General features: G+C 35.2%; 2 protein-coding genes and 1 non-coding gene across 3 annotated transcripts; 2 read left to right on the top strand and 1 right to left on the bottom strand.

Annotated features, from left to right (window-relative positions):
• Positions 1-41,542: 41,542 nt before the first annotated feature.
• On the top strand, positions 41,543-45,202 carry LOC127093655 (uncharacterized). The gene is made up of 5 exons (XM_051032589.1): positions 41,543-41,832; positions 43,096-43,274; positions 43,389-43,649; positions 44,484-44,725; positions 45,056-45,202. Exons 1-5 carry the CDS (start codon positions 41,543-41,545, stop codon positions 45,200-45,202), a joined length of 1,119 nt encoding a protein of 372 aa, XP_050888546.1.
• Positions 45,203-51,990: 6,788 nt separating this feature from the next.
• Positions 51,991-53,563, top strand: LOC127097252 (WUSCHEL-related homeobox 4). Its single transcript, XM_051035752.1, has 3 exons — positions 51,991-52,224; positions 52,433-52,747; positions 53,201-53,563. Exons 1-3 carry the CDS (start codon positions 52,039-52,041, stop codon positions 53,354-53,356), a joined length of 657 nt encoding a protein of 218 aa, XP_050891709.1. The 5' UTR covers positions 51,991-52,038; the 3' UTR covers positions 53,357-53,563.
• Positions 53,564-60,403: 6,840 nt separating this feature from the next.
• On the bottom strand, positions 60,404-60,510 carry LOC127099891 (small nucleolar RNA R71). The gene has a single exon (XR_007794354.1). It is a non-coding gene; the product is annotated as a small nucleolar RNA R71 (small nucleolar RNA).
• Positions 60,511-72,089: the final 11,579 nt, after the last annotated feature.

Here is a 72,089-nt window from a genome sequence, read left to right as displayed (position 1 = left end):
TCTTGCGGTCGAACCGCTGATTGTTGAACCAGAAGTTGAGGGAGGTACTCCTCAGATCATTCCTTATCCAGATATGCCTACCGATGTTGAAGAATTGAAGAGATCCTGGATCCAGTTGAGAGAGGAAAGGGATACTTTTGAAGCCCAGTTCTGTGCCGAGAGGAAGAAAGTGTTAGAACTTACCAGCCAGCTTAATGAGGAACGAAGACTCAATGCATATCTTCGCCCAAAAAGAAGCCGTCCCTGGGAGACTTGAGCTTTCATTGTATTTTCATTATGTCCTTTTTGTAATGAACATTGATTAAAGAAATTATTAATAAAAGTTCCCCTTTTTTGGGTGGTTTATGCAAAGTTAAATTCCCAAAAGTCCTTGAAAACATTTCATACATTGCATAGCATAACATAACACGGCATAACAGGTATTCTACAAGTTCAATGTTCTCACGGTCTTCCTTACAAACAGAAAAATGGATCTCGAACAAACTGTCAAAGATCTCCAGACTCAGAATGCTCAATTCAAGGAGATGATGCTAAGCTTATCCAAGGGGCAGGAGGAACTGAAGGCTCTTTTGCTCGAAAAGAAGAAAGACAAGAAAGCTGTGAGTTTCATTAACCCGGGAAGAAGGCGTAAAGGACAGGCCGCAGGAGTCAAGTTTGGAATCCCGAATGGTCCGGAAGAGGGGGCGGAGAATGATTCAGAGGAAGAGAATGCTGATTTCTCCAACCCTGAGGATGACGATGAAGATTATGAAAATGAACAGTACTCTCCAAGAGATGATAAGTACAAGTTGCTGGAAGAACGTATGCTAGCTATGGAGGGTCAGAAGGCGCCCGGTCTGGATTTCGAAAGTTTGGGTCTGGTCTCCGATGTGACCATTCCTCGCAAATTCAAAATCCCCACTTTCACTAAGTACGATGGTGCGTCTTGTCCTCAGATGCATCTGAGAGCTTATGTGAGAAAGATTCAGCCACATACCACTGACAGGAAGCTATGGATCCATTTCTTCCAAGAGAGCCTGTCTGGCACACAGTTAGAATGGTATTATCAGCTCGAGAGCTCTGACATCCGCACCTGGACTGATTTAGCAACAGCTTTCTATAAACAGTACCAGTATAACTCTGAACTAGCGCCTACCCGGCTACAGCTGCAGAATATGACTATGGGATCTAAAGAAAGCTTTAAAGAATATGCTCAAAAGTGGAGAGATTTGGCTGGCAGAGTCAAACCCCCTATGACTGACAGAGAATTGGTGGATATGTTCATGGGCACACTGACCGGCCCATTCTACAGCCATCTACTGGGAAGTTCTTCATCAGGTTTCACTGAACTTATATTGACAGGTGAACGTGTTGAAAGCGGCATCCGAAGTGGAAAGATACAGGCGGCTGCCTCTGCAAGCACCAAAAGGTCCTGTCAGGGGAGGAATGAATCAAATGCTGTGTACGGTCAAAAGGGTCGTAACAAGAAAAACCGTGACCATGACATCGGAGCAGTTACGATTGCAGCACCACCATCTCAAAACTTCCAGCCCAAACAAGACAGGCCAAGAAGGCAGTTTACCAGGATCAATATGACCTTGGCACAGGCACTGCAGGGAATGCTAAAGGCAAATTTGATCACCCTCAGAGATCCTCCTACGAATCCCAACACTACTTCTTCTCGTTATAACCCTAATGCCAGGTGTGCATATCACTCCGATAGCCCCGGGCATGATACAAACGAGTGCTGGTCATTGAAGAATAAGATTCAGGATATGATCGAAGCTGGAGAAATTGAGTTTGAGCCTCCGGAGACCCCTAATGTCATCACTGCTCTTATGCCTAATCATGACAAGACGGTTAATGCCGTGGATAACGACGATCACGTTTCCAATGTGGCGGACTTAACATCTCCTCTCCCGATCATAAAGAGGAATTTATTGCAAGCTGGTTTATTTCCAGGTTGTGCTGAAGATTGCAATCTCTGTATATTCCAACCAGATGATTGTTGGGAATTGAAGAATGGTATTCAACGGCTGATGGATGATCGTACAGTTCTCTTCGAAAAGATTCCTAAGGCGGAAAACCCTATTGAAGAAATATCTGTGATTGCTAGGTCCAAAGTTCCAGTGAAGATTACCGCTACCAGGGCGCCTGTGAAGATTACTGTTGAGCCCAGGGTTGCTCCCCTAATCATCACTGCACCTGGCCCGATCCCGTATTCCTCAAGCAAAGCTATTTCGTGGAATTATGGCGGTGATGTTTACGTCCATGGCGTGAAGCAAGTGGATAATGCTGCTAATACTAGTGGCATTGTTGGGACTAGTAAAATTACTCGAAGCGGAAGGATCTTCTCTCCAGAAATCTCACCTCCTGTCCTTGAAACTCGAAGAAAGGAACCAGTCAATCCTTCTCAGTCAGAGACACCGGTCGAAGTTACTCCCGAAGATGTTGCCAAACAAGAAATGGAAGAAGTGCTGAAAATCATTCGCAAGAGTGATTTCGATGTTGTAGAACAGTTGGGGCATACCCCGTCTAAGATCTCGATGTTATCCTTGCTGTTATCTTCTGAACCTCATGCCAATGCATTGATAAAATTCTTGAAGACCGCTCATGTACCTCAGGAGACATCTGTCGATCAGTTCGAACATTATGTTGCTCACTTGGCTGTTGACAATGGCCTAGGCTTTTCCGACGCTGATCTGACACCAGCAGGAAAGAATCACAATAAAGCCCTGCATATCTCCATTGAGTGTAGGGGAATCACTTTGTCTCATGTGTTGATCGATAATGGCTCTTCCTTGAACGTGCTGCCGACAGCTGTGCTGGATAAGCTGGATTGTAAAAGCATTGAACTGAAACCTAGTGACATTGTGGTACGTGCTTACGATGGTGCGAAGAGTGTTGTCCATGGAGAAGTAGTCCTTCCTATCAAGATAGGACCTCAAGTCTTCAACACTACCTTCCATGTAATGAACATTCGTCCTGCCTATTCCTGCTTACTGGGACGCCCTTGGATTCATGGGGCAGGCGTTGTAGCCTCGTCTCTCCATCAAAAGTTGAGGTATCCCACAAAGGGCAAAATTGTCACCGTGTGTGGAGAAGAAGAGTACATTGTCAGTAGTGTGCATACCTTCAGATACGTCGAGATGGATGATGAATTCATTGAGACTCCTTGTCAGTCATTTGAAGTAGTTCCTCTGACCAATCCTGTCCTTAAGCCAACTTCCTGTGTACCCAAGGTTATTCGTGTTCCTCCTGCTAGGATTTCTCTGAAGGACGCTCAAGCCGTGGTTGAAGATGGTGGTCGTACTGGCTGGGGTCAATTGATCGACGTACCGTACAAGTCTGACAAATTTGGCCTGGGGTTCAGCTCTGACAAGAGTCAAATTAATGTTGTAGAAGATGCTGACAGCGATTGCGACCTGGATAGCTGGATTTTCCCAACAAGTGGTGACGGACTCAATAATTGGAAGGCTGAAGACACTATCCCGATTTCCTTTAGTCAGGAGTAATTGTTATTGTCTATTTTAGTGTTGCAAATTTTTGTTTTTTTTTACAATTGAACTTCTCCAAGCGTTGTGTCTATGCCCGGGGCACAATAGCTAATTTGTTAAGGGTTTTGTCATTTTCATAAGCATATTCATATTCAATAAATCAATGGACTTTTTGCATTCAAATATTGCGCTCTTTGTCTTTTCTGTCATCTTCCAAACAAGCTATGTTTTCTTACACACACTCACGTAACAAATTGCAGATCCATACCCACTCTGGATCCTGTTGACAATAGTTCTACTACTGTTCATTATGACTTTGAAAATCCGATCTACCAAGTCGAGGATGGAAGTGTGGAAGATTGTGAAGTACCTGGAGAACTTGCCAGACTGTTACTGCAGGAAGAGAGGACTATACAGCCGCACGAGGAGTCAGTTGAGATTGTAAATCTGGGTACCGAAGTAGACAAGAAAGAAGTCAAGATAGGAGCAGGCTTGGAAAACAGTGTCAAAAGAAGGTTGATTCAGATGTTACATGACTATGTAGAGATTTTTGCTTGGTCTTATGACGACATGCCAGGACTGGATACTGATATAGTAGTACATCGGCTGCCAACGAGGGAAGATTGTCGTCCTGTTAAGCAAAAGGTTCGTCGCATGCGTCCTGAAATGTCTGAGAAAATCAAAGCCGAGGTTATGAAACAATTTGATGCAGGTTTTCTGGCTGTTACTTCTTATCCTCAATGGGTTGCTAATGTGGTACCAGTGCCGAAGAAGGATGGCAAGTTGCGAATGTGTGTAGACTACAGAGATTTGAATAAAGCGAGTCCCAAAGACGACTTTCCACTTCCGCACATTGATGTTCTGGTAGATAACACCGCTCAACACAAGGTGTTCTCATTCATGGACGGCTTCTCAGGTTACAACCAGATTAAGATGGCGCCTGAGGATATGGAGAAAACTACGTTTGTGACGCAATGGGGCACGTTCTGTTATAAAGTAATGCCATTTGGTTTAAAGAATGCAGGGGCAACGTACCAGCGTGCTATGGTGGTTTTGTTCCATGATATGATCCATCATGAAATAGAAGTATATGTGGATGACATGATAGCCAGATCTCATACTGAGGAGGAACATCTCGATCATTTATACAAACTGCTCGAGAGGTTGAAGAAATACAAGTTGAGGTTGAACCCGAACAAATGCACCTTTGGGGTAAGGTCCGGCAAACTCCTGGGCTTTATTGTCAGTGGTAAAGGGATTGAGGTTGACCCGACCAAGGTGAGAGCTATTCAAGAAATGCCAGTTCCCAGTACAGATAAAGAAGTCAGAGGTTTCTTGGGACGCTTGAATTACATTGCCCGATTTATCTCCCATTTGACCGCCACCTGCAAACCCCTCTTCAAGCTACTGAGGAAAAATCAAGAGATGATATGGAATGAGGAATGTCAAGAAGCTTTTGACAAAATCAAGAAGTATCTCCAGGAACCTCCGATCCTGATGCCACCGGTTGAAGGAAGACCTCTAATCATGTATTTGACCGTGTTAGAAAATTCAATGGGGTGTGTGTTGGGGCAACATGACGAGTCTGGTCGAAAAGAGCATGCCATATACTACCTTAGCAAAAAGTTTACCGACTGTGAAACAAGATACTCACTGCTCGAGAGAACTTGCTGTGCTTTGGCCTGGGCTGCTCGCCGACTAAGACAATACATGTTGAATCATACCACTTTATTGATTTCTAAGATGGATTCTATCAAATACATATTTGAGAAACCCGCTCTCTCCGGAAGAATAGCAAGATGGCAGATGATTCTAACAGAGTACGACATCCAGTATACTACCCAGAAAGCAATCAAAGGAAGTATGCTAGCCGATCATTTGGCTCATCAAGCAGTGGATGATTACCAATCTATGAATTTTGAGTTCCCAGATGAGGATGTCATGCTTGTTACTGATTATGAAGAACCTGGACCGGATGAAGGACCCGCACCGGGATCCCGATGGACTATGGTTTTCGATGGATCTTCTAATGCGTTGGGCAACGGTGTTGGTGTCGTAATTATTTCTCCCAGGGGTTGCCATACGCCTTTCACTGCTAGACTATGTTTTGATTGTACCAATAATATGGCTGAGTATGAAGCATGTATTTTGGGACTCAGAGCTGCCATAGACCTAAGGATCAAGTTTTTGAGTGTGTACGGAGACTCAGCATTAGTAATCAGTCAGATCAAAGGAGAATGGGACACTAAACATCCGAATCTCATCCCTTATCGAGAGAAGGTGTTGTCACTAATCCCATACTTTGGAGAGATTACATTCGAACATATCCCACGAGAAGAGAATCAGTTGGCAGACGCATTGGCTACCATGTCATCTATGTTCAGAGTCAAATGGGACAATGAAGCTCCCATGATCACCATTGAGCGATTGGATGAACCAGCACATTGTTATGAGCTTAATACTGATGAAGTGGAAGAGAAACCTTGGTTCCACGAAGTAAAAAGATATTTAGAAACTCAGGAGTACCCTGAGGGGGCATCTATCAATGACAGAAAATTTCTGAGGAAGTTCTCCGCTAAATTCTTTTTGAGTAATGGATTATTATACAAACGTAATCATGATTCGACTTTGCTTCGCTGTGTGGATAAAAAGGAAGCAGAAAAGATTATGGAAGACATGCATGATGGTATTTTTGGGACTCATTCTAGTGGGCATACGATGGCCAAGAAGATTCTGAGATCAGGGTATTATTGGTCTACCATGGAAGCTGATTGCCATCATCACTCCAGAACCTGTCACAAGTGCCAGATATATGCGGATAAAGTACATGTGCCTCCTGCTCCATTGAACGTGTTGACAGCACCTTGGCCCTTTGCAATGTGGGGCATTGATATGATTGGGGAGATTAAACCTACTGCTTCTAATGGACATCGCTTCATCCTTGTCGCTATTGATTACTTTACAAAGTGGGTAGAGGCCGCCTCATTCGCTTCTGTCACCAAGAATGTGGTGGCACGATTCATCAAGAATAATCTCATTTGCCGATATGGCATCCCTGAAAGAATTATTACTGACAATGGTACTAATTTGAACAACAAGATGATTACTGAACTCTGCACGCAGTTCAAAATAAAACACCATAACTCTTCTCCGTACCGGCCAAAGATGAACGGCGCCGTGGAAGCTGCTAATAAGAACATCAAGAAAATCATACAAAAGATGATGGTGACGTACAAAGACTGACATGAGATGTTACCGTTTGCTCTTCATGGCTATCGCACTTCAGTACGCACTTCGACAAGAGCAACTCCTTTTTCTTTAGTCTACGGAATGGAAGCCGTTTTACCAGTGGAAGTCCAAATTCCCTCTCTAAGAATCATGAAAGAGGCGGGCTTAGATGAAGATGAATGGATTCAGACTCGACTCGACCAGATAAACTTGATCGATGAGAAGAGACTTGCGGCTGTTTGTCATGGGCAGATATATCAGAAACGCATGACCCAGGCATTTAACAAAAGAGTCAAGAGACAGGTGTATCAAATTGGCGACTTGGTAATAAAGCGTATCATTCTACCACAAGGTGATCCCAGGGGCAAATGGACTCCCACATACGAAGGGCCATTTGTAGTTAAGAAGGTATTCTCCGGTGGAGCCATGATACTTGCTACGATGGATGGCGAAGACTTCCCACATCCCGTGAACGCAGACATAGTAAAAAAATACTACGCATAAAAGAGACCCGCTAGGTCGACGTACCTAGGCAAAAGTAAGGGCATCCCGGCGAACCAAAAAGGTTCGGGCAAAAATTAGGGATAAACATAAAAAATGTGCACCCGGCAAGTCGAAAACCTGAAAAGGTGGCTTGGGCAAAAAGGGGTATCCTGGTGGATTGAAAACCTGAAAAGGCGGTCCAGGCAAAAATTAGGGATTAAAGCGTATGACTATGTCCCGTTCTCAGACAGCTTCATCCAAGTTCAAAGGACTGAACAAGCTAATCACTTCTATCCGACAGCAGGAGATGAGAGGCTTGAAGACATAATGGCAGTAGTGGAATTAAAGTCAATAGGACGTTTTCGGCATAGCTTTCTCTTTATTTTCTTGACAATTTCCTCTTACTAGGATTTTTGTCTCCTTGTACACAAATTGCCTGTTTATAGGCCCTCTTTCGAAATCAATATAATTTTAGTTTCAACAAAAAAAATGCTCTTGTTTTACTTTCTCTGTTTTGTTTGCATAAACGTCCATTGATTTAATTCGAATTAATATATGCATTTGGATATGATCGATGTTTACAAAAAAATACATGCCTAAAATAGCAGTAACAACTACTACAAGACTTCAGGATCAAAGAGAAGGTCTAACCATGCTTTCCAATGAATCCGTTGCTAATCCTATCCCCCAGCAAAGCCAGTCATTCCCAGAAGAGAGTGGCATTACTAGACAAATGGGTCATCTCTTCCACTCCCAGCCAGGCTTCTGTTGAACATTTCTACCATCAGACAGAAATCAAGCATCCCCGGCTAAGAAAGGGTCATCGATACCAGTATCTCCCAACCAGAAGATTGAGATTTGTTTTCCCCAGTAGAGTCCTCTGGAAGAACTTTTCAGATGCATAATTCATTCATTACATCATTTCACAGCATACGCATGCATACATCGTTCGCAGTTATTTTCGAAAGCATAAAACATCTCATGCATCATGACATGGCATGAAGCTAACTTTATTTTTCAGGTTAATTATTCCCCTGATACAGTCAAAACAAAGGTCCATTCAGACGGACATCCTCATCAATTACGTTCAGGATTCAACTACATCTTTCAGATACACTCCATGTCAACATTCATTCTGACATCCTCCTAACGATGGCATCTATAAGCTCATCCCAGACATTTATTGCAAATACAACATATACAAATACTATCAGATATAGCCTAGCGTACGGTTCATTCTGATTCAGCTCAACATATGACTCTTTCAACTCAGATGCGATCTAACGTACGATCCATTCCGACCTTCAACAACTCCAATACGGTCTAATGTACGACCCAGTTAGACCTTCAAGTCCTCAAATGCTGCCTAGCGTACGGTACATTTCTGAAGTGTAGTCTGGCGTATGACTACCCCCTTCATCATCAGGTACAGCCTAACGGACGGCTCAGTCTACAACTCAGATACGATCTAGCATACGATCCATTCTGATCCTTCACCCCCAGTAACGATACAGCCTAACGGACGGCTCGTTCCGCAACTCAGATACGATCTAGCATACGATCCATTCTGATCCTTTATCCCCAGCATATTACTCCTCCAACAATACGGTCTAGCGTACGACCCATTCGGATCTTCATTCCTCAGGTACTACCTAGCGTACGGTACATCCCGAGGTGTAGTCTAGCGTACGACTACTTTTCGTCAGATACAGCCTAACAGGCGGCCCATTCTGCAACTCAGATACGATCTAGCGTATGATCCATTCTGATCTGTTATCCCCAGCGGCGTATGACCCATTCTAAATCCCCAGTGAAGTCGACGGCTTAATGAATGACTCACTATACGGTCTGGCGTATGACCCAGTGACACCCATGACTTCAGATATCTTCTAACGTACGACGTACTCTGAAGCTCTCATCATCAAACTTCCTAGATGGCATCTTTAAGCCCATCTCCATCAAGACTAACTACTTGACAAGTGCAAATTTTTGGGGCATTCTAAGTGTTCAATAATCTTCCACCTCCAGACCACGAATGGCGTACATACCATTCTGACTCTCTCGGTTCAAGAATATCGAACAGGGGCAGCTGTCATACCCCAAAATTTGCCCATTAATATTTTAAGACATTTTTCAGGGTATTCCGACTCATTTTTATGACACTGATCTCAAAGGAACGAAGGCCCAGCTCACGAATGGCCCAATCCAGAAAATGGCCCAAACTGGCCTGTTCGCTACACGTTCGCTACACGCTCGCCTAGCGAAGCTGACAGACAACAGAAAATTTCGGGCTTCATTCTGAGCCCATTAGGTCATCAAAGGAGTATTATAAATACCCCAACTCCAGAACGAAAAGGGGAGAACGAAAAACCGAGACGGAGACGGCCGGAAACCCTGGCATAGCAACCCCGGAGAGTAGCCCAGAGAAGTCGGAGTGAAGAAACCCTGACGGCCGCTCATCCACACCGAAGTTACCGCCGCCCAACTCAACCCGATACCAAAAGTGACTTGCCAATTCAGCATTACCACTCCATTGCAAACAGGTTTGTGTATCATTATTGTTTTATGCTTCCAATTTGTAAATCTCTAAATACATAATACATCATGATTGAATTTTTGGATATGTAATTAGACTTTGCATGTGAATTCCAGTACGCCTGAATATCCTGAGTGTTTGACTATATTATTTCTGTAATTGAATGCAATAAGGCATGCAGCATGCTGAGATCATACTATTCTGAAATTCAAAACCCGCAGCCGCTCGCTAGCACATCGCTAAGCGAGCATGTGGCGAGCATTCGCTAGGACCTCGCTAGGCGAGGCAGAGGCGAACGGGACAGTCGTTGATATTTGTTATGTCCTATGCGTAACCTGATCTATTCTATGTTAATTATGCACTGTTTTGCCTGACATTCATGCTGTTGTGTTTTCTTTTGCGGTGTAATCCTCGATTGCACCCTGATTGGTATTCTAACCCGTTTGCTGAATTTTGTAAAGGTTCACATATCCCAGGAAAAGAGTGTTGTTTAGGCCTTCCACTTTATTTGTGGGGATACCCTTATGAAGATCCACCCTAAATTGCTTAATTAATTTTAATGTATTAATTTTAATGTATTAATTTTAATGTATTAATTTTAATGTATTGATTTTAATGTGGAGATTCATCCTAATCACCTAATTGACTTTAAAATATGACCTTTAAATATGTGATCTTGGACCTCTCTTGTGCCTTACGATATTACGGTATTACGGTCATGTCCCGCGAACGTGGGGATACACTTAGCAAAGACCCTTCGATTAAATCATCATAGTCCCTCGAATGTTGCCTTTGTCCCTCGATGACCCTTCGGTGTAGCCTATGGTTAAATGATGATCGTCCCTTCGAATGCTAAGGTATCCTTACAACTGTTGCCTTCAATGACCTATCGATGACCCTACGATGACCCTTAAACATCCAAAGGGTAAAATTACTTACTTCTCAATTGTAAGGACAGTTTTACCCTCATAAGGATAGGAAACGTTCATAACGACCTTAGGAAGGTATAACTCTCAATTGCTGGATCATAACCTAAAACATTTCCCACCCCTCACACTTTGCAAATCCTAGAAAATCACCACTTGGTATACATTCATACTAGAATCATTACCAAGTTACATTTTTCTAAACCGTTTTCAAAATCAAACGAGATAAATACTTTGTATACATTCATACGAGAATCATTACAAAGTTAAACTCTCTTTTCGAAACATTTTTTAAACAATTCACGAACACTTTTCAGACAAAAATATAAGTGATCCAGCAATTAAGAGCCCATGGATAACCATGGATACAAAGGGTGCTAACACCTTCCCTTTGTATGATGTACCTCCCGAACCCAAAATCTATTGAGGTCTTTCCTGTTCTTTTCCACCTTTCCTTATTGGATAAAAGAAAAGTCGGTGGTGACTCTTGCTATCCGCGACATTGCGATAAAAAGCAAAACACTCCAAGTCAGTTCACCGTATGACATGAGGCGTACGCCTCCTACTTGCTTATTCAAAGGATAATGAGGCGTACGCCACTTATTCCTTTATCCAAGTTTATTTAGCGTGTTTTAGTCGGAAGTCGATAATTTGTGCAATATGGCGTTCGCCAATTATTCAAATAATCGAGAGATGGCGAGGCGTACGCCTCTCATCTTTTATCATCCGAAGTTTAAATTGTAAAAGATATGTCTTTAGATGTTTGTATGTGATTTGCGAAAATAATTTGAATTTTGGTAGGCTTGGATTTATTCGATTGTAGTTTTGACTTGATGACGAAGATTCGAGCAATATGGCGTACGCCAATTATTCGAATAATCGAGAGATAATGAAGCGGATGCTCACTATTCTCCTTTTCATCTGAAATATGGAATTAAAAGGATTTGGAATTTGTAGAAATGATTTGAAATATTATGTGATTTAAGATTTAATCGGGTGACAAGAACTCGCGCAATATGGCGTACGCCAATTATTCAAGTGCTTGAGAAATAGTGAAGCGTACGCTTACTATCTCCTTTTCATCCCATGTTTATGAAAAGATATATTTTGAGTATTACCCTAGTTTAGGAAAATGATTTGTATTTTGTATGATTGTTAAGGTTTTAATTGAATGACGAAAATCCGAGCAATATGGCGTACGCCAATTATTCGAATAATCGAGAGATAATGAAGCGGATGCTCACTATTCTCCTTTTCATTCAAAGATTAATTATTAAAAGGTTTTGAGGAGTGTATTGATTGAAAGGGTTTGATTTGAATGACGAAAATCCGAGCAATATGGCGTACGCCAATTATTCGAATAGTCGAGAGATAGTGAAGCGGAAGCTTACTATTCTCCTTTTCATCCCAATGTTTATTTTTAAATGAGAAAATTCTTTTGAAATTTGGATGGTTTGGAAAAAGGTTTGAATTTGTGTTTATGAATGAAATGAGTTTTATTTAGTGTATTATTTCATCTACTCGATTAGTCAATAACCAAGTAGGTTTCATTGTAAGGAAGCCCAAGAGTAAGCTATGTGAGGTTGATGGCGATGCTAAAAGCAATCGACTTACAAGGGTGTTTGAAAGTGGGCTCGATATTTGAATCGAGAATTGTGTAATGTGTTTTTTTTGAATTTGGCTTTGAATCAAATGAACTTGGTTTGGAAATGAATTAAAATTGTTGTGAAATTGTGATAGTAAAGGGTGAGAAATGTTTTTTAAATTCTTTTTGAAATGGTAGTGAATTTGCAGACAATTGAATATGTATCCTGAATCGAATATGGACAGATTTTTTCCGGCTAAATACCATAAACATGAGCAATAAAAAAAATAAAAAAAAATATATATATATATATATATTTTTTGACTAACAATTGATTTAATCTAATTATTTAATATTTTAATTAAGTAATGCATTTAACCCAAAAAAAAAGGAAGATAAATCGAAAATTAGTGCACATATACACATGGGCCACAATTTATTGAAATTAATTCGGGCCCAATTCGAAAATCATTAAATCCAAATTAGCTTCTACATAATAATCACTAAGTATTTGAAGCATGCTGAGTAAAATAGCCTTCTTTTGGATTTCAATCAGTAAGCTTAATAGAGGACAACCTATTCCAAGAAACGACTTCCTCTCTTTCCCATTTATCTCTTTCGATGCCACCAAGAATGTTCGACATTTAGAATTTGCAGAAAAAACTTTTAAAATTTCACAACAATCCAAATTACGGACTCGAATCCGCCGAAACTGGGGACGGTATATACAAATATATAATTCAATTTCTAAATCCACAGCAGATGCAGCAATAACAACCTATAAACAGAATGAAACTTAACTTTCGAACCCGTATGCAGTCTAAATTCCCAATCGACATGTATTCAACAACAACAACAAAAATCTAATCAAACACACAATAACTCACAAAATAACTCAAGACGAGCTGTCTACACAAACACAATGCCGAAAATAACCACAAAGTTCATGCCAAAGAAGAATTATTCCTGATATTACCGCGAAGCAGCGTTGTTCGTTGACTCGGCGGTATTGTGTTGATCTAGAACGGTGGCGCTCGGTTGAACTGAGGTTGTCGAAACTTGGATCGTTTTTCGAGAGTGGAATCGCCGGAACGATTCAACCGGAGATCTCGTCACGGTGGTGCTGGAGATGAGTGATGGAGGGTTTATGGAGTTTGTCGACGATGGGGTAGTGATTTTCGGATGATGGTGTGTGTGAGTTGTTGAAGGAGAGCGATGGCGAGTGGCGGCGGTGGTTGTCTTTGATGTATCGGTGGTGACGCGAGGGTTTCGTGGTGGTTTGGAGAGAAGAAAAATGTCGGCGTTTGGTGGAGAGTGAGGGACGATTTTGAGGGTAGTGATGAGGGTTTGACGGTGATGAAGAAAAGGTGGGTTTGGGTGATGGAGTGAGGCGAGCGGAGATTGAAGGTGGATGGCGAAAGGGATTTTGACAGTGGATTTGGGTGATGGAGTGAGGCGAGCGGCGATTGAAGGTGATGAAGATGGATGTTGAGCGATTGAGGGTTTTAGGGAGTGAAGGGATTTTTTTCTTTTTTCTGAGTGAGAGAGAAGAGAGGTTGAGTGATAAGGATTTGTGTGAGTGAATTCGTTATCAAGTAGGCAGAGTGGGGGGCACGTGGCGAATGAAGATGGAATGAGGTGTTAGATTTTGTGGATTGGGTGAGTGAATACGTGAGAGACGTGTGTGTAGACCGTTGGGAGTGGATCCCCTTCGGATTCCTCCCTTTTTTTATTTATTTACTTGTTTTTTTTTATATATAAAATAAAATGTAAATATATACATATTTATTTTATACTTATTATTTATTTAAGAAAATAAAATCAACAAAGAAAAATCTAATTAATATTTGATTCTAATTATCTTAAATTACCTTATCTAACCACTAAACCAAAAAAGTATGGACCAATTAAAAAATAGAAATTGAATATAATTGCTCAGAAAATTAAATTAATCACACCAAAAAAAAAAATTGTCAGCACAACACATATTATAAAAAAAATACACTATTTCCTCAAATCTTAACGATTCAACCGATTCATCTGTATTCTCAAATAAATTCATTCTGACTGACATTTTAGGTATTTATTCATGATGCAAAGTATGTCATGCTATGCATATGATGCAAAAATGAAAATGAAATCAATTCTACGAAAAATTGAAAATGCCCGGACAAAATTGGGGTATGACACTCTCTATAATCCAAGGTGCGCGAGAAAATCCTACAATGCATTGGCAACAATCGAGTTCAAGATAAGTCTCGGGAGATCTTGCTAGCATAATATCCTATCAGTTAACCTTTTCCCTCAACAAGAAACCTTATGCAAAAGAATCCTTCCATTCATTATCCTCCACGGGGGAAATTTTGGAAATCCTCAAGTCATTGCTTAAATCATCCTCACGCATTAACCATATTTGCATTGCTCTAGCATAAAACCATGCATAATTAGAGTCTAATTTGTTGAGACAATGGGAGGAAAATTCAGGAAAAACCACACATAACACTCCAAAATATATACTCTCTCACGCATGTGTTTTGATCAGAAAAAACATTTCTCCATCATTCACACATAGATCTCTTTCACTCTCCTAGCCACCAATCTCAACCAACCTATCAGCACTATCACCAAACTCATAACACAAAAAAATCATCACCAACCAATCCCTTCCATATTAACCATTCATCATCAATAAATCCACAACAACCATCATCAAAATAGAAAATAAATATTAACCATTCATCATCAACAAATCCATAATAAACATCATCAAAACAAAAAATAAATAATAAGAGAAGTGAGAAGAAGCATAGAAAGTCATTGTTGTCGAACTCCATTCGCTCATCCTTCAAATCGTCGCACGAGCCTCGTCACCAGACACTTTGCGTCACTTTTTCTTCCTGTCAGAATCGCTTCATCAACCACAAACATGTCATTGCAACATTCTTCCCCTCATCGGAGACCACCATGAAGCACAAAGCTCACCGTTGGAATTTGACGCTTCATCCGACCTACACACTCGTCGGATCGCCACATCATGCCTCTGATCGGTAGACTCGCCTTCTCTTTATTTGTTCATAGCATTTTCATATGTGTCTTTCGATTGGATTTGTTATTCTTTGATTGAAATATGAAAAGTGGGAGAGAAGAGGATGATTAAGGAAGTAGAGAAAAAAGAGAGATTGAGAGAGGCTGAGAATTTGATTTGTTTTTCCTATTTTTGTTTTTTTCCCTTTCTTTTAACTAATATAGTGTTTTGATTTTATTTTTTTAAAAGAAGGTTGCCACGTAGCACCCGATTGGCCGTTGGATTTAAAATATGGAGGGATCATGTACAAGATCCTCCATCATATCCCCATGGGCGTTTACTTGACAACCATCTGAACATTATCAAGTGGCTCAGGATCGGGGGAGCTCTTTGCATCATAAAAACAAATCAAGACCGTTTGATATTAATCAGACAGCCAAGAGCGCCCTAGGCAACCTTGTGTTATATTTTTGTTGCATTTTTGTTTGTTTGGGGCCTAACTGAATGGGTCTATAGAAGGTTTATTCGATGCACCACCTCAATTTTCTTTATTTTATTTTATTTTATTTGGTTTGGACCTTAAGCCCATTTTGTATTATTTCACTTAGCAGCACCCCCATTTATGTTTGCACACATTTGCTTTAATTTTTAATTCTTGATTTCTTTTTATTAATTATTGGTTTTAATTTAATTAATATTTATTATCATTAACATGAATATTAAATAATCATAAACTCCATTTTTATTTTCAAACACAAAATTAACATTATTTTTAAAATTAAATCATCTTCACCAATTGAACCAAAATCATTTTCACAATAAAATTGGATGAAAAGGGATTTATTGGATGTATATCCTTGTGGTCCTCTAGTATTTGTATACAAGTCGTATAGTCTGGCTTTTGATTACTTGTCTTCCTTTCAAACCCCGTTCCTAATTTAATTGGATGAAAAAGGGACTATTAGATGTATATCCCTGTGATCTCCGAGTATTTGAATACAAGTTGTATAGATTGCCTTTCAGATACTCGTTTAACAAACCATCTAGATATACCAAAAATATTCACCCATTTAGAAAACCATCTAATAGTTCTTAGAAAAACCTTTACTAACAATGAATTAAACTTAAAAGTTCTAAGGTCATTTATAAGAGTATGACAACTAAAAGTCACAACCATTTTATAAAATAAAAACATATTAAAAATAACCTCAACAACACTATTTGAAAAGTTACAAGAACATGAGTTAGAACTTGATCGATTGGAACAACATGAAGAATATGAAAAGAGACAAGACAATGAGTGTCGAGTACAATGTGAATCAAATATGAATCAACAAGAAGATAGTTCAAAAGAAGGTGGCTATATAACTCTTCTAGTAAATAAGTTTAGAAAGTTCCTAAAGAAAGACAAGACAATGAGATTTGGCCAAGGAAAGAAATTTATGAAGAAGAAAGAAACCTCAATGTCAAATCAAAACTTCACTTGCTTTGAATATGGAAAACAAGGGCACATCAAGGTCGATTGTCCATCACTCCTAAAGAAAATTGGATGGGAAGACAATGAAGTAAATTCATCTTCAAATTCTAAAAATGTAGAACACGCAGATATCTCATTAATGGCATCATATTACTCTGACGATGAAAACAAAGATTTTAGTAATGACAAACCCTCATATGATGAATTACAAAACTTCTGTAATGAATTACATGCTTAAATCTTTCTAGGATGTGCACTAAACAGAAGAAAATTATTTCATGTTTAGAAAGTAAAACAAGTGTCTTGCAAAATGAGTTAGACAAAGTTAAAGCGAAAGTAAATATTAATACTAGTTTCTTAAAATGTAATAAATATGCATATCTTGAGACCAAAATTGTTGAATTAAATCAAATTATAAGAAAATATGAAAAAGGTTGTAATAAAAAAATATATGAAAAAGGCAAATATGATTTGGATAGTGTTCTAAGTATTCAAAGAAATGCAAATGATAGAAGTTGACTAAGATATTCTAAATTTGAAAAACCTAGTCAAATAAAATATACCGTCTTTGTTAAATCTAGAAATACCTATATAAAAAATTTTAAAGTAGAAATATTAAAAATAACTTTCAATCAAAAGGGAATTATCTTAAAAAATATTTCAATACTCCTAAGAAGAATATGTCTTATAATATATCTGCATATGTTTATAGTAATTGTAAAGCACAATACCCCTAAAACATGTTATACGAGAAAAATTGGTGTACCAAGTGACAAGTATATATGGGTAGAGAAATGTATTATCCATCAAGGAACCAAATCACATTGGGTACCTAATAAATTTTAAATATGTTTTGTAGGAATGCTTGAAAGTCACAACCAACATGTAGTACCTTGTAAGTGCATGTTCCAAACATATGACGGGAGACAAATCAAATTTATCAAACTTGATCCTAAAATATAAAGGATTTGTCACCTATGGAGACGACAGTAAAAGGAAAATACTTGGAATTAGGAAAGTAGGTACGCCGCCCTTTTCCATTATTGATGATGTGCTATATATTGAAGGTTTAAATCATAGCCTACTTAGTATAAGTCAATTACACGATAAAGGTCTTAAAATTTATTTTAATAAAGAATTAAAAAGAACAATGTTGAAATAAACATATTTTCCTAATTACTTTTGGACGGATGCGGCAAGTACGGTCTGCTATGTAAGTGATCGTGTATTGGTAAAACCTATTCTAAAGAAAACTTTGTATGAACTTTATAAAGGTAGAAAACCCAATATTGCTCTCCTTCATATCTTTGGGTATAAATGTTTTATTTTAAACAACAGTAAAGATAATCTTGGAAAGTTTTATGTTAAATCTGATGAAGGCATTTTTTTATTATTCTCTCACTAGTAAGACTTATAGAACTTTTAATAAAATAACTCTTAATATTGAAGAATTTGTTCATGTATCTTTTTATGAAACTAAACCCTCCTAGGAGGATAAAGTTGTTCATTTTGATAAAGATGATGCACAAAAATATATCAATAATAATGGTGAACACAATGAACATGAAAATATGTAGCAAGAAGATGAAGTAGAACAATAACAAGATAAAAATAATAATCATCTACCACAAGAATGGAGAACTTATAGGGATCGTCTAATTAACAACATCATTAGAGACATAAACAAGGGAGTATAACCTAGATTCAATCTTAAAGATGAATGCTTAAACATCACTTTTGTTTCTCAAATATAATTTTTTAATATTAATGATTCCTTAGATGATGAATGATAAATTTTAGCTATGCAAGAAGAACTCAATCAATTTAAAAGAAATAAAGTTTGGGACTTAGTCCTTAGGCCAAAAGATAAGCACATAATTGGCACCAAATAAGTCTTTAAAAACAAACTAGATGAAAATGGAATCATAATAAGAAATAAGACTATATTAGTAGCACAAGGCTACAATCAAGAAGAAGGCTAGATTTTGATGGTGTATGCATTTTCTTTAAATTTTCACCTGTAGCAAGATTATAGACTATTAGATTACTGTTGGCATATGCATTTTCTTTAAATTTTCACTTGTACCATATGGATGTTAAAAGAGTCTTCTTAAATGGATACATATATGAAGAAGTATATGTAAGTCAACCCCCGAGCTTTAAAGATTTCAAGAATCCATCTCATGTGTACAAAATTAAAGAAATCTCCCTATGGTTTGAAGGAATCACCAAGGGTGTGATATGATAGACTAAGTAATTTTATTTGTGAAATATGTTTTTAAAGGGAACAGTGGATACAACACTCTTTATCAAGAATATTAGTGATCATAGATTATTGGTACAAATTTATGTTGATGACATAATTTTTGGCTCCACAGATGAATTCTTATGTGCAGAATTCTCAAATATGATTCAAGGAGAATTTAAGATATCCATGATGGGAAAACTGAATTACTTCCTTGGTTTGCAAATCAAACAGACAAAGAACAGAATCTTCATAAATCAATAAAAGTATTGCAAAGAGCTTTTGAAGAGATTTGACATGGATAACTACAAAGTAATATCCACTCCTATGAGTTCAATTAGTATGTTGATCAAGATGATTCACGAACAACAATTGATATTACAAAGCATCGAGGTATGGTTGCCTTTTTACTTTATCTAACTGCTAGTAGAACTTATATCACATTTATTGTGTGTTTATATGCTCGATATCAATATTATCCGATAGAATCCCATCTCTCTTCTATTATAAGAGTTATGCAATATATTAAAGGAACCACTAATGTAGGTTTGCGGCACCCTAAGGTATTATATACGAATTAGGTGGATATTCATACTCTAACTATGATAGATGTAAAACTGATATAAAAAGCACAAGTGGAACTTGTTACATTTTAGGAAATGCATTAGTCTCACGATCCTGCAATAAGTAAGCATGTGTTGCTCATGATCCTGCAATAAGTAACATGTTGCTCTATGTAGCCAAAGTACATAGCATCTGAAAGTTATTGTGCACATGTACTTTGGCTAAAGCAATAATTATGTGATTATGGTTCAAATTTATGTTGTATCTCTCTAAAATGTGACAATAACAGTGCCATTAATCTGACAAAAAAATCCAATCATGCACTTCAAAACCTAACACATAGACATTAAACATCATTTTTCAAGAGACCATGTACTTAAAAGGGGCGTAGAAATTACATTCATTGTCACTCATGACGAACTAGTAGATATTTTCACAAAAACCTTTGGCTAAAGACTAATTTTACAAAATTAGAAGAGAATTGCGAATTTTTGATAAAAATGATATATAACACATATATGTTTCATAATTTTTGTCATTAATATATGACTCTTGATTCTTATAATTCAACGATCTTGACTTAAATTTATCTTGATTCTTGCATATGCTCTATAATGGTAAAGTGTTTATGGATGTAAACATATGCTTAGATATGTCTTACTATGTGTTATGTAGCCATAAAATATGATAAAATATGGTTTACTGTGTGTATGTGGACTGGAAATGTTAAAAACTAAGGTGTTTTTCAAAAACTGAGGGGTGGTAGTCGATTACACTAACTTGATAATTGATTACCATAACAAAACAAAAAAGTGCCAAATTCCATATTTTCTTATCACATTCTCGCATGGTAATCGATTACACTCTTCTTGTAATCGATTACCAATATGATTTTTGGCCTCCTATTTAAAGTTTCAGCCCCTTTTTTTCATCTCATCTTTTCATTCTACTTGGTAATAGATTACTTTCTCCAAACTCCTCTTCAATCAAAGTCTTCAAATATTCAAATCTTCATCTTCAAAGGCAATAACAACAAGAACAATGTCGCAACTTCATCTCATATTTCTATCATTCCCCTAAATCTACCTTTCTTACTCCATACAACCCCAAAATTTGAAAACCCTCAAACCCCACTTTTTCCAAATCATCATGAACCCACACAAAAACATCAAAACCAAGAATCCTTGTGTAGGAAGAGTTCCCAAACAATGGCAAGGCTCCAATCCACTAAAATTATCAAGATTTGTTACAACCCATAAGAAAATGGATTATTTTATAACCAATTTCAAGGATTAAAAGCTTATTACTCTGACGTATGGTAATCTCTCTTCCTTTGATAATTTTTCCTTTCCTAGGTTACACAAATATCATGGGTTGAAAACTTTTCTGAGTGATTCGAGAGATTACTACCCGGACCTAGTTAGGGTGTTTTGTTGCAACTTGGAATTGAAAAGAATCAATCTGCAATCATGGGTTAAAGGAGTCACAATCACTTTGCCCACTACACAAATATGTTCATTTTTGGATCTCCTAGTGAAGGTGCCAGACTTCACCTTAATACAAACTGTGAGTGGGAGGGATTTAACAAGAAGTCCTTTTATTTATCATTATGTAGTCTGACTGAGGCTAAGATTATGAACAAAAAACAATGAATAGACCAATGCGCCTCTAGCAATCAAAACACCTTGGCTGCTAGAAATTTGCATATTGATGAGAGGCTTTTTCACTATTTTTTGGTCCATGAGCTTGTGCCTAAAGCCTCAAACTATTCTCAAATAAGTGAATTTGAGCTTCAAATCCTATATGCACTGAAAAACAACATTACTCTAAATTGGGCATATATTGTTAAGGTTAACATGTTCATGTCTAAATGAAAAGACACTAGGTTACCATATGCACGGGAAATTACCATACTTCTAGAAACTTACAATGTGAATTTGCATGGAGAAGTCAAGGTGAAAATGAATGAGTCACAAAATTTGATCAACATGGGAATACTTAGTAAGATGAGAGTGTTTTAGGATAATGACATGAAAACCTTCATACATAGGAGTGCAATGGTACCATCATCCTCTACCCCTTCATCATCTACTCCTCCAACCGAAAGATTATAGACCAACTTCAAAGTATGCAAGGTTGCACGATGGGTATGAAAAATAACATCATTGAGAGGTTTGATGGCTTTCACAATGAAATGGAAGGCCTTTCTTACAGGTAGGAGAAATTTGAAGGATTTTAGGAGGAAGATGATATGGAGTAGTTCTTGGTTGTCATATTTCATTGCTTAGCTTTATTTTTTAGCCTCTTTCTAACTTTTAGTATTGTTTTTTATATGTTTGTATTATCATGTACTTATGACTATGTGGTACTATACTATGTTTGTGATAGTATTTTCTTGGTGCTATGTTAAATTGTATGTTGGTTATGCTTGATCTGCTTTCTTATTTGTATCTCTTCTTTCTACTATTTATACCTTTTTTTCTTCTTTTCAATAATGTCAAAAGGGGAATAAAAGGTTGTGTCTGCTTTGTATTTTTTATTTAAATCAACTTGTAGGTTATCATAATTGTTGGGTTACCCTTTCTATTTGGAGTGTCCCAGTGAATATGGGTTAGTAGCCCATCTATGTGTAATCCTTTGCTATTATAAAACCAAGAGAATTGGGTCAACAATTCATAAGATGAGAAACAACAAAAGAAAAATTGAGAGAACATTGAAATTCCCGCAACCCCAATTCAGCATAGAGCAGTCCCACGAGATCAGAGTTTTATCATAATCCAATAGTCGGATCGTCCTGATGTTTGGTGACAACATTCAGTACTCATAGAGTTACATTTGATCGGTGGAGATCGAATTTTGAGCATTCTAGGTCTGTCTAACGAGTCCACTTTCTGATGTGTAGTTTTTTGTGGTTGTTTTAGTTGATTGTCTCTCTTGATTCTTGTTGTATTCCAATATTGATTGTAGATCTTGATGATGTTGATGTATTCCTCTAACTAGTGTTATAAAGAACTTTGATTGTACCCATTGTTTTTAGTGGAGATTTAAGTGGCCTACGGGTCTCGTGGTTTTTTACTCCTAATTAATGGAGGTTTTTCCATGCTAAAATTGTGTTGTGTTGTTTAGTGTGTTTTCTTGATTGTCGTTGCATTCAATATTTGGGAGAGATTGTGTTGTTGGATTATTCTGTTGCATTGTTGATATCCTCCCAACAAGTGGTATCAGAGTCGTTGTTTGATTTGTGTAACAATGGAGATGAATAAATCTAGGATGATGAGTTTGAATAGATCCAACTATAATGTTTGGAAAGGAAAGATGAAATATTCGCTTTATGTTAAAGGCTCTCACTTTCTGGTTTTATCTAGTGAAAAACTCGATGGAAAGAGTGATGAAGAATGGGATTTGTTGCATAGACAAGATTGTGGTTACACTCGTCAATAGGTGGATGATAATGTTTTGAATCATGTGAGCTCGGTGACTCACGCTTGCTCTCTTTGGACCAAACTTGAGGAGTTGTATGCAAGAAATACGGGGAACAATAAGTTGTTCTTGTCTAAGCAATTTATGTCATTGAGGTATAGTTATGGTTCACCAATGACCGACCACTTGAACATTTTCCAAGGGATTATAAATCAATTGTCGGTGATGAATCTAACTTTTGATGATGAAATTAAAGGTTTGTCACTTCTTGGTACTTTTCCTAATTCTTAGGAGACTTTTAGGACATCCTTGTCTAACTCTAGTCTAAATGGTATCATCACTACGCCAAAAAAGACCTATGAGAGCGCCTTTTTTGGCCTTTAAAAGCGCTGCCGTAGGTGGCGCTGCTATAGGTTTTAGCAGCGCTTTTTGTTTACTAAAAAGCGCTGCTAAAGGTTGTCAATAGAGAGCGCTTTTTAGTAAAAAGCGCTGCTAAAGGTGGTATATAGCAGCGCTTTTTAGTAAAAAGCGCTCTCTATTGACAACCTATAGCAGCGCTTTTTACTAAAAAGCGCTCTCTATTGACAACCTTTAGCAGCGCTTTTTAGTAAAAAGCGCTCTCTATTGACAACCTTTAGCAGCGCTTTTTACTAAAAAGCGCTGTCTTTTCCTCTAGTAAAATAACAAAACGCTGCCTTCAGTTTAAGCCTACCATTTCAACCTGTAATATTTTTTGGGAATAATCCCATAAACCTGTAAATCAAGCCTCTCTAATTCAAGCATTTGGAGTCATAATTCAAGCATTTGTAATTTTTTAAACCAACACAAGCAAACCAACACAAGAATGAACACATTTGGAGTCATAATTCAAGCAAACCAACACAAGGATAGATAGGCACTTAACACATTTGGAGTCATAATTCAAGCATTTGTAATTTTTTAAAGCAAACCAACATTAATCTATCCATGAAATTAAAGATATCACTAAAATTATAAAGAACTATACACAAGTCAAAACTAATATGTTATACGGCCTATTTGGAGTCATAACTAATCTGTTAAAAATATAAAGAACTATACACTTGCCAACCAGAAACCATTCTTCATCAAAGTATTCATGTTATTTTGAAACCATTATATACTAATTAATCTTTTCTCAATAAAATATTGACACAATTCCTCCTTGATTTGTTCCAACTGCAGTCTCGTGTAATGAGCACACTTGTATTCATCAAAGTACTACATAACAAAACATAATATGCATGATTTAGTTAAAAGTAATAAATAATATGAAATATTCGATAAATATTAAAACAAATCCTAAGTTATAAATCCATACCGTGATTGGAATCTCTATTTGATTCATATTAATGATTTCCCTCATAAACCTCATTACAAAGTATCCGCAATCGATACCGTTGCGCTGTAGAGGACACTACATAGAAAAATAAATAAGAATGTATAGTTATCTTTTCTTATCAAGTAGCATCACTATTATAAGCAAAATTGTGAAAATTAAAGTACCTGCACTTTTATCCACGTAATGTTGCTGGATTTAGTACGTGGTACTCGAGCTTGTCTTTGAGATCGGAACACTTTTATTGATCTAACAAAATAAAAACATATATTAGAATTAAAAAAAGTATGCGAGATCTAAACGCGGTAAAGTCATGTAATTGATATATTAGAATTTGGGCGGCATAACGGCATCGAATTACCGAATCCACAGATGTAATTACAATCAATTAATTCACAATGAAAAATGGTTGGCCGAAATATCCTAGCATTCATAACGCTTACAAATCCCATAGCCACACCCACACAATGACGACTTTTGGACTAAGTGGTTTATCATGAAAAGAAATTTGAAGACTACACTTGGAGTTCTAAACTGAAATGTCATCACCTATAAGCTTTTTTTTGAAAACAAAAGCAAACATGAAATGAGATCCTAACAATGTCAATTACGTTTAATGGAAATCTCTTTCTGTTACCCTATCAAGAGGAAACGAAACACATATTATAGCAGAAATTATACAAATGCAACAGGTCCAAAACCGACCTTACATGGTAACGTAATTAACATAGGCATATAACCGGAATATACATTATCATGTCTACATAACCAAACCAAAAATGAAAAGAAAGGTACATATTTTCGAAACAAATCCTTTATACAGAAGGGAACTAATTTGCAGATAAACAAATGGCCCTAAAAATGCTAAATACTGGAAAGGACCTAAAATCACGCAATCGACTCACATGAATCAACTAAATACAAATCCAAAAAATGATGAAAAATTAAAACAGGAGGTTCACAGAAATAAACAACAGCCACCAAGATTCATTCCAGGAGAAACCAACATCGTTACTGGAATGCAAAAATGTTTCAAACAGCCAGTTGATTTAATGATATTACCTTGTCTCCAAAGCCCTGCAAGCTTTTTACCAACCGTCCGTGAAGAACCGCAAATCTCTTTGGGACGCGATCCGGTAAAGGACGGAAGATACGACGGGATGAAAATGAGGCGACTGGGTTCGGCGAAGAAGGGTTGAGGAGTGTACCGGTGAGCGACGGTGGTCGTTGGCGGCGATGAGTGGGTTTCGTTGAGTTTCGCGTGGTGGGTCGTAAATCCGGAGGGTTTCAGGTTGGTGAGTGGAAGATGGTGGTTTGAGGGTTGTTTAGGGTGTTTCGTGACTTTGACGGCGGCGACGGAAGAAGAAGGTTTACGGATGGTGGCGAGCTCGGCGGCGATTGAGAGAGATGATGAAGGGTTTGGCGATGAAGAAGAAAGATAGGGTTTTTTAGGGTTCGTGAGGGATTTTGAGAGAGGCGGAATGAAGAGGAAAGTTGTGAGGATTTCGTTCAAGAGTGAGAGAGAGGTATTGTGAGCTGCCTTCTGAGTGAGGGAATCCGAGCGTGAGAGGATAGGAGGGATTTTATTTTTTTCTTTTTTGTCGTTTATGTGAGGAGGGACAGGTGAGTGGAAATTTCATAGATGTGAGACTGAGACCTATAAGAGCGCTTTTACCTTAAAAGCGCTTTCATAAGTCTGAAACCCATGAGACCTATAAGAGCGCTTTTACCTCAAAAGCGCTTTCATAAGTGTGAAACCCATGAGACCTATAAGAGCGCTTTTACCTTAAAAGCGCTTTCATAAGTGTGTGAGACTGAGACCTATAAGAGCGCTTTTACCTTAAAAGCGCTTTCATAAGTGTGAAACTCATAGATGTGAGACTGAGACCTATAAGAGCGCTTTTACCTTAAAAGCGCTTTCATAAGTGGAGACCTATAAGAGCGCTTTTACCTTAAAAGCGCTTTCTTTACATAGGCGAATTTTTTTTCAAGCTATTACAGCGCTTTTTTTAAAAAGCGCTTTCTTTTTGGTGCTGCCAAAAGCACTTTTTAGCGTAGTGCATCTCGATGGACTTGGATAAAAGTAGTATGTCGAATGAGGAAATGAGGCGTAAGTCACAAGGTTCTTCTTCACATTCTGAGGTGTAGGTTACTGAATCGAGAGGGAGACATCAAAATAGAGGTTCAAGTAATCATGGGACATCACGTTGTAAATCACAAGGAGACTCTAATAGATTATGTAATATTGAGTGTCATAATTATGGGGAAAAGGGACACATAAAAAGGTATTGTCGGAAGTTAAAAAGGGAAAATAAGAAGAAGAGCTACAACAATGACAAAAATGAAGGTAAGAATAATGAAGATGTTATTATTGTTGATGGTTTATTTGTTTTTATGATAGTTGTATAGAGAATGTCAATCCATCATGTGATGAGATAGATTGGGTGGTTGACAGTGGTGCTTTTACTCATGACGAGAAGTGATCTTTTTTCAACTTACGAGACCAGTGACTTTGGGGTTGATTGTATGGAAAATAATGGGCAAGTTAATGTCATCGGAATAAAAGATATTTGTGTTGAAACTAGCAGTGGGAGTACTCTAGTTCTCAAAGGCATGAAACACATTCCGGAACTTCAATTTAATCTTTTATCCGTTGGAAAGTTGGATAATGAAGGATATGTTAATTCTTTTTTGGCCAATGAATGTAAGTTAAAGAAATGCTCAATGGTGGTTGCTGAAGGAAAAATGAATTCAAACTTGTATGTCGTCCAACCTGAGGCTTTGAAATGCTAAATCAACACGTGTGACAATGATAGCTCGTTCAAATTATGGCACAAGCATTTGGGTCATATGAGTGAAAAAGGTTTAAGAATTTTGGCAAATAAGAATGTGTTGTATGGTGTTTCTGATGCAAAGTTGAGAAAGTGTTTACATTGTTTGGCAGGTAAGCAAAGGCGAGTTTCCTTTATGTCATCTGAACCAAAGAGAAAATCGAAAGTGTTGGATTTAGTACATTTTGATGTGTGTGGTCTAATGAATACACGTTCACTTGGTGATGCATATTACTTTATGAATTTCATTGATATTATTCTTGGAAAACACGGGCTTATACCTTGAAGACGAAAGATCAAGTGTTAGATACCTTCAAGTCGTTTCAAGCATCAGTTGAAAGAGAAACAGGGAAAAAGCTCAAGTATATCTGAACCGATAGAGGGGGAGAGTAGGTTGGACCTTTCGATAGCTATTGCAAAGATCAAGGAATACATAATTAAAAGTATCCTCTAAAGACACCACAAGTGAATGGGTTAGCTGATATAATGAATAGAACTTTAGGGAGAAGCATTAAACACGGTTGTACATCTTTTAAACCTCACTCCATGTGTTCCGTTGAAGTTTGATACTCCAAATCATGTTTGGAGTGGTAAAGATGTTTCCTACGACCATGTTCGAGTGTTTGGATGCATGGCCTGTATGCATATTCTGAAGGATGAGAGATCGAAATTGGATGAGAAGTCAAAGAAATATGTATTTGTTGGGTATGGTCTTGATGAGTTTTGGTATCAATTCTTTGATCCGGTTCAACGGAAGCTTATTTGTAGTCGTGATGTCGTATTCATGGAGAAATATGCCATTGAGGACATCAACAAAGTTGAGAATAAAGATCCAATTTTTGAAGATGAAGAAATGGTTAATACATAATCAAATACTATTACTCATATCACATTACATTCGAAGATGTTCCAATTGAAAATCAAGGTATGGATTTGAATGTTGATAATGTTTTAAATCCTAATGATATTGTTGACGTAGGTGCTACGAAAGACATTGTTAAAAATGAAGTTGATTAAGAAGTTGGAATTATTAAGCAATCGGTTGTTTCTAATGAGTTAAGGCGGTCTACTCGTGATAAAAGGCCTTCCGTTCATGGTTACAAGATGACCAAGGTCGACCATTGTGTGTTTTTTTGGAATTTCTTTGAAGGTGATTTCATTATTCTCTTGCTTTATATGGACGACATGTTAATTGTTGGAAAGAATATTTCAAGAATTAAAGAGTTGGAGAACACTTTGAGTAAATATTTTGCTATGAAGGATTTAGGAGAGGCTCGGGAAATTCTTGGTATTGAAATTGTTCGAGATCGAAATGAGAAGAAGTTGTACTTGTCACAAGAAATGTATGTGGAGAAAGTCCTTTGGCGTTTTAGTATGGATAAGGCTAAAGCGGTGAACATTCCACTTGCTTCTCATTTCAAGCTTAGTCATAAACTATGTCCATCTACGAATGAAGAAAAGTTGAGTATGAAGAAGATTACGTACTCATCAACCGTTGGTAGTTTGATGTATGATATGGTTTGTACAAGAGTCGATATTGCTTATTATGTAGGAACTGTGAGTCGTTATCTCTCAAATCCGGGAAAAGATCATTGGGAGGCCGTGAAATGGGTGATGAGATGTTTGTAAGGCTCGTCAAAAATTTGAAGCTAACCTTGGGATGCAAGAAGCCTATGTTGGTTGGGTATACGAATTTGGATCTAACCATAAGCTTAGATGATTGAAAATCTACTCCGGAGTATATGGTGACTTTTTTCGGGAAAGTCGTGGCTTGGCAATCCAAATTGCAAAAGTGTGTTGCACCTATACTATCGAAGCCAATTTTATAGTCGTCATGGAAGCGTCAAAAGAGTTGTTATGGTTAAGGAAATTTTCAATAGAACTTGGTGTGAAATAAGAAAAGTATGTCTTGTTTTGTGATAATCAAAGTGTCATTCACTTATAAAAGATTTCCTTATTTCATTCGAGGTCGAAACATATTGATGTTCGTTATCATTGGATTCATGATACATTAGATTCCAAGTTGATGGAGATTGAGAATATTCACACCGATGAAAATGGTTTGAATATCTTGACGAAGGTGTTGCCTAGGGGAAAATTTGAGTTTGGTCACACGGTAGCCGGATTGGTGTTGCCCTCCAACTAGTCGATCGGGGGAGTTTGTTGGGTTATCCCTCCTATTTGGAGTGGTCCAAATGAATATGGGTTAGTATCCCATGTGTGTGTAAGCCTTTGTTATTATAAAATAGAGAATTAAGGTCAACAATTCATAAGGTCAGAAACAACAAAAGAAAAATTGATAGAAGAGTGAAATTCCCGCAACCCAAATTTAGCACAGAGCAATCCCACGAGATCGGAGTTTTATCACAATACAATCGTCAAACCATCATAATTTTTGGTGAAAGTGTTTAACACTCATAGAGGTACATTCTGAATGGTGGAGATTGGACTTTGAGTATTATAAGTTTGTCTGACGAGTCCACTTCTGAGGTGCAGGTATTTGTGGTTGTTTTGGATGATTATCTCTCTTGATGCTTGTTATATTCCAAGATTGATGATGTTGATGTATGCCTCTAACTAGTATTAAAGAGAACCTTGATTGTACCCATTGTTTCATTATAGTGGAGATTTAATTGGCCTACAGTCCCATGGTTTTTACTCCTAATTAACAGAGGTTTTTCCATGCTAAAATTATGTTGTGTTGTTTAGTGTGTTTTGTTAATTGTTGTTGCATTTTATATTTGAGAGAGATTGTGTTGTTAGATTATTCTGTTGCGTTGTGGATTTCCTCCGAATAATAACAGTAAAGATTACATTATTATTAAATAAAAAGGGAGATATACAATCAAGGGGAGAATTTAAAACTTAAACCAAAACGTCAAAGAAGATTATTCTTCATCAACAAAAAGAGGGAGATTGTGAATATGATCTCTTCTTCTTGGTTGGGTTTTGATGAAGAAAAACATATATCAAAGAAGAAAAATACGAAGATATCATTAAGGTTAACCAAATGGAAGACCGATGGAAGATTATCATCATAAAGTTTAATCAACGTATTTATCTTTTATGTGTCTTAATTCATATTCTATACCACTTTAAAGCTCACAAAAATATCACTTAAACTTACCTAAGATGTTTTCAAAAGAATGTGCATAAAAATCTTTGATAACAATGTGTTTTTTCAATAACAAAAAAAACTCAATTGATTACTGCATCTTGGTAATCGATTACCAGTTTAAACGTTTCAATTTTGTTACCGTTGAAGGGTAGTAATCGATTACCATGTGTATGTAATTGATTACCACATATAAAAAATGCACTTTTACATGAACTAGTAACAGTGTATGGCATGATAAAGCTTCATGGAACCTTTTCAAAAAGTTGTCAGCATTCACAAAGGGTTCTATTAGTGTATATAAATCATTTTACATCAGAAAATGAATCCAACCATTTTAAACTCTATTTTACTCAATTCAAACAATCTTTTCAAGTATTCATCATTTATTCAAAGATTTGAAATTCGGCAAACTTTAAATATCATTAAAGTTTCAAAATATAATTTGAGCATTCAAATGGTATTAATCTGAGTTGTGATATTGTAAAAGAAAAGATCATATTTCAAGTTTGAATTTGAATATTAACATCCTATAAAATTCTTCAAGATTCTCAACAAAGCGTGATATATTACTTATTCATCAAATTTTATGGTGAAAAGTGCTTATATTAAGAAAGTTGTGTACTTTCTTGAGCATGTGTTAGAAATTTGCAAGAGAGATCTTGGTGTGAGACTTGTACAAAAATTTTAAACATAGAAGAAAATATTTTAAGGAGATGGAGGGACTGGACTAGCCTTTATTTGGAGAAGGTGAACCAGGATAATTCTTGTGTGTTATTTACTTCCACACTTTAATTTCTAAACAAATCAGGTAAAAGTAACACGGTTTCCAACAAAACTAGATTATCATAAGTTTAGCATTAAAAACGGAAAAAAAAATCCGACTATCCTAATTCACCCTATTAGATTTCATGTAATACTTACAAAATGTTCTCTTGATAATGATTTATTCTTCCCAACAAATTCTAACCTCAGTCTATCTATTTAGTTTTAGTGATTGGACAGATTGTCTAAATTCCCTTAAATTTATTACAGGTTTCACTAAATATTTTTGTGCTGCAATCATCTCTTGGAAATTCAAAAAATAAACTGTTATATCTTGTTATTCCTCTGAAGTTGAATATCATTCTTTGGCCAACACATCTTGTGAAGTTTAATGGATTATTTTTTTTATCATTTTCAAGATCTCCGCGTTCCTTTAAATTAGCTCGTGCTTATTTATTGTGACAATTTATTTGCCATTCAAATTGCTCAAAATCCTATGTTTTATGAAATAAAAAAAACATATTGAGTTGGATTCTCATCTAATTTGAAATAAACTTTAAGAATGCATCATTTCTCTTGTATCTTACCCTTTTCAACACAATTATTCGTCATTCACACTGAAATTTTGAAGAAAAAAAATAATGACAAATTGTAAATAGTTAATTGTATATTTTTCTCCTTTTCCTTGCCATCTTGTCTTCTATTTTTGAATTTATGGTTAATAAATTGAACATGATTGAAGTTTATGCTCAAACTTAAGAGTGGATGTTAGCACATCTTTTTCTCTATTTTTTTAGTTAGTTTCATAGTGATATATTAGTTGAATGTTGTTAAGTTTTATGTTAGAGCTTCAATTGATTCTATGGTTTTTTAGGCCCACTATAAAAATGAGAAGTTCCTCTCTTTTGTAAGAATCAATTAGTTTGATAACTGATTTAATAAAAAAAAGTTATTCAATTATCTCTTCCAATATTGCTCCCCATCTTCAGAAACCACTCATTTAAATCTTTACAAACCACCCATTTAAATATATCTCAATAACTTAGTTTGAATTAGGGGTGATAAATAGACATCGTCTTCCCCATTTAGACATTCCCCGCAAAAGTTAGGAAAAAAATGAATAAGACAAATATAATAGAGGATATGAGTTTAAAATTTTGATCAGTTTAAAAAAATGAGAATGGAACTAGCCAACAAATCTTGTATCTTTAAAGTCTAAAAATTACAAAAATTTATGTTAATGTTTGCATCCATAAAATCTCTCAAAAATAGTACTAGTACAAGACGAACAAGCATAGTAGAGGCAACAAGCCTAAAATTTTGACTCGACAAAAAGATCAAGTAAAATAAACATGTTCAATGAGTCGGACCCGTTTTACCATCCTTCATTCGAATAAATATTACATCACTTAAAAACTCGGCTTGAGCGATGTCGATTTGGAATTCCGTACACTTTAAAACTTACAATAAGTAGAAAGATCGAAATTTGAAAATTACTCCTTCCATTTCCAAACGATGGTCGTTTTAACAAATAAATTTTATTTTAAAATTATTATCATTCTCACGTGTCAAGGAAGAAATTGTTAATGTTTACGTTACTTCCAACGGATCAATAGTGTTAATTAATAAAAATTTAACATCTTATAAGAATACCATTTCATTTATTAATGTGTTAAAAAATCTTAAAGTAGAGTCTTATGAAACGGAAGTAGTATAGTGTGAGAAATAAATTTTAAAAGGGATAAAATGTTGGTGTAATTTTAAAAAGAAGTTGAATGGAGTAATAAGATTTTAGGAGAGACATTATTGGGCGGAATAGGAAAGTTTGTGTTAGGACAGTGACGTCATGAATTGGTTTGCAAAGTGGCGAACAACGGCATTCACAATGATACCATAGGATTAATTATGAGTGAAATTTGTAAGAGGAATAATAATAATTCACCCTTGCAGGTGCATCATTGTGATGATTGGAATGGAATCGTCATAATGTATTTTGACCAAACACGTGTGCCATCAATGTGCCACTCGTGCGCCGATTTTCAATCCTACTCTAACAAAAATCAAACTTATTAGTAGTAGTAGTAACAAAATATTCACATATTTAATAGTCCTCCCTCACTTCATTTTTAATGGATGGAGTAATAACTTTATATAATATTTTAAATTAGTTTTTTATTCTTTTGTTTTTAGAGGTATTTTAAGTTTTAGTTCATGTAAAAAATAAAATAAAACTTTACTCCCTCCGTTCCTTTATAAGTGTCGCTTTCTTGCAAAAAATTTGTTTCTTTTTAATTGTCACTTGCAAAATTCAAGATAGTATTAATTGCAATTTTGTCAAAATTACCCCTAGATAATGATTGCAGAGAAAGAAAAAATAAAGTGAATGTAAAACAATATAAGGGAAAAAATGAGAATAAATTTTTATTTTTATTACAATTCATTTGGTTAAGAATTTAAAATGAGGTAAATATAATAAATTAAAGAGAAAATTCAATAACAACATAGATGATAATGTAGCCATATAATATGAGAAAAAATTAATATAAAAGATGAAAGGAAAGAAATGTAAAACAATATAAGGGAAAAAATGAGAATAAAATTACATAAATCTACTAGATACGATAAAAAGAATTAAATATAAATTAAAATAAGATTTCATTATAATTAACAAAAAACTGAAAAAATATTAAAATTTAAGAAAGTTTTTAAATATATACATATATATATATATATATATATATATATATATATATATATATATATATATATATATATATATATATATATATATATATATATATATATATATATATATATATATATATATATATATATATATGCGCTTGCGGATCTAAGTGGACTAATTTGTGCCTCTTGCTCATATTAGGTGGAGTTTATCGATAATTTGCTTCCGTCTTTCTAGAGTAGGTTGTAGGCCTATTTGAAGGGATTAAGTGGTTTCGAGTGGGGGTAAGGCTGTCATGTTGGGGCTTACTATGATGTGACATGCAAGGCCATGAACTATCTAAAAATCTTGTAACAATTTATTTTTTTCCCAGATAAACTCGTTTTGTTATCATGGTGTGAGCACAATTGTTGCTCTTTTGTGGAATTAGGTTCAGCCTCGGATTTTGGATCTTTTTTTCTCTTTTAGAGATTGGGATAAGGACTTGCTATTGTGCTTCGGCAGATATGGGGGCGTCATGTTACTTTTTGGCCTCTTTGTGTGCAATGATATTAGTCTAATTTATCCTTCCCTTGACTTGTTTTTTCGAGGAATGGTTTTTGTATTTACTTCTTATTCGAGTATTGGTGGTGGTTGTTTTTTAGAGGGGTGTTTTTTATATCGTCTTATTTTTTTTTAGATCTTTTAAGGGTTCTCTTACTATTGCTTGTATATGACCTCTCATCACTTAATGTGTACTTTTTAGACTTTTTTTTATCTTTTTTTTTTAGCTCATGAAATTAAGGTAGCAAAAAGGGAAAGTCAGAAACAAGATGCGGAAGCACCCTGGACGAAATTTAAGAAACATGAAACTAACACCCACAAAAATGAAAGAAGCACAAAGGCAAGAATCAACATAAACAAAATCAAAAGGTTAAAAAAAATCTAAATTATCATGCAAGAATGGATGAGGGTATATCAAGAACCAAAGCAAGAAAAATAACTTTGATAAAAAAAAAGGTGCAGTGCTACACATTTTACCCTATTTTCTTTTCTCCTGCTTTTCAATTTTCCTGAGAAAATAAAACAAGTCTCAAGTCTCACAATTATTAGAGATAGAGCTTGGAAAGATTTGATATAAAGCATCATCCTCAACTTACAACCTGTTTTATATGAATAAACTAGATCAAACTCTAATTCTAATATGGTATCAAAAACTTATCGATTCAAACCACCCACCATTTATAGATACACTTCAAACCCAATATATTTGGCACAATGGAGTGTATTGGAAAAATCAAGTCCCGCATATATATAATTTGGGTCACCCACCATTTATATTTATGCATCAAGTTCAATAGTGTTGGACGTGAGGTATTGAGAAAATCTGAATTCCTACATTTGTTAGATATTAAGCTTGAAAATGTCAGTGCAAACTCTAGTTGCACTCAGATTGAGAGAAAATATAATTAAGAGAGTATAGAGTGTGGAAGTGTATAATGATGAATTAAATAATAAAAACATTACAACCAATGTGCTTTTGTACTAAAATGATATTACTTGAGTAGGAAGTAAATAACTAACTTTACTACACACCAACCTTCTAACTAACTCCAACTCCTATATACCATATTGTTGGATTATCTCAATATACTCCCTATAATCCAACCTAAGACATACAACAACCATGTAAACTAAGTAAAACATGTCAGCTATTGGAATTGAACAACTCCTAACTTTTTTTAAGAGCCAATAATCTGTGAATTTTTTAGTCCCTTAATTAATATATCTGCTAACTGAGATTCACTTGAGCAATACCTTACTTCAAGCTTTCCTTGATTCACTTGCTCCCTCAAGAAACGAAATTTGGCTTCTATGTGCTTGCTCCTGGCATGAAGAATCATATTATTTGTCAAATTGATACCTGACATGTTATCCAAGTGTAGAAAAAATGGTTTTCTAACTTAAATATTTAACTCCTTCAGCGTTAATTCAATCAAAATTGCTTGCCATGTTGCATAAAACTTTGTTATATATTATGCTACATATGAAGATAATGCAACAATTGGTTGTTTCCTTAAACACCATGAGACTAGTGCATCAAAAACTTTGAAGAAATAACCGGTTGTACTCCTTATATCAGTTTTGTCTCCACACCTGTCTGGATTTGAATAACATGTGATCATTGTATTATCATCACCTTTGTTTCTATGAAAAATAATACCATGATTGAATGTTCCATTTAGGTATCTTAGGATTCTTCTTGTTGCTTTTATGTGAGATACTCTATGATTATCAATGTATCTACCTATTAGGCCAATTGAGAATCCTTTTGTTGCATAGGTATCTCAAGGAGTTTACTATATGTTTAAACAATGTTGCATCCACCTTATCTTCATCCCCATTTCTCTCAAGTTTCAAGTTTGCTTCAATGGAGGAAGATGTCGGGTTATATTCAAGCATATTGAATCTCTATTGAGAACTTCTCTAACATATTTTCTTTGATGCAATACCATACTTTTCTAGTTTTCAAGAATTCCATACCTGAGAAGTATGATAGATTTCCTAAATATGACATCCCAAATTCCTTCATCGTCATATGATTGAACTTCTTCAAATTGTTGGTGTTGTTTCCTGTGACCAACAAGTCATCAAAATATAGGCATATGAGTGTTACGTCACTTCCCATTTACTGCACATACGCACCATATTCAGACTTGCACTTGATGAAGCTCAATCCCACCAAATAGGAATCAATTTACTTGTTATGGGGCCTTGGTGCCTGTTTAAGGACATGAAGGGCTTTATGCAGTCTGTACATCATCTCTTCCTTCCCCATCTTCACAAAACCCAAAGGTTGAGTGACATAGACCTCTTCATCCAACGATCCAATCAAAAAGGTAGATTTCACATCAACATGAAATGTTAACCAATTTCTATTGCAAGCTCAAGATACTATAACCTGGCTTTCTCCAACCTTGTAACTGGAGCATAGACCACTGAGTAGTCAATATTTGCTCTTTGTAGAAATCCTCTTTCTACTAGCCTGACCTTGTCTTTAGTGATTGAGCTATCGGGATTGTGCTTCAGTTTATAGACCCAATTTACCTCAATTGCTTTGGTGTTAGCTAGCAATTTGATAAGTTGCCATGTACGATTACTATCTATGGATGTTAACTCTTTAATCATTACATTCTAGGCTTCACTCTTTAAGGCTTAATTATCGTTGATAGGTTCAACATCTTTTAGCAATTCAAAATGAACATAATTTCCATCTTTCCTGACTTCATTATCAACAGTCACCTCACAATCTTGTAGTATTTATAAAGGAGTTCTTATCCTTTGAGGTCTTTGAATCACCTCAGGAACATTTTCAACTATTTCTTCTAGTGAAACATCATCTGGCTCCACTTCTTCTTCTTCCAAGCCTGAGTTTATCAAAGGCTTGATACTCGTTCTATTTGATGTCTAGTTCCATGCCTAATTTTCATCAATGATTATGTCTTTACTTATTATAAACTTCTCACTAAATGGGTTGAATAACCTATAACCTCTAGTCTTGTCATAACCAACAAGAATTATGGCTTCACTTTTGTCATCCAACTTCTTCCTTTTAGCGTCAGGCATATGCTTATGACAAACTGAGCCAAACACTTTAATGTGATTCACTAATGGTTTCTTGCATATCCATACTTTTGTTGGAACCATGTTTTTCAATCTCCTTGTTGGACACATATGCAATACATGTATAACAGTTTTAACTGCTTCTCCATACAATGAATTAGGCATACCGTTATGCTTCAAAATTCATCTAGCCATATCTAGAATGCTTATATTCTTTCTCTCAGCTATACCATTGTGTTAAGGTGTATATGGAGTTGTGACATCATGACCAATCCCATGTTATGCACAAAATTATTCAAATATCTTGGACGTGCACTCTCCTCCACCATATATGCCAAGGAATTTGATCTTCTTATCACTCTGATTTTCAACAAGAAATATGAATCTTTTAAAAAATTCAAACACGTCATCTTTATTATTGATTAGGTACACCCGAAGCTTCCTACTAAACTCATTCACAAAGGAGAAAAAATATATATTCCGATCAACGGTGTGATCCTCAAAAGGACCACAAACATCTTAATAAACTACCTCAAGAATGCAGGTTGATCTCATAGACAACTAGGAATTGAAAGCATTCATGGATTGATTTCCCACCAAGCAACCTTCACAAAGTTTCTCAGGCATTGAAAAATTTGGCATACCAATCACCTTATTGTGCCATTAGTTTATTGAGTGATCTAAATGGCCAAATCACAGATGCCATAACCTGTTTTGTTTGTTCTCAACCACAACTTGCAAACATTGAACTTCTGTAGAGCTTATCAGAGTCTTGAAAGTCCTATTTTTTAACAAGGGAGACCTCAAGAGTATCTTGTTGGTTAAATCAAAAAGTTAAAAGGTCTCATTCTTCATTGCTATTAAGAATCATTTCTCAATAAGCTTGCCAACACTCAGTAAGCTCCGCTTCATATCTGACACATATAACATATCTTCAATTATTGTTGAATTGACATTGCTTCTTGTAATCACAATGTTACATACTCTTTATGTCTATAGTGATCTGCTATCAGCAAGTCTGATCTTACTTCCTTTTTACTCATCAAACTTCATTAACCGTGAACTATGAGTCTTATGATTTGAGCAGTCTGTGTCCAAGAAATAAGTCCTTGAGTTCGTACTTCATCTGAAACTGCAGCCATAAACACCATGGTTTCAGAACCATTTGAATCATCATGTTCTATCTTTACTTCATCACTATCTTTATCTTTATAAGCTCATTTCCCTTTGTTATACCAATATTCCTTGGCCATGTGACCCTATTTCTCACAATTGAAACATTGCATAGTCTTTTTATCAACCTTTTCTTTATTATGATAAGTCCCTCCTCTTCTAGAAGGTTCAAGCTTCTCACCTCCTTCGTAGTATTTGACAAGAATATCTCATGCCTATTTTGCAGACTCAGCTTGATCTATTTGATCAAAAATTTCACCACAACTACATATTGGATGCAAAACGATGCCTTATAATCTTTCTTCTTGGAATCCTTGTCAAGATTGTGTTAAGCTTTAGTGGTGTTTGCTGCAAGCTTTGGCACACCATTGGTAACCACATAAAGAGTTTCTTGAAAGCCAAATAGAGACTTCATCTTCTTGTTCCAACACTCCAAGTTCTTGCCATCAAGGATGGGAAGGGAATATGGAATTCCATTACCATCATTCATCATTGAAACCGATGTAAGTCACCACCCTAGAACTGTGAATTCTTCGCCATGAACCAAAGTGTTATGGGCACCAATTTATGAGTGCAAACTCTAGTTGCACTCAAATTGAGAGAAAATATAATTAAGAAAAAGTAGATAGTACATAAGTGTAGTGATGAATTAACTAATAACAACATTACAACCAATGTGTTTTTATACGAAAATGATATTACTTGAGTATGAAGTAACTAACTAACTTCATTACACACCAACCTTCAAACTAACTTCAAATTCTATATACCATATTGTTGGATTATCTTACAATAAAAAAGAATTTATATAGAGTGACTTCTCTTAAATTATATATGTTAGAAGTAATCCATATTTAGAAATAGTATTGTTAATCAGAAGCAGAAGCTTCTGATGTGGTTGTTCCAGAAACAATGTTTAGCTTTTGGTTGTAGTATTAGTTTTTTTTCACCTACGTGATATTATTGTTTGTGTATATAAACCAAACATGTAACATAATTTAATAATGCAATCAATAGAGTTTCTCTCAAAAATTTAGTTAGATCTATTCTCGTCCTCTCTCTCTCTCTCTCTCTCTCTCTCTCTCTCTCTCTCTCTCTATCTATATATATATATATATATATATATATATATATATATATATATATATATATATATATATATATATATATATATATATATATATATATATATATATTCCATCTTCATATTCTTCATCTTGTGCACCAATAATTGGTATCTAGAACTCTGGTTTAGATTCACAGCGAAACACGGGTGTATAGTGAGGCGTGTGTGATTGATTTCATTTCTTGGATTCACGTTGAATTCACGACCGAAATCGTAATAGAATCACATTTCTTGATTTTGTGAGATTGGGAAACACGAGTGTTTGGTGAGATCTGTGTGAGTTTCAGTGAAAAAAATCGAATATGAACAGAGGAAACAATAGCTTGAATATAAAGCTTCAAATGTTTGATGGAAATAATTGGAATTAGTGATCGATCCAGATGCGTGTGTTGTTTAGCGCTCAAGACATTCTTGATCTCGTCAATGAAGGTTATGTTCCGGTTACGGCGGATGCAACGGAAGTACAGAGAAACACACAAATAGAAATGGGGAAGAAAGATCAAAAGGCGTTGTTCTACATCCATCAGTGTGTGGATACGAACGTGTTTGAGAAAATCGTTGATTCGACAATGACGAAGAATGCATGGGATACACTAGTATGGTGTTATGGAGGTGATGAATCATTGAAGAAGGTGAAACTTCAGTCTCTACATAAATAGTATGAGAATATCAACATGATGGACAATGATAAGATACCCGATTACATTAAAGTGATTCTAATCACCAATGAGATGAACTCTTGTGGAGAAACTTTGTCAGAACAATAAATCATTGAGAAGGTACTGAGATCTCTTACTCCTTAATTTAATTATGTTGTTATAGCAATTGAACATTCTAAATACCTAAGCACCATGAGGATTGAAGAGCTATAGAGCAGTTTAAAGGCACAAGAGTTGCGTCAAACTGAGAGAACCTCTGAAAGAGAGGTAGAGCAGGCTCTGAAGGCGTCTTTTGGGAAGAAGAGTCAGAAGCAGTCTTGCTCAGAAGCCAAGAAGAGACATGGTGGTAGTTTTCAGATTTCAAAAGCCTCAAATTATGATGAGAAGAAACATCAGAAAGGAAAGGAGATTTTTGACAAGATGAAGGTTCAAATGCTACTGTTGTAAGAAGTTTGGCTACTTTATTGCTGGTTGTCGGTCAAATAAGGAAAGAAAATCAGAAGAAGAAAACATAGCCAGAGGAGATTCTAATGATGAACATATGTTATTGATGACATTTGAATCTGATGGTGCGTATTTGGTAGAATGGTGGTATATGGACATTGGCTGCTCAAATCACCTAAATGGAAACAAATAATGGCTTGTCGATTTTGACTCTAGAAAGAGGAAAAATATCAGATGTGATGATGATAAATACCTTAACGCTAAAGGTATGGGAATGTCAAATTCAAGGTGAAGAATGGTAAAACTATTTTGATCAATGATATTTGGTATGTTCCTGGCATGAAGATCAATTTGATGAGTGTGGGTTAGCTCATTGAGAAAGTTTTCTCATTTACTATGAAGAAAAATCTCTTGAAGTTGTATGATTTTGATCAGAATATGATTATGCAATATGAGCAGGGAAGCAACATTATATTCAAGGTGAATGTGGAGACATCTAAAACAAAATGCCTTAGTGTAGAAGCCTCTTAAGGCGAAAGTGAGTTGTGGCATAAGAGATTAGGGCATCTTAATTTCAGAAGCTTAGGAAATCTGAATTCTAAGAAGTTGTTATATGATATTCCCAAGATTGTGAAGCCTGAGAAGTCATGTGAGATATGCATGAAAGGTAAGCAACTAGATTTCCATTTTCATTAGAAGTAGCCCCAAGAGCAAAACATGTTTTAGGAGTAGTACATTATGATGTTTGTGGACCATTTAAAGTACCTTCACTTAAAGGAAACAAATATTTTATGTCGTTTGTGGATGAGTTCATAAGAATGACATGGGTAACACTCATCAAGTTTAAGCATGATGGATTTGTCGAGTTTCAGAAGTTCAAGGTGAAAGCTGAAAAACAAAGTGGCCAGAAGCTGAAAGTTCTCAGAACTGATGGTGGAGGCGAGTATAACTCTACAGAGTTCAGAAAGTTCTGTGAGGAAAATGGAATTGAGCATGAGGTGATTGTTCCATACACTCCTCAATACGATGGTCTTACTGAAAGAAGAAACTGGACTTTTCTTAATATGACAAGGAGCATGTTGAAGGAGAAGAAGTTGTCTCACACCTTGTAGGGAGAAATTGTTACCACTGCAGCTAGGGGTGTGCAAAATAACCAATAACCATGAACCAAATTCCTATCCAAATTAATCCAAACTTTAAAACCAAACCCAAAATTATATTTTGAAATTGGTTATCCATTTATCAAATTAAAAAAAAACCGGTAACCATTATTAAAAACCGGTTCAAGTAAACGGTTACCATTTTTCAATAATCATTTCAAATCAATCCAAAACACAAATTTCAGAATCCCTAATTCTCAAAAATCCAAATTCCCAATTCATCAAAACCGGCATCCTATTGTAAATGGTATTGAAAGTTGTGATGTTTGCTTTCATATTGGTATTCTTTAACAATGTTCAAGTCAAATTCTGTGAGTAGTAAATTTGTAATTTTGTAATTGTGTGTTGTATTATGGAGTTATTTTTATCCATTTTCTTAGCTTTAATTGGTTGTGAATTGTTTCTATTGATTTCTATTTTTAAAGATTTGTATAGAAAATATAGTATTAGTATACAATTTGTTTTTCAATGTTTTTTTTCCTGTATATTTGGATATTTGCAAAGAAAACAAACTGAAAACAAGTTGGCAATTTCATCCTTAGTTATTTGTGAGTTTGAAAAAAGTCAACAAAAATTTTATCATTTTAATTTCTCCTTACAACTAGTCAGTTATTTTTATGACGTGGCAATTACTTTACTTTTTTATTATTGTAAAATTAAATGTGACATTGTTGATAGTTATCCTCTTAAATAAAATTGAGAAGCTGCAAAAAAAAACTACCGTCAATAAAACTGCATCGTATGATTTTTTAAATCTGATTTATTTTTATAATTTTTTTAAATTGTTTTTTTTATAAAATTGTTTTTTTATAAAACTGTAAAAAAACTGGTTTGAAAAATACCAATTTAAAACTCTTTTTTTAAAATTGTTTTTTTTTTCTATCTTATAGGTAATTACTTAATTTTGATTTTTCAGATTGAAATTTAAAAATAGTGATTGATTTAAAGAGCGATTTGATAAAGTTAAGAAGTTGTTGGAATGAAAATTAAATTAGAGGGAAATTTGGTTTTAAAATTGATCCAAACAAAAAATAATTTTTTTAGTACAAACCGGTTATTAACCAAACCGATCCAAACATAAACCGATTTTAAAAATATAAACCGGTTTTATCAAAGTGGTTTTAAAAACCAAACTGATCCATATATTTGGTTCAATTTGGTTATGGTTTTGAACCATGCACACCCCTAACTGCAGCATATATGCTCAACAGGTGTTCAACAAAGAAGTTGAAGGAAATTGTTCCTTTTGAGAATTGGGCTGGTGATAAGCAAAGTGTGAGTCATTTCATGGTATTTGGTTTTGTTTGTTACAAACATGTTCCAGGTGCTACTAGAAAGAAATGGGATGATAGAAGTAAAGTAATGTTACTGATTGGGTACCACAATACAGGTGCATATAAGATTTATTGTCCAGTCACTAATAAGGTGGAATTCAATAGAGGTGTTATTGTGAAAGAATCAGAAGCATGAGATTGGAATGAGTCTCAATCTAACTCTGGTGCAGTGTTAACATCTGAGTTAACTTCTCAAGAGATTTCTGACTCAGAAGGAGATTCTGCCTCTGAAGATCAGTCAGAGTCAGATGGTAATTCTGAGTCTAAAGATGAGTCAGAGTCTGATATTAACTTTGAAGTTGTAAAAGACCCAGAAGGTGAATATGATGATGATTTATATTCTGATGATACTCCAGAATCTAGTGATAATCCAACCTCTGATAATGGTCATGCCTTTGAAGGTGGACCTTTTAAAGGTGGAGCTTCTGAAGGTGGTCCAGCCTCTGAAACCAGACCATAGAGAATTCGTCAAATACCACAGAGATTTATAGAGTTTGACATGTTGTAATATACTAAGATAGACTCTGAAGGGGAAGTTATTTAGTGTGCCATGTTAGTAGACTCTAAACCAGTTAGTGTTGAAGAAGACCTCAAGAAGAAAGTGTGGATGAAGGCCATGAAAGAAGAACGCGAGGCTATATAAAGAAACAAGACTTGGGAGTTGACTGAGCTTCCAAAGAACAAGAAAGCCATCAATGTTGGATGGGTTTTCAAGGTGAAACTGAAGCCAAACAGATCAATTGAAAAACACAAAGTAAGGTTAGTAGCAAGAGGATTTCTACAGAAATATGGGTTAGATTAGTTTGAAGTGTTCACATCCGTAGCTAGACATGAAATAATTAGATTGGTGATTGTTATAGCTGCAAATAGGAATTGGTCTCTGATACATTTGGATGTAAAATATGCCTTTCTGAGCGGTCCATTGCAAGAAGAGGTATATGTGTCATAACCCCCTGGATTTATAAAAGAAAATCAGGAATGGATGGTGTACAAGTTACATAAAGCATTGTATGGACTAAAACAAACTCCTAGAGCTTGGAATCTTAAAATTGGTTCATTTTTCAAGCTCAAAGGATTCAGAAAGTGTGAGATAGAGTATGGCGTTTATGTTCAACATACTTCTGAAGGCAATATGATTCTGGTGTGTCTCTATGTTGATGACATATTACTGACAGAAAGATGTTCATATGAGATAATAAAGTTCAAGAAGGTGCTAAAGAATGAGTTTAAGATGAGTAATCTGGGAAATATGATATATTTTTTAGGGATGAAGATTCTGTACTCTGAGAAGGGTATCATTTTGCACCAGCTGAAGTATGAACTTGAACTTCTGAAGAGATTCAAACTGAAAAATTATAAGACTGCAATCACACCTGCTGAAACGAATCACAAGGTGGATTCTGATATTGAGGGTGATAATGTAGATGTTAGAATTTTTAAACAGTTGGCTGACTCATTGAGATATCTTTGTAATATCAAACCTGACATCTGTTATACAGTTGAAATAGTAAGTAGGTTTATGAACAAACCAAAGTGGTCACATTACCTAACTGCTTTCAGGATTCTAAGGTATATTAAGGGAACTCTAAAGTATGAAGTGTTATTCCCTTCTAGTGTTAAGTTTGAATCAGAATTTATGTGCTATTTAGATTCTGATTGGTGTGGAGACAGAGTTGACAAAAGAAGTACTTCTGAATATTTCTTCAATTATTTGAGAGGTCCTATCTCTTGGTGCTCCAAGAAGCAACTAGTGGTTGCATTGTCAACATGTGAAGCTGAATACATTGCAAGTGCTTTATTTGTGTGTCAAGCTATTTGGCTTATGAATTTGTTGCAGGATCTAAAGATCAAAGTGAAAAAGCCCGTGAAGCTGATGATTGACAACAAATCAGCCATAAGCCTTACCAAGAATTCAGTGCTGCATGAAAGAAACAATTATATTAACACGAAGTTTCATTTTCTGAGGAATCGAGTTCAGAATTGAGCGTTAGAAGTTGTATATTGTAGTACTCATAAACAACTTGCAGATGTGTTGATTAAAGTTGTGAAGATTGAACACTTTATCCACCTGAGGGATGGAATTGGTGTTGTAGAGTTTAGTTAGTTGAATATGAATTAAGGGATGGTGTTAGAAGTAATTCATATTCAGAAGTAGTATTGTTAATCAGAGGAAAAAGCTTCTGATGTGGTTGTTCCAAAAACGATGTTTAACTTCTAGTTATAGTATTATTATTTTTCGCCTACGTGACATTATTGTTTGTGTATATAAACCAAACGTGTAACAAAATTTAATAATGCAATCAATAGAGTTTCTCTCCAACAGTTAGTTATATCTATTTTCTCTCTCTTTCATCTTCATCTTTTTCATCTTGTGCACCAACAATAGATTAATTTTGTAAGAACGAATTATGTTAAATTCTAATTCTAATAACATGACTAATATGATCAAATTTTCTATAATTCTTTTAGATAACAAAAGCTATCCACAAATAATTTCTCAGTTAACTCAAAATCAATAGGACCAAAATGATGTAATCAAACTAGGAGCTTCACTAACAGAGAGTATAATCAATTATATATTGGTAGGGAAGTGGGAATTATTGCGTCGCTTAGGGAAGTGAGAATGTTTAACCAATACAACTGCAAATGCACATGTACCACATTTCTATATACATTGGATTGGTTAGGCAATATGCATACATAATACATGGCTCCACTTTAGGATTCTTTGCAAATTTAATAATACACCAACATAATCAATCTCGTAAAAAGACGAATGCAACGAAAATTTTAAGGCTACATCATGAATGCATGGTCTATACGTGGAGTATAAAGTATAATTTGGGAATTTGATGCTTCCCTTCCTAAAGTAAGGGAATGGATACCATGGGGTTGGATCTGATAGAGAAATTATTTTCACTCATTATATTAGCATCAACTTATTATTTCTTATGATTAAATTAAATTCAAATTCAAACTCTAATTAAAAAAAGGATTAAAATATAGAGTATGTTACATTCTTATGATTAAATTGGAATTCAAACTCTCTAATTAAATTGTGTTATGATAGACAAATTCATCTTTCACTCCTGCATAGTTTTGTTTCCCATATAAAAATCCTTTTGTTAAAAAGCTGATAAAAGTGTTTCTTTTTATTCAAGTATAGGGATTGGAGGAATCTTTTAGTATTCATTCATGAGAGTTCACTAACTTTAATTGAAAGAGAGAGAAGAGCACCGAAAAGTGAAAACACCTTATGATGAAAGCAAGAAAATTTCAAACGACCCGATTTGACAGGCCAACACACACTACTCCTCTGTCCACACACGTTTCTTTACAAACATCCTCTTCATTCAGATATGTCTTCTGTACAACATTCCCCTTTAACTTCAAGTGTGAAAATACAGAAAAATATAAATCAAAGTAAAATTTCTGAGATTTGATTTCATCAAAAAGTTAAAACAATAAGAGATTTTAAAGTGATCGACATGAGAAAAAAGTTTGATCACCGTAAGCTTTTTAAATTTGTTCTACTACTTTTTGTTATCAAATAAATTTAAATAGATTTTCATCATAATTTTCAAAATATTAGTACAATTTACAAGAATACTTTTTATTTAGATTTTCTTTTACAAAAACTAATTACTTTTAATCTTTAAATTAGTGATTCTATCATGTGAAACAAAGTATATTCATATGCACCATGTCAAGTATTGTCGATTAAAATGATATTATAAGAATCGGATTTTAGTAATATTGTAAAGATTAACTTGTTGGTAGGTGAACAACAAATTAGCAATAGATTTAGCCAATAATTCAATAAATTATGGGAGAAGTAAACAAATCGGAATTTTTTTTTCTTCTTCTTAGATACGAGTAAGCAAATATCTATTTGAGATTGAATATTTCATAACAGAGTTGCACCTTGTGGATATTCTAACCTAGACATTGAATATGACAAGATTTGACGGTCTAAAAGGAATTGATGGGAATGAGAAGATTAAGCAACATGAGTTAGGAGGAATATTCTGTTGAAATTCGATTTTAAAAGTTAGTTATAAGGTAGTTATAACTAACTTCACAAGTGGTGACTATTGATTGCACATGTGGTTACTACTAGTTCTATATGTGATTACTATTAACTATGTACGTGGTTACTAACTACAAGTTAGTTAATTAATTAGTAGTAGGATCTTATATAAATGATGTGACACATGTTTGTAACAACAACAAAGTAGATCAATTGAAAAGTAAACCCTCTTCACTCTAATTTCACTATAACCCTCTATAATTCATTTATCTTCTTTATGTTCATTACCTTGTGTGGCAAGTTATCCCAAAAAATTGGTATCAAGAGTGTCAGTTTGATCCTAACTTCCATCAACGACAAATGAAAACACAACCTCTAATTAATTTCCTACAAATCTACCAGTATTCAAAGGGGGACATTGTGATAGAAGGTGCGTGTAAATGAATGTCATATTCATATTTTAATATGTGTTTCAAATCATAAACGACAGACTCTCAGCATTGGGATCAAATGCAACAGAAGTGCATAAGATTGATCATCGTAATTTGAGAAAGAAAGATGGCAAATGGATGTTCCTAATCCATCAATGTGGGGATCCAAGCATCTTTGAGAATTTTATTGAGGAAGAAACTAAGGGTGTGTGGGATACACTAAAGAAGTTGTATAAAGATGGTAAGAAATCGAAGTTCAATCTTTAAGAAAGCAATATGAAAATACACATATGAATGATGGTAAGGTAATTGTAGAGTTCTTCTCAAGATTGGTGTTGCTAACCAATCAAATGAAGTCATGTGGTGAGAAGATCAGTGAATTGCAAAAGGTTGAGAAAGTCTTGAGAGTCTTAGGTGCAAATTTTAACTAGATAGTCGTGATAATTCAAGAATCAAAGGACATGTCCAAGATGAATCTTGAAGAGTTGCAAGCATCCTTAGAGGCTCATGAGTTAAGATTAAAGTAGAGGAATTATGAGAATATCACATAACAAGTTCTAGAAGCCAAATTCTTCAAGAATGTGAATGAAGATGCCTCAAATATCAATAAAGGGAAATAAAAGTGAAAGAAAAGTGAAAGAAGAAGTGTAATGGTGAATATGCTGACAAGAACTCAACGATTCAATGAGAGACAAGGAAGAATAGTGTCTCTCACAATAAGAAATTCAAGAAGGTGGATATGAAGGAAGTGAAATGTTATTATTATTAAAAGTTAGTCACTATGTTATAGGATGTTACTTTAATAAAGAAACCAATGGAAGTGACAAAGAAAAATCATATTTTACACATGCAGCGCAATAGTGATTCTAAGGAGGTCATACTAATGACCAACACACACGTGACACAATATAAAACTAATATGTGGTATCTAGACACAGACTGCAATAACCACATGACAGACAGAAAAGATTTGTTTATCAAACTTGATAATTTAGTGAGAAAGTCTGTTAGATTTGTAGATAATAACATAATTACATATAAAGGTACATGAAATGTTCTAGTGAAGAAGAAGGATTGACAAGAAACAATCTTAAATAATGTGTTATATGTTCCATCAATGGAAAATACATGCTAAGTTTGACCCAATTGCTTAACAAAAACTATACCATAAGGTTAGAATATAAGGAGTGAAGGTGTTTAATGTAAGTTCCAAACTAATACTGAAGGCACCTTTTCAAACAACACAAAATTCAAAATTATGATTAACAATCTTGACCCATAATCCCTTGGGTCAACCACATATGAGGATCAAAACTAGATTTGACATCGGAGATATGGTCATCTAAATTAAGGAGCCTTAGCCTAATGCACGTGAAGAAAATAGTGTATGGATTAACTCGAATCAAAATGACAAAGAAGTTATGCAAAGAGTCATGTGTAGCCAAGCAGACAAGGAAGTCATTCAAACATGGATTGCATATGGAGTTAAAGCAGAAGTTAAAGATTTTTCATTAGATGTTTGTGGGTCATTTGAAATAAATTCAAGGGGAGGTAATTATTACTTTTTGTCCTTTCATACATGAGTTCATAAGATATATGTGGATTTACTTAATAGAGAAGAAAATTATTCACAAATTTCAAAATATTCAAGTCGTTAGTTAAAAAACAGGTTGAATGTGACATCAAAAGGTTGAGAATTAATGGAGTTGATGGAGGTAAAGGAATTGAGCTTGAGATCATAACACATTATACACCTCAGCACAATGAAATTGTTGAAATAAAGAACAAGAGCATATTGAACATGACAAGAAACCTGCTTAAGGCAAGACAATTTCCAAACAATTTATGAGGATATGCAACCTCAAAAATAGTCCACATCATCAATAGATGTCCAACAAAGAATCTGAGCAGCAAAAAACCTTATGGAGCATAGACAAGATTGAAACCAAGTGTTGTATACTTTAAAATCTTTGTGTCAATTTGCTATATGCATGTACTTGAGTAACTCATAAGGATACTAGATAATATAGGTCAAACTATGATTCTGATTGGCTATCACACAACAAGTGCACACAAATTATTATCACTAAATGATAATAAGTAGGTATGTGTAATTTGATGAGAGAAAAGGATGGAAAAAGTTAAAAGTTTGAAATAATCTAATGCAAAATGGTGAAAGTCCAAATTACATCAACACTATACTTTACAAGATGACCAAGTAAATAAAGTGGCACAAACTTAAGAGGTGAGAAGAACAAGGGGTCAAACTCAATCAATTGGTTCAACTGACTATAAAAGATTTCATGACCATGGCATAAGTGAAAATGTTGATCTGATTGAAGAATTCATGACAGATGAATGTGAGCAAACTGACCTCAAACAAGCCCTGAAATATGTAAATTAGCAAGAATCTATGAAGGAAGAACTCAAAGCAATTTAGAAGAATCACACATGAAATGTGTTAAATCATTCATGCAAGAGATCCATAGATGTAAAGTGGGTATATAAGCTGAAGCTCAAGTCAAATGGTGAGGTAGTTAAGTACAAGGCAATGCTAGTAGCAAATAAGGTTCTTTCAAAGGCTTTAAGTTGATTTCAATGAGGTATATGCACCAATTTCCACATTTGAAACCATAACAATTGTGGTGGTCGTTACAGCATACAAAGTGTGGTGAATGCGTCAGTTGGATATGAAGTTACCTTTTCTCAATGGACCAGTAAAGAGAGAGGTCTAGGTCAAGCAATCACCAGATTTTAAGATCAAAGGACAAGAAAAGATGGTGTACATACAAATAAAGGTACTATATGGATCAAAGTTGGCACCTAGAGCATGGAGCAAAAGAATTGATAACTTTTTGATAAAGCTAGGATTCAAAAAGTGAACCTCAAAAAATGGAGTGTATGCAAAATGTTCTAATATGAAAGATCAAGGTGACAGGAAAATTACAAAAAAAAATGCTTATCCATGATTGGAACAACTCCAATTTCACGGAGCTTAAAGAAATAATGGATAATGGTCATATATAATCATGTGAGGCAGAGTATGTTGTTGCCTCATATGCATCTTGTCAAATATTATGGACTGAAATGCTATTAGAAGAACCAAAATTCAATAAGATTGTGAAAATCAAGATGTTGGTAGACAAAAAATCAATAATATATTTGGGTAATCATCAAATGAGCGTAGGGAGAAGTAAACACATTGAAACAAAGAATCATTTCTTTAGAGATCAAGTAAACAAAGATAGATTGGAAATTGAATATTGCAAGATAAAGTTGTAACATGAAGATATTCTAACCAAACTATCAAAGAAGACACGATTTAATGGTTTAAAGAAATTAATGGGAATGAGAAGATTATGCAACATGAATCTGGAGGAGTATTTGTGATGTGATTTAGTTTTAATAGTTATAAGTTAGTTATAAGATGGTTAGATTATAACTAACTTCACATGTGGTTACTATTGATATCACATGTGATTACTACTAGATTAACATTTTATTATCATTAGTTTCAGAATTGGTTATATTAGTTGCATATGTTATCACTTCTTTTAATTATAAATGTGGTTATTCACTATAAGTTATCACTTCTTTTAATTATAAATGTGGTTATTAACTATAAGTTGTTAGTAGTATGATCATATGTAACATATATATTTGTAATAATAAACTCTTTTTTCACTATAACTTCATTCTAATCCCCTCTAATTTTATTTATCATATTTTCTCTCTGATATTTATTATAAAAAAAAATTATTTATTATATTAATTAAATAATTATATATATATATATATATATAAACTAAAAGCATTAATTATTCATCCAAGTAATTTAAAATTTGACTTTTTTCTTTTAATAAGAAAGAAGTATAAAATATAAAAACAGAGTTAAATAAAATAATCTGTTTTTTGAAAAACTTAATTAAAAAACTTGTAGTTTTGAAAGGAATAAAATATATTTAATATCATTATCATGATCATATAATACAAAACAAAACCTAAAGGCTGTTGATAATGTTTTCACACACAAGCAAAGTTTGTTACTGGAACAGTATATCCTTGAACGTACAAATAAGTAAGTTACCTTACTTACCCTATGGCTATGCTTTTCATTTGCTTGTTAAACTTTTAAATTTTGTCGTCTTTAACTTTTAGTTTAATTTAGAGAGGGAAATTCTTAAGTCAACTTCACCTCATCATTTGGTCTTGCCAACACCTCATTTCCCACTTTCTCTTCTTTTTACTGTTGTTTGTTTTTCTCATCATCATCATTCATTCATTCATTCTCTATATATAATCACATTCCCTATCATACATTTCTTCATCACAATTATATTACTACTATATTAAAACATTATGAAGGTTCATCACTTCACACGTGGATTCTGGGAACATGAACCTTCCCTCTCTCTTGGTTGCAAACGTTTACGTCCTCTTGCACCAAAGATTTCCGATAACACACCTTCTCTTTCTTTTGATCTCAAGACTTTCATTAGACCAGAAACCGACGACAAGAAAGATCCACCTTCACCACAAAGCCAGGTTCATATATAATTCAACTCTTATTTTTCATGCAGCAATGGTCTATGTAGCACCAACATCTCTGAATAAAAACCGTGTTTATGTCCGTGTCCGTGTCGGACATTTGCACAGACACTTTATTAGTTTTTTTAAATTATTATATGTGTCATCATGTCAGTATCGAGGTGGTGTTTATAATTAATTCATATGTGTATATGTTTTTGTATAGGTTGTTGAAACGCATGTTCCAGGAGGGACGAGGTGGAATCCGACGCAAGAACAAATAGGAATATTGGAGATGTTATACAGAGGTGGAATGAGAACACCAAATGCACAACAAATAGAACAGATAACTGTTCAACTTAGCAAGTACGGTAAAATTGAAGGCAAAAATGTGTTTTATTGGTTCCAAAACCACAAAGCACGCGAGAGACAAAAGCAAAAACGTAACAGTCTTGGTCTTCCTCACAGTCCTCGTACTCCCACAACCACACTAGTGTCTCCTACCTTTAGTACTATTACAACTTTGGACACGCCTAAAAGGGTATGTTTATTCATGTGTTTTGTCTATTAACATAACTTAACTTTGGCCGTTTTCTAGAGCGTGGAAAGCGGAATACCACGCAGAGTTAAACTATAATTAATTAGGATTTTTATTTATTTTGTCACGATTATGATGTGTATATATAACTTCTAAAAATTTAAGAGAATTTTTATTTATTTTGTCACGATTATGATGTGTATGTATAACTTCTAAAAATTTAAGAGAATTCTGACCACTAAATTATTAAAATAGTTTGTCTTCTAAAAATTTAAAACGACTCTGATCACTAGGTGACTAAAATTATCTAATAATCTAATGACAAAAAATTTATGCAATTGAATATTTTTGCAATTTTCAACTCAACTGAATTATTAAAAGATATACTGAAAATATAACCTTGTTACTATTATTAAATTTGTATGTTTAATTGAATATGTTACTTTTTTTTGGCAGGGGGAAGGAATGAAAAGAAATCAAGAAGATAGTCCATTGAAGAAGAGTAGGAGTTGGCCATTTGAGTACTTAGAAGAGCAAAATTGGTCATCAATATGCAAACAAGAGGAACATAAAACTCTAGAGCTTTTCCCACTACACCCTGAAGGGAGATGAAGGAGTTTAATAAATCTATGAACATTTAAATAAATTTATTTATTTTTAGCTTTTTCTTTCTAAAATATGCTTTAAATTTGCTTTAGGAGTATAAATTTTCTTCTTTCATTTACATTGGGAAAGAAGAAAGACAAAGTTGTCTACTACTACTATAACTTTGTACTCTTCCATGTAGTAATGTTCTTATTCCATGACTTTGGAGCCAAATGAACCAAATTGATTTGTCCCTCTCTTTTTTCATTGTAGTAGGTGTGTGACTTTGAAAAATATAAACACTTTAGGTTAAAAGGTGAAGCTATACAAACACTGAAGTCCACGCACCTACTTCTACTAATCTTATCTTAATTAATAATTAAGGGTTTATACATTCTCATAATTTGGGTTTAAATTTGAATAAAGGATGTAATTGTCCTCGATATAGCCGAAATCTTGGATAATAATCATGCTGGATACTCCACTCACACTATAGATCAGACTTTCATAAAGTAAGGCCAAATTGAGTTTCAAAAGGGTGCACGAGTTCCTTTGTTTTTTTTTCATCTTGACATGCAAATTATTTAGGCCTATATTTCATAGATTCTTTGTACTTGTAGGACCAATGATTATCCCACCATGGGAATTGGGAGGGAAAGAAAGATAAATTTTTTACAAAATTCATAATTAAAGTATTTGTTGTCAAAATACACACTATTTATTGATTGGATTTTTAAATAATAAATAATGTGTGTACAACACACATTAGCACAAGAAAAATAATTTGAGATAGAATTCGTGAGAAAAATTACACATTCATTTTAACTTATCTCTTTATTTATTAAAGAGATAATTTAATTTAGGAGATGTTCGAGCTACAGTTTAGACAATTTTAACTATAAAAATCATTTGAATTGCAAAAAAAAAAAATATTCAATTTAATTTAATTCAGTTGATTTTTATAAATAAAATCGAATCAAACTAAACTAAACCAATGTGATTTGGACTGGTTCGGTTTTCACAAAATTTTTATGGAGGTATACATACACATATAGAATACTATATAAATTTTTATTTAATCATTTACACATTACCATTACCAAATAACAAATCACAATCACAATGAGTATAAGTTACAACCCTATTTCCGCACTAAATAAATAAAAAATCAATAACAAAGTGTATTACAAAGTACACATCTCCTACACCAAAACTAAGTTACCCATCATGCAACATAACATAGAAATTATTTAATCATATACTAGACCTTAAAAATCCAACATCATCTCTTAAGACAGCAACAAACAACCTCCTACTACTAGAAAATTCAGTCACAGCAACATCAAACTTTTCTATTAAAATCATGATATCCAAGTATCATTCTTTAGAGTTCCTTACATATCATAATCAAAGAGATTAATACTTAAAAACAAATAAAAATAATTAAAAGATATGAACAAGATTTAAAAAGATATCATTTCATTTTCAAACACATATACTAATCATATTCAATATTAGAAAGACCCTAACTTAGTAGTGCGATTGAAGTCATTTCTAAAAATGTATTAAATATATTATAAAATAGGTTTGGTTTGCTTTGGTTTAAAAGATACAAATCTCAATACGAACTTAATTGTGCGGTTTTGTTAAATATAGCTCAAATACATTCGAAACAAATGCGATTTTTTGCGTTTTTCGATTTGATTCGGTTCAGTTAATAATTTTCTATTGGCTCGGTTCAATTTTAAATACCCCGAATTCAAACCATATTTTTTATCTAATTCTTTTATATATTTTTTCTTTTCTATTTTTATCTAAATAACCAGTTGTTTTTAGATCTATTTTTTTAAAATTTATTTTATGGCATGAATGTTGCATTATTATGTCCTTTATTTTGGTGTCACGTTATGTTAGTTATGTTAGTTCTCCGTCTTCTTATGTTGTTTGTTTTATATTCACGTATTAACTTTGATTGATTATTATTAGAAGTTAGTAACTCATTATTTAATAAGAAAATTTATATTCGACAATGTTGTATTCGACTTAGTAAAAGTAGTTGTAGACAACATAGTCGAAGATAGTTAAGTATGAGTTGGATGTATCATGTTCTTGTCTACACCAATGAAAATAACATTCAAGGCCTTGGAGTTTTAAAAGCTTTATCATCTTTAGCATTTGTCCAATCAACTTCAAGTGTAAGATTGATGTTCCATCTTTAGATATAGTCACACAGTGTTTCCAACCTTTTATAACAATCTTCCATCTTTTGGTGTCCATAGACTTAAGAAAAGCAACTGTTTTGGCTTTCTAAAAATGATAGTCGGTGTCATCAAAGACAAATGGTCTATTGACTGGTCCTTCATCCTTAGTGTTATCCATTTGAACAAAAAATATCTTCCTTTGAACTCATGCAAATAAAACAAGGTGCCTCCTTAGATACCAATTAAAATTTTGTTCTTAAGGGAACAAATGTTTGACACAATGTTTGAGACAATTGTGTGTAACTTCATGATAACATGTTAACATAATTTGATAGCAACAATGATTTAAAACAAAGAGCAATAAAGAATACAAAGGATTGTTAACCCAATTCAGTGCAACGTCACCTACGTCTAGGGGGCTTCCAACCCAAGAAAGGAAATCTACTCTCACCAAAATTAGTATAAAGTGTCTTAGATGAATAACCCTTATTCAATGTCTCTCTTCTTAGTTCTGCTCAAGTATTTCTACTTAGGACCCCCCATAAATATGAGATCCCTCTACTTTCTCTCAACCACTAACCCTAATGATCAATACAATAAACATAATATTGATTGTTTTAATTACAAACCAACTATCAAACCAATCTTTGTGCCTTTATATATGAATGTAGAAAGGTATAGTGATGCACTAACAATAACACAAACAAAAGACTCCAAAATAGAAATCCTAACACAAAGATTCTTCCATACTTGCACACACCTCACCAGAGACAGAGCTAGAACTATTAATAAGTGGGGGCAAATATACCCATATATTTTAGCATAAAATTTTAAATATATATATATATATATATATATATATATATATATATATATATATATATATATATATATATATATATATATATATATATATATATATATATATATATATATATATATAATTTGAAGGTCTTATTCTAATTTAAAAATCAGGTCTTACTTTTAAAAAATAATTATAACTATAATAATTTAAAATGACACATCAAACATATAATTAAATATTAATTATAATTATTTTGACAATTGATCAAACTCATATTTTGTATTTGTAGTTATTGAGTTTTTATTATAGTATTTTTTATTAAGTTTTTATTATAGTATTTTTAATGTTAATTAATATTAATGAAAAAAATTAAGTCCCAAAATTTGAAATCTATGTCGTAGTGCTCTTTAGACTAGACAGGCGGCCCTAATTTGAAAGAACTACTATAAAATATTTTAGAAACTAAAAATATATATAGTAATATTAGATATATGAAACAATTTTTATACTAAATATTTATATAATAGTATCAGATAATATATAATATATGGTACTTTATAATAGTAATAGTATGACATTGTGTTAGATAATTTGGTATAAATGATTATATATGTTATGGAATAAGATCTTAAAATATTACGAAATTGTGTAGTAATTAATTTAAAAAATCACAACTAATTAAAAAAAATGTATATTTAATGCAGCGGAGCAATTCACATAAAAGGTTTATCAAATGGCTGGAAAAAAAGCTGATTAATACAATTAATTAGAGGAGAGATAAACAAAATATAAATTTAATGATTAAATTTAATACAGCACACATAGTAGGAGAGAGAACGGGATAATTTATAACTTAGTGGGGGCATGAGCCCACGCTTTATTCTAAATAACTCTGTCCCTGCACCTCACGCGTTAGGTTTGAGACTCCTTAAATAGCAATGAATCTTCTAGACTTTTCTCCAATTGGCATAACATTTGATCACATTCAAATTTGTAAAGTGTTATGTTTTGATTTGTTTTTAAAAAAACCTCAAACAAAAAGATTTGATTTGTTTTGATTCAAATTTAAATCTCTAAATAATTACATTTAATCTTATTCAATTTGTCAAACAAATATAATTAACACATTTTTAAAAGATAATAATAAATCTGATTGAAATACAACCAAAATTTTCACTCAGAACAACAACCATGGCATGCTGACAAAGGGCAAATGTTGTACATATGCTGAAACATCGTGTCCCACATGTGTCATTTTCTCCACTAAAACATATTATACACTCTATGTTGTTTTGCTTGTTTCGACCAGTCAAAAGGAACAACACCATACAGTGAAGAGAAGAAGTAGCTTTTACCACTTATATGCTACGCAACTCAGCAACGAGGTGGTGTACCGGTGTCATACCCCAAAATTCACCCTATCCTTCACAAGTTCATCTAGATCACTATCCCCTAGCATTTGCATATTATGATAAGCATTCATCTCATCCACATATCCATTGTACCATAACGCATTCCACTTACATTTGAAAAGCATAAAATCACGGATTCAGGGGTTTTTATCACACATGGCATCGAATAGGAAGTATGCATTCAAGATTGGGATTCATCTGGTCATTCATGGAGCTTCATTGGTTTGTTCAATTCATCGGAGGTCAACTTATTCACGATCCTCATGCCTGAATAAAGGTGCATTCATTCAAGGTGTCACAATCGGTTGCTTGGTTAAGTATTCATTTGCTTGATTGGACTTCAAGTGTTGGAACTTGACACGTTTTACTTGGTTTAAAAATATTGGGCTTGCCAATCATATCAGATAACACGAAAATGTATCGTATATTTGCCTTGATTTACATTCAAAAATCGTACCATTTTCATTTATATTCCGATTATTCCGCAGGTGCTCGAGTTATTTTTGCAAGTATTTCAATTTCCATGCTTAAATGAGCAAAGTATAGAAAAGGAAGGAAAAGAAGAAGAAACAAAAGAGAAACAGCAGAAAAACCAGAAAATATGAATTTTGTGAATGTGACAACCGTCACAAACCATCACGATCGTCACGCTCTCCTTGATTGTGACGAACGCCACAAGTCCATCATGATCGTCACGTATGTAAAGTCAGTGTAATGATTTTCAAACAAAAGTGGTCCACGTCGCCCCAGTTTTCGCTCCTTAAACCAACTTCCCGTGAATCCCTCCCTCAATTAAGTCCTCCTTATTTTTCTTAAGCACGAAGACCAAGGGGTACTATAAAAGAATGGAAGTTGGAAACTTCCCGGCTCTCTCATCCTAGCTCTCTCATCCTATCTCTCTGCCTTTTTTCGCTCCTGTAATTTTGTTTTCACGTTATTTTTCTTCAGCAAGCATTATTTTCTTTGACTGCAATTTATTTACTTTTCCGTTCAGAGCTTTGATTATTTTTCCCTTTCCTTTCCGTTTTTCACTTAGCCAAAAAATAGTAGTTTCCTACATTGGGGAACTACTGCAACTTAGTTAGTTTAGTTTAAGCATTTGTTTCGAAGAAGCAGAATCCTACCGACCTGTGGAGGACTGCTCAAGTACTTCAAGATTCAGCCTATTCAATTAATCAAAGTTCCAGGTTTTTATTCAATTATTATTGCTTTATTATTAAATGATCATGTTTGCTTTATTTTTGAACTGTTTCGGTTCGTCTGTATTTACATTATTTAACATGTCCGGCTAAACCACGGTATCGGTATGTAAACAATTTAATTAGACGGGATTTAATAATAACCGGTGTAAACTTCTTTTCTCAAATAATCTTTCTGGATGTGGTTTTTAATTTGAATTTAATTAACTTTGTCACGAGAGTGAGAAGCTATTTAATACGGTTTTGCCACGAGAGTGGGAAATTAACTAAGGTTAGAACCGACAATCGCGAGAGCGTAAGGGTCGAAGTGGATAGTAAAAACTAGGCATTGATTTTAAAAACAGCGAGAGCACTTTAAAAGTAATTAGAACTTATTTATTTTTAAAAAGTATTTTTAATTTCAAATGGGACAGCGAGAGCGTACATTCTGACTTAAAAGTATAGTCCGAGTCAACAATCACAAGAGTGTGAGATAAAGCCCTTTAAATGAGTATTTTCTACTGAAAGGTATTTGGTAATTAAAATATACACCGGTGACTTATCGAATCCCTGACAATTAATGCGTTGCATACTGATATCCCTTCATTAATATTTTCTTAAAAACTTAATTTTCTTTAGATTTAATTTTTGTTGAACCGAACCTCTAAAAATCATCGCCTTAGCTAAACATAGTAACATCGATAACATTAGTTTGACCATCGGTCCCTGTGGGTTCGATATCTTTTAAAACTAAATAACTAAACTGTGCACTTGCAGTCAAGTATCCGATAGACTATATTTTATATACAGTCACGAGCCGTATCAAGTTTTTGGTGCCGTTGCCGGGGACTGATTTAGCCAAATAGTGCGATTCTTTCGTTGCGCAGTATAGATTGAGGTAAAAAACTATTTTCCTTTCCCTTATTTCTCGGTTGTATGCCAAGTACTCGCTCACAAAGTGAAAACTTAGTACCACCAATCACAGAATTAGAGTGTTTCTTATATTTAAGACGCCGAATACTAGAGTACCAACGAAGGTACAATATTCCCGGTATCTTCTTTCCTACTACTGAACCGGTTGAAAAATCAACCATGGCTGCAGTAGGACCACATAATCGTCCTCTTAAGTTCTACGCTACCCGTCCCAACAAGAACCTCACAATAGCATTGCTGCCCCTGCTATCGATCGAAATGATTTCGAATTCAAACCCTCATTGCTATCAGTTGTCCAACAACATCAATTTGCTGGAAATCCTACGGACGACCCTAATGAACATTTGACCAAGTTTGTGCAGTACGCAGACATTGTGAAGGCGAATGGTGTATCTAAAGATGCGATAAGACTACGCCTTTTTCCTTTCTCTCTAAGAGACAGAGCTTGGGCTTGGTTGCAATCCTTGCCATCCAACTCAGTCACTACATGGGAAGAACTGAAGAACATTTTCTTAGCCCGATATTTTCCGTCGAGCAAAACTGCTATGCTGAGAGCTTAAATCAACGGATTTCGACAAAAAGATGCAGAATCTCTCTAAGACGCATGAGAGAGATACAAAGACATGATGAAGATGTGTCCACATCACGGTCTCGAAGACTGGGTGATCATTCACACATTTTACAATGGGCTTCTGTATAACACAAGACTGATAGTAGATGCTGCCGCGAGCGGTGCACTTATGGACAAGCCATACAACGAAGTCTATCAACTCATTGAAAACATGGCCCAAAACCATTGTCAATGGGGAGGTGAAAGAACTCCAGTAGAAAAGTCCCAAAGAAAAGGTGGAATATACGAAATCAGTAGCCTTGACCATGTCCATGCAAAGGTAGATGCCCTTGTTCAAAAGTTAGACAACTTGACCATACCACCCGCAACCACCGTGGCTGCCGTAACTCCAAACTGCGAGTTATGTGGAGTTCCTTGACGCACTGCACCAGAATGTTAGATATTAGCAGGAGTCGCCACTGATCAAGTAAATTATGCAAAAGGAAACCCTTATTCGAATACCTATAACCCGGGTTGGAAAAACCATCTTAACTTTTCGTACAAGAACAACAACGTTTTGTATGCACCTGGCCAAGCACCTGCTGTTCCACTTGGATATCAAAAGCCAGCTACTAATGCTCCTAACGTTCCTAGGAAGTACAACCTTGAACTAATGATGGAAAGTTTCATAGCTACCCAAGCTCAAACAAACAACAACTTCTTGAACCAAAACATACACACTAGTGAGCAACTTAAACAATTAGCAAGCAAAATAGACGCTTTAGTCATCCACAACAAAATGCTTGAAACACATATTTCACATGTGGCTCAGCAACAAGCATCTACTGCTGCTCCTGCTGGCACATTTCCTGGACAGCCAAAACCTAATCCAAAAGGACATGCAAATGCTGTTATATTGAGAAGTGGAAAAGAACTAGACGGACCCATAGATTCAAGACTTCAAAATCCTGCCATGTACCAAAAATCTGACAAAACAACAACTGAGAAGGTAAGTGAACCGAAGGAGAAGGAAGATAATACCCAAGAGGCCGAAGAGAAAGAAAAATCTTATGTGCCTCCACCACCTTATAAACCACTCATTCTGTATCCTTAAAGATTCGCAAATTCTAAAACTGCAGGGAAATTTAAGAAATTTGTTGTACTTCTGAAGCAACTGAACATCACAATACCCTTTACAAAAGTTATCACACAAATGCCCTCGTATGCTAAGTTTCTTAAAGAGATCATATCCAATAAGAAAAAGATCGAGGATAACAAAACAGTTACACTTACTGCTGGGTGTAGCGCAATAATCCAAAACAACATGCCTCCCAAACTGAAAGACCCAGGTAGTTTTTCCATACCCTGTGTCATTGGAAAGTTCGTCATAGACAAAGCTTTATGCGTCTTAGGAGCCAGCATTAGTGTAATGCCCTTATCCATCTGTAAAAGGCTCAACATGGGAGAACTAAGACCAACCAAGATGTTTGTTCAACTAGATGACCGCTCAATCAAATATCTTGTTGGTATACTAGAGAATGTTCCAGTACGTGTAGGACAATTCTACATTCCTACCAACTTCATAATCATGGATATCAAAGAAGATGCCACTACACCTATTATATTAGGAAGGCCATTATTAGTTACCACCGAAGCCATAATAGACGTGAAAAGAGGTAAGCTAACATTCGAAGTTGGAGAAGAAAAAGTTGAATTCATCTTGACACAATTCTTACAAGCGCCAGCTATAGACGATACTTGTTATCTACTTGATGTTATAGACTAGTGCGTAAGAGATATGGAGATGCAAGAAACCACATATTCTGATATAATGAAAATCCAAATACCTCCAATCTTTGAAGATGATAATTGGAGTGAACCATACCAAAATGACAATCTAAGCGAATGCTTAGCACTTACACCCAATCACATGCCATGCCCGAAGAAACCAGACTTAGAATTAAAAACACAACCCAAGAACCTAAGATACGAATTCCTAGACACTGAACTCAAAAGACCAGTAATAGTCAGCGCAGACTTAGGACAAATTGAAACTGGAAAGTTACTAGATGTCTTAAGAAAATATCCAACTGTGTTAGGTTACAACATCGCTGATCTAAAAGGAATAAGTCCTTCCATCTGTATGCATCGCATTATACTAGAGGAAGATTGTAAAACCTATAGAGAACACCAGAGAAGGATCAACCCAATCTTAAGTACTGTAGTCAAGGATGAAGTAAAGAAGTTATTGGATGCAGGAGTCATATATCTGATCTCTGATAGTCAATGGGTTAGCCCCGTTCATGTAGTACCCAAGAAAGGGGGTGTTACAGTTGTTAAGAACGAGAAGGGAGAATCTATAGCACAAAGAGTTGTGACCGAAAGTAGAATGTGCATCGACTATAGGAAACTGAACAAAGCCACTCGAAAGGATTATTTTCCTCTGTCTTTCATTGATCAAATGCTTGAATGATTAGCTAAGCATTCCCATTTCTGCTATCTAGACGATTATTCAGGATTCTTTCAAATTCCTATCCATCCTGACGACCAAGAGAAAACTAACTTCACATGCCCTTATGGTACATTTTCTTATCGATGAATGCCATTTGGACTATGCAACGCTCCCGCAACATTCCAAAGATGCATGTGTCGCATCCTGCGAAAAATCAACCGGCGAGCCTAAAAATAAAAACACACAGAGCCGCCACTAAACGTTATTTATCCCAAGATAGGGAAAGGAAACGCTCAGAGAAACCTGGAAAGACATGGTCTCGCGACCAGAGAGAAAAGGTTCGGGAGTCGGTTACGCGAGGGGAAGGTATTAGCACCCCTCACGTCCTAGGTACTCCTAGGGATCCACGTCCTAGAATAAAGAAAAGGTTGCTAAACATCACACACACACACGGGGAACGCAGGTGGGGTTAAGAGGAACGGGCTCGATAAGGTATCGCACCTTATGCCTACATATCTTGTCTGGAACAAGAATCAGAGCCACTGTAGTTCGGCTTACGCACGCCAAACAACACAAAACAATCAAACAAGCAAGGGTGGCAAACATGGAGCCCGACAACCACTTGATGGAATTATGTCGGCATCCGAACCAAAACACACTCAAAAGGGCAAACGTGGAGCCCGACTGCCAATCACTGGGCTTACGTCGGCATCCGAACCCAAACACACAGTCAGATAACAAGCAAACACACGCAAAAAAAGAAAAAGGTTGCCCGGAGTGGTCTCGCACGACCACCTGCCTACATACCTCGTCTGGCACGAGGATCAGGGCGATGTAGTTCCCCTGAAAGGGACTAAATTGCTAACCAGAAACCGGGGAAAGACACACAACTAGGGAGCTGAGACTCGAGCCTAATGTTGTCATGCATCGTTAACCCTAAGTTCGGTTTTCTATCCTACTTGCATAAGCAAACTAACCTAACCAGGAAAGAAGCTAGCACACAAGCATACAATCATATATCATCAAATGAGAACAGGCATCTCAAACAAGCATGTCAATCAGATATCCACATAACACCCACTATAGCCAAACAAGGGGCTCAATCAATCGGGTTTGACTGCCTAAGCAAGTCGTCTGTACAGGCTGGTTTTGCTCTTAACCTTGCCATTACGAGGCTAAGGTGAAGCAGATGTAGAGGTGAAGTGAGGATCAGACCTCACAGCTCATATCCCTAACCAGGGAGAGCTGACAAATGAGCATGGGTCCAGAATAGGGGAACCCTTCTATACTCGATGACTCTGACACAACAGATCTTGGGCTTTTGATCTCAATGCTACAACCATGTAATGGGAGCAAGGAGAAGACTCAACTGAATAGTGGGGGACAGGTTGCTTGTCCCTACCTTCCACCAATTGCCTTACTTGAAGGACTTTTCCTGCTTGGGCTTGAAAAATAAACATACACAAGCATTGCCTCTTAAGGAGGACTTCAGACAATTTGCCCGGCCCGGTAACAGCCGGGTCTCCAGACTACATGAAGTAAGAAGGTTATACCTCAAATGCAAGTTGCTTAAGCAAAGCAAAGCAATAGTTCACAAGGAACTGAGCAACTAAAGTACCTGGAAACAATCAAACTCAATCAGTAATCAATCAGACAAACTATACGGCAAACAATCAAACAGTTTAAACAATACAACACAAAGCAAGCTCAAGGCTTAAGCCCAAGCTCCAACACCTACAAAAAAATGTTATGTTAGTGCACAAACATCCACAACATCAATCAAAATTGGATTTGGATCATTCTCCATGTACATTATGCTTTTGATCCTGAAAAACCAAGCAAATATTAGCAACTAGACCACTAGGCCAAGCCTAGGGTCCAAAAGCAAGAAAAAAAATTAAAACAGCAAGGTATCCACCATCCAACATCAAATTAATGTCAAACAAGAGCAAACATCATTGGTCTCATGTTTATATCATCCATCAAGTTCAATTCATGCACAAAACAATCCATATTGGTTCAAATGAAGCACCAAATATACAAACAGAAGTATTGCATTCAAAGCCATGCCAAAACACATCAAAAAAATCTCAAATTAAATACACCTAAACAGGGGTCAATCAAGGTCTACCATGTCAAATTTGAGCTCAATTGGGCAAATGGAACCATGTCAATGAAAATCAACAAAAACAGACACAATTTCATGCTCCAATTCACACCATCAATGCATACATCCACTTCAAAAATTCATATCTCATTGGAAACTAAAAAGAAATGGATGAGACCAAAACAAGGAGGTCCTAACATGTGTCTAGTTCATGCATATCAAATTTCATGGCCATACAATACCATATGAGGATTTCACATCAAAATTACAAACCTATGTCATATGAGCTTGCACAAATGATCTCCAGAAATGAAAAATCATGATCAAATAGAAAATGCAGTGAAAAATTCTACAAAAATTCATACAACATCCCAACATGCCAACCAATCATCATGCAAAATTTCATTTTATTTCAACATGTATAGGTCACTCAAAAAAATCCTGCAAGTTGACATAATGAGGTGTGACACAAATTGTCACACCTAAGTTCCAGAATTTGCTGCTCTCTAACCAGGTATCCAAAATTCATGAAATTTACATATAAATAATCCTCAATGAGTCAAGAACCACCACAAAAATTTTCAAGAATTTATTCTACATTATGAGCATTTCATGATCAAATTACAAACATGTATCAAAAATGGACATACAATGGAAAACCCTAGGTCAACTAAAAAAATTGCCAAGCACAACTTTGACCAATAGGTCAAAAAAAACCTACACAAACCAAGGAAGTCAACAAAATTTTTCTCATATTTTTCTGATTTCTTTTACTATTTTTTCTGAATTTTTTAATGTGTTAAACATTTTTTAATAATTAAACAAAATTGCAGTAGCATTTCTGTAAATATTACAGGCAATGGCGGGAAACACTAATTTTAAATTTTCAAACTGAAATTTTGGATCAAAAGCTACTGTTTCATCGTCTTCCACAAGCAGCATTTCCAGAAATATGAAAAAATTGAAGAACATCAAATGTTAACAAAAATTGACAAGGCTATAACCGTTTTAACCGTCTCAACAAGAGGATCACAAATATCATACTATCATGACCTAAAAGTTCCTCAATCTCTCGAATCGACTCACTTAGGGTTTATGTTCTTATCTTCAAATCTAGATTTCTCACACCACAGTCATCCGTTTGCAATTCTAAATACATCATCGTAATCTACATCAAACGCACTATAGAATGCACATAACAATCAAGCTTTTCATGAGGTTCGAATTTTCACTTACTCGGATATGGCAGTCGCGATTGCAATGCTTTTAGAGCTCAAATCGTGAAAACAGCAACACTAGGAGGATGGAGAAGGTGAATGGAGGTGCTTGCTTCGATTGCCTTTGCTTCTAGAACTCAAAACTCGAATTCACCATTGTTGATGTGGTTATGGACAGTTGCGATTAGCCAAGCTTCTCACTCCAATCTCCAAAAACAGTCCAAGGCAATGATTATAGAAGATGAATGCAAAAGAAATCTTCAAGTTTGGTTGAGAATTGGTCAAGAATTTTGGAAATGAAAGTTTGTGTTCTTGGATGAAAATGGAGAGAATGTGAGAGATCTAGATCCAATCTTGGGAAAAGTGAGGTTCTGTTATGATTAGGCAAGGATTTAGAATATATATGTGTGCTTAATTGATCACTAATCATGTAATTAACCAATTTGGCATAATTAGTGATAATGTAATTTTTGCAAATGAGGGCAAAATAGCCAATTCACAATGACAGCACATGCCAGCTCAAAATTGGTTCCAACATGTCCAAAACACCATATGTGAAGTGTAGAAACAATTCCCATTGCAATTGGTTGCTTAAATCTCATTTTCACTATGTGTATGTAAAGTATCCATTTTTAACCATTTCATTTTTCATGCCAAAACTCAAACCATGTGCATTAACCATGAAATGAATATTCAAACACACTTAAAATGCCATTCCTGAGGTGTTGGAAAAAGTCCCATTCAAAAATTCCCAATATTTTGACTTTTGGACAATTTTGCCCCTGGTCCAATTCAGCTGTCCAGTTGAAAAGTGACTTTTTGCCTTGGCCATTTTTGAACAAATCCAATGATGCACCCTCAAAGTACATGTCAAATGGAGTTTGTGCATATAAAGAACTTGCAATTTGGACAAACCATGTGGAAGTTATGGCCTCCTGATTACGGATCTTTTCTGAAATTCACTGAGCCATATTTTGCAAACCGTACATTGGATTTTCAAGTTCTTGGACTTTTTGGAAAGGTGAGAACAAGACCTACATCTGTCATGTTGAACAATTTTTCATTTGAAGCTTCCTTGGACTTCTGTTTTTGAGGTCAAAAACTTTCCACTTTTGGAAACTTCTATTACAAGTCAGTTGCTATTTTTGGCAGTTTTTGTCCTGACTTGATTTTCTTCATTCTTAAGCTTTGAGATGTCAAATATCACTTGTTCCAACATGAATGAAGTGTATCCAACTCATTTCCACCTCCACATCCATCAGATCAAGCACAGCTGACCACAGTTGACTTTTCATCTGATAGATAAATTTGGCAATGCATAGATCAAATTGAACCCCAATCTTCAACTGAAATGGCTCAAGGGTGAAACCCTAGCCTCAATAAGCACAATATAATCACAAAATGAACCCCACAACCATCAGAAACCTCATCTCCTGATCCAGCCTTGATTGGCCCAATACAACTTATTAGGGTTGACCAGTGGTCAAAACCCTAATCTCAAGGAATCTTCTTCAATCTCCTGATGACATCCAACCATGGTGATGATGATGTATCGATTCAATCAACATGAAGACCAATACCCTTGGGAGTCACAAAACCCTAATTCACAGCTCAATCCTCAGATGGCCCATGATCAATCAGTACAACCCTAGGCTTGCATTTTCTGACTTCCTCATCTTCTGATCAAGACTTGGGAAGATAGCTTGCACTATGTAACCACATGTTATGCAATATGAAATGCCTAATGTCCTAAAATGAAATGCAAATATGTTAATGCTAGTCCCAAGAGAGGAGGGCAAATTTTGAGGTGTTACAGCATGATATCGATCTTCGTTGACTTTATAGACGACATTATGGAAGTCTTTATGGACGATTTTTCTGTTTGTGGACAGAGCTTTGAAGGATGTCTATCAAACCTTGAAATGGTACTTGAAAGATGCATAAAGGTGAATCTCGTATTGAATTGGGAGAAATGTCATTTCATGGTCCAACAAGGAATCGTGCTAGGACACGTAGTATCTGATAAAGGAATTGAAGTAGACAAAGCTAAGATCAAAATTATAGAAAATCTTTAACCTCCGAAAACCGTACGAGAAATACGAAGCTTCTTAGGACACGCCGATTTCTATCGACACTTTATCAAAGATTTCTCGAAAATTACTAAACCAATGACTGGTTTATTAATGAAAGACGTTGACTTTATCTTTGATGAGAAATGTTTAACAGCGTTTGAACAATTAAAAACATCTTCAATCACCGCACCTATCATGCAACCACCCGATTGGAGATTACCATTCGAAATCATGTGTGATGCGAGTGACTATGTTATAGGTGCAGTGCTAGGACAAAGGAAGGATAAAAAACTTCATGCAATCTACTACGCAAGTAGAACCTTAGATCCTGCCCAAATGAACTACGCCACCACTGAAAAGGAACTTATAGTCGTTGTGTTCGCTTTAGACAAATTCCCTTCTTACTTAGTAGGAGCGAAAATCATCATCTATACTGATCACGCTGCTATTAGATACTTGCTAAGTAAGAAGGATGTCAAACCAAGACTCTTAAGATGGATCCTACTCTTACAAGAATTTGACTTAGAAATAAAAGATAAGAAAGGTACTGAGAACGTAGTAGCAAACCACTTATCACGAATCGAAGGGAACAAGCCTGAACAAGTTCCAATCAATGATGATTTCCCTTACGAACGACTTATAGCCCAAATTGAAAGCGACATGTCTGAGCTAACCTTAAATGATACCGAAATAGAAGAATTCGTGGAAGAAATTCATACGAATATAACCTTGCCATGGTATGCTGACTTTGTCAACTAGCTAGCTGCTGGAGCACTTCCACCGGACCTATCATACCAACAAAAGAAGAAATTATTTCATGATCTAAAATAGTACTACTGGGATGAACCCCTACTTTTTAAGAGAGGTACCGGCGGTATTTTCCGTCGATGTGTTCCTGAGGATGAAATAGACGATATAATCTCTCATTGTCATTCCGCTCCCTATGGTGGGCACGCAAGCACTTCAAAAACTTGTGTTGGGATCTTATAATCTGGCCTCTTTTGGCCTACTCTATGGAAAGATGTCCATAATGCGGTTATAAATTGCGACCGGTGCCAACACACTAGTAACGTTTCAAGACGCGACGAAATGCCACAAATAGGCATCTTAGAAGTGGAAGTTTTTTATGTGTGGGGGATTGACTTCATGGGACCATTCCCATCTTCTTTTGGTAATAAATACATACTTGTAGTTGTCGATTACGTTTCAAAATGGATCGAGGTTGTAGCTTCTCCGACAAATGACACACGAGTAATGATTAAGCTATTCAAGAACGTAATTTTTCCTAGATTCGGTGTGCCAAAACTAGTAGTTAGTGACGGTGGCTCCCATTTCATATCAAATATCTTTGGAAAACTTCTTCTGAAGTATGGAGTCCGACACCGTGTAGCAACACCTTATCACCCACAAACCAGTGGGCAAGTCGAAGTTTCAAATAGAGAGATCGAACAAATTCTAGAAAAGACTGTCGGAATATCTAGAAAAGATTGGTCATCTAAACTAAATGAAGCTCTATGGGTATATAGGATAGCCTACAAGACCCCAATAGGGACCACACCCTTTAAATTAGTCTATGGTAAATCATGTCATCTCCTTGTAGAGTTAAAACATAAAGTTTATTGGGCAATTAAGACCCTAAATCTAAATTATACTTCCGCAGGCGAGAAGCGAATTTTAGACATTCACGAATTGGAAGAACTTAGACTAGACGCCTATGAGAATACCAAGATATACAAAGAACGAACTAAAAAATGGCACAATAAATGTATATCTAGGAAAGAGTTTAATGTCGGCGACGTAGTGTTACTATTTAATTCAAGACTTAAGCTTTTTCCGGGAAAACTTAAATCTAGGTGGTCAGGTCCTTTCGAAATTACTAAAGCTTTTAAAAGCGGTGCGATAGAAATCAAGGGTAGAAATAGTGAACCGTTCATTGTAAACGGGCAGCGATTAAAGCATTATCATAATATTGACAATATAAACTATTCAAATAGCCCAAGACTTATAGAGTTGTCCGCTCAACCCCAAAGTTGATATATCGCGACGTTACTGTTGAACTTATGACATTAAACAAAGTGCTTGGTGGGAGACAACTCGCCTCTTTTTAATTTGTTATTGATTTTGTTACTTTTATGTTTTGCATTTTAAATGTCCTCATTCTTTGATTATTACTTTTATTTTGCTCCCTTTCCTAGATTCTATGCAGTAACGTACTTGTTATTTTTCGTTACTAACTCAGTAATATTGGCTACTAATTAACAGGCAAACTTAAAACTAGTTAGTAACTAATTTTTATCATGCAACAAGTAGATATAGTTTTCAGAGACATAGTTCAGAGAAGGCGTTATGATTATTTAGCTCAGAAGGATATGGCTTTATCCATATATTATGATGGACCTACCATGGATATGCCAGGTATCCACGATAGTATATTGTTTATGTTTAACCAGCTAGGTTGGGAGAATGCTGCTATTAAGAGAATGTTTGTCACATGTCGCGGGCTTACCCTAGAATTCCTTAGCTCCCTAGTTTACATACCCGAGCATGGTTACGGGATCAACAAAGGGTTGATTTCCTTTAGGTTGTTTGGTATTGATTTCACTTAAAACCGTAGAGACCTTGCTGACCTTCTAGGATTTCCTAGTGGCCCATTTGTATTCATTACCCGCCAGGAGGAATTAATCAATGACATTGACTTGGATTACTTTTAGGGTAGTTTAACTGGAGATCACCACCCAGACCCACACCAGATGCAGTCACAAGCGATACACAACCCTGTTATCCACTACTTCCATAAAATACTAGCCCACACCCTATTTGGAAAAGAAGAGAACAACACCTTAGTGTCAAGGGATGAACTTTTCATCTTACTCTGTGTCGACTAAGGTCAACATGTCAATGCTGTAACATTCATGATGGAAAAACTTATTAACCTTGCACAAAACAAACGTGCCCCAATCCTAATAGGCGGCCTAGTAACCATGATAGCTGATGTTATTGGACTTAGACACCCACTTAACAAGCGTACACCTTTTGGACCCATCCGACCCATGGATATTGACTTTTGCTTCGACCGAAGAATTTTAGGAAACCTTGGACCAGACACTTTTGACTACCTAATTAATAATGAAGTTGTCCAGCTATTTACCTTACCAAACCACGAGAGAACAAGTGTTCATAACCGTAATAACTGGCTATAAGATTTATATGAACATCACATTGCTCCACCATCACCTCCTAAGACACCACCTATTTATGAGTATTTTGATAAACCTATCTCTGTTGATGAATTTGACCCTGAAACCCTTCCAAACTACTATAATCTGAATGAACCAGAAATTCCATCTTATGCCGAAAATCTGACCATAATTCTTACCCGTTTGGATGGTTTCCATACTGAAATTACTAATGTGAAAGATGAACTAAAAAGCATGTGCCTTGATGTCTTAGGTTTAATGGATGTCACCGTCGAACAGTTTGATCACCTGAACTAGGTTGTAGCTTCTTTGGAATAGCACCGTGGCTAATTACATTGATCGCTGAATTTTCCTACTCACATTAAAGCAATGAGGACATTGCTATGTTTTGGTGTGAGGAGGGAGCACTTTACTGCTATTATTCTTTTAATGCTTACTGTTACTTTTAACTTTAGTCTTTACATTTAATCTAAATGACAATTGTTATTTTTTGCTTTTGTGATCAATTTAATTTACCTCTGTCAGTTCGATTTTGTTACTTTTACTGATGTTATTGTCTTGTTATTTTGTTTCCATACTGCTACTATTTTATTTGTACTGTTGTTGCTATTGTTTTATTACTCTGTTTCTATATTG

The sequence above is a fragment of the Lathyrus oleraceus genome, chromosome 6 (genome assembly GCF_024323335.1).
Source record: "Lathyrus oleraceus cultivar Zhongwan6 chromosome 6, CAAS_Psat_ZW6_1.0, whole genome shotgun sequence".
NCBI lineage: Eukaryota > Viridiplantae > Streptophyta > Magnoliopsida > Fabales > Fabaceae > Lathyrus > Lathyrus oleraceus.
Note: the sequence above shows the minus strand (reverse complement) of the source record. Positions and strands in the feature narration are given on the sequence as shown.

Bases quoted from the DNA above. Each gene is read 5' to 3' on its own strand.
- LOC127093655 (XM_051032589.1), top strand. From the start codon at position 41,543: ATGACATGGGTAACACTCATCAAGTTTAAGCATGATGGATTTGTCGAG. The intron at 41,833-43,095 runs GTAGGGAGAAAT...TATGCTCAACAG, and splicing joins AAGAAGTTGTCTCACACCTT to GTGTTCAACAAAGAAGTTGA. The intron at 43,650-44,483 runs GTGGTCCAGCCT...TATATTTTTTAG, and splicing joins TAAAGGTGGAGCTTCTGAAG to GGATGAAGATTCTGTACTCT.
- LOC127097252 (XM_051035752.1), top strand. From the start codon at position 52,039: ATGAAGGTTCATCACTTCACACGTGGATTCTGGGAACATGAACCTTCC. The intron at 52,225-52,432 runs GTTCATATATAA...GTTTTTGTATAG, and splicing joins CACCTTCACCACAAAGCCAG to GTTGTTGAAACGCATGTTCC. The intron at 52,748-53,200 runs GTATGTTTATTC...TTTTTTTGGCAG, and splicing joins CTTTGGACACGCCTAAAAGG to GGGGAAGGAATGAAAAGAAA.